This window comes from Zingiber officinale, chromosome 10A (genome assembly GCF_018446385.1).
Source record: "Zingiber officinale cultivar Zhangliang chromosome 10A, Zo_v1.1, whole genome shotgun sequence".
Classification (NCBI taxonomy): Eukaryota; Viridiplantae; Streptophyta; class Magnoliopsida; order Zingiberales; family Zingiberaceae; genus Zingiber; species Zingiber officinale.
In genome coordinates, this window is record NC_056004.1 from 46,507,984 (window position 1) to 46,580,072 (window position 72,089).

Here is a 72,089-nt window from a genome sequence, read left to right on the forward strand (position 1 = left end):
CTTAGGGTCGGCGCCCTTATTCCCTCCTCCTCTTTGGTGGCTGGCGCCCCCCTTTCTCCCTTTGTGGTCGGCGGCCCCTTCTCACTTGGTGGTCGGCGCCCTTCCCATCCACTTGTGGGCAGCGGCTTGAAGAAAGGGAAGAAGAGCAAGAAAAGTAAGAAGAGCAAGAAGAGGAAGAAGAGGAAGAATAGAAATAAGAGAAAGAAGAGGAAGAAGAAGAGAAGGAAGAAGATTAGAAGGTGCCCCATCCTAGCGACTCTTTTGTGGTCGACGATTTTGGAAGAGAAGAAAAGAGGGTGGTGTTTGTTAGGACCTTCGGATGCGGCTAGAGAGGGGGGGTGTGAATAGCCGACCCCAAATTCTCGTTTCTTCCTACAATTTGAGTTAGCGCAGCGGAAATAAAGAGTAGAAACGAAAATGGAGAAGATCAAACCTCAAACGCGACGATATAACGAGGTTCGGAGATGATACTCCTACTCCTCGGCGTGTCCGTACAGTGGACGAATCCTATCAATCCGTCGGTGGATGAGACCCCGGAGAATCGGCTAATAAAAACTCCTTCTGGGTGGAGAAACCTCGCCACAATCTCTCTTGCAACAGCAAGATCAGCGTACAAGAAATACAGCAAGAAGCCAAGAACAATATGAATGGAAACACACTAGTTTGCTTGCCTTCTTGTCGACTGTTGATGAAGCAGCAACTTCACGGGCCAACCACAGCAGCAACTATCAGTTGGAGACCCAGCCAAGGGAAGCTCACACGAAGCTTCAGTAATGGAGAGCTCAGCAAAGCTCAGATCGCAAAGAACAAGAACCTCTAGTCGGTTCGTAGCACTGTTGATGTAGAGGTCTTTATATCCTGAACCTGCGAAGAAGACAAAGAAGAAGCAGAAATCTAGCCGTTGTGACTCAACGGCTAGACCTGGACCGATCAGGGTAAGGACCGATCAGGCTCTACCCTGATCGGTCCAGGGAAGATCTGATCGGTTGAGGGACCGATCAGGCCCTACTCTGATCAGTCCCCAGACCGATCCCAACTCTCACAGAGAGTTGGTTGCGATCCCTGATCGGTCTGTGGAGCGATCCACCTATAGGCTGATCGGTCACCAGACCGATCAGATAACTCACAGAAAGTTTCTGTGTGGTTACTGATCGGTCCACAGACCGATCCAGACAGCCAAAGTATCATTGGATCGGTCAACAGACCGATCCAATGCCTCTGTTGGTTTTAGAGCTTCGCAGCCCTAAACCCTAACGTCTTCCTGATCTAGAGAATGAGCTACCTAGTCCTCTCTGACCTAGTCCGGAGAACGAGCTACCGAGCCCTCTCCGACTCCATCGTCCGGGTCAGAGAACGAGCTACCGAGCCCTCTCTGACCCAGTCCGGAGAACGAGCTACCGAGCCCTCTCCGACTTCGTCCGGTCCAGAGAACGAGCTACCGAGCCCTCTCCGACCTCCCATGCCAAGCTTCCATACTTGGACTTTTCCCCGTGCCAAGCTCCCTGCTTGGACTTTTCCCATGCCAAGCTCCCTACTTGGACTTTTCTGTGCCAAGTCTCCATACTTGGACTTTTCCCGAATCAGGTCAACTCAAGTCGGGTCAACCAGGTCAACCTTGACCAAAGGTTGCACCCACAATCCCCCAAGTTCCTATTCTTGTCAAACATCAAAATACAACTTCTCTATTCTTGTCAAACATCAAAATACAACTTCTCTATTCTTGTCAAACATCAAAATATACCTCGAGTCAGGTCAATTCGAGTCGGGTCACCCAGGTCAACCTTGACCTAAGGTTGCACCAACAATCTCCCCCTTTTTGATGTTTGACAAAAACCATAATCAAGTTAGGTTAACCCGTGCCTAGCATAGGTTTTCCAATAGTTCTCCAATGTTCTTCCTTGAACATTTTCTGAACATCCTCCCCAAACTCCAATGTTCTTCCTTGAACATTCTCTGGACATTCTCCCCCTTTTTTACACACATCAAAAAGAGTGAATCAAGGTCAAGAGTTTCTTCCTAATGAAAGTCCCATACCTTTCATTGAAACCCTTAATTTCCCCCTTGATACTAAAATCAACAATCAACTTAGTGATAATCCCATATCACTCATCCTCAGAAATCTTGACGAGTAAAAACTCCCCCTAAAAGTCAACTCCCCCTTGACCAATAGGTAAAACTCCCCCTAAAGGTCAACTCCTCTTTGACCATTGCACCAACAATGTCTTGGAGAGTTTCAACCCTTTAGAAATCTAAAACACCAACTTCCACAGCTGAAATTTCAGAGAACAGTCGAAAATCAACATTTTGGCACGCTCTGATCGGTCACCAGACCGATCAGGACTCCACTGGATCGGTCACCAGACTGATCCACACTGCCCTGGATCGGTCCAGTGACCGATCCAGACTTCCCTGGACCGATCAGACTCTTCTCTGATCGGTCCACAACTCTCTGATAAGAATTTCTGATTTATCTCCCGAAATTCAGAAACCCCTAAAAAATTACAGAAAATTCTAAAAAATTGTAAAATTTTGAGGATACATTCCTCATAACATATATTATCATGGAAAAATAGTTTTCTATGAAAATAACTCCCATTTTTTAATCTTGATACAAAGTTCGAAAGACTTTGAAATAGCTCAAGGTTAATCCATCTTTGTATCAACTTGCTCAATGATGAATGCTATCACTAGAAAAGCTTCATCAAGATTTTTCAAATCAATTTTGAAATGATTTTAAACCATTTAATTTAGGACCACAATCTTAGGACTAAATGTACATGACTTGTACACAAGTTTTTCCTATGATCCTCAATTTCGAATTAGGCTCATCTAGGTACAAGAACTATGCACCTTGATCCTAACTCATCATCCTAATATCTCACACACATCTAAGGTGTATCAAACACATCCAAGTCAATTTTGATGTGAGATATGGGTTTGGTCATCTTAAGCTAAGTTCTCATGCATTTTCTAAACAACAATTTGATCTCTATATCAAATTGTGTTTCTATCCTTAAATCAATTTAGTTGATCATGAATGCAAGAGATGATGACATGACATAAAATAATATCATAAGTGGAAACATGTGCCAATGTCATGATGTCATGTCATCAAGTATGAAACTTAAATAAGGCATGACATATAACTAAACTAAGCATTATCATGACATTTCAAATAAAATAAATATGATGTCATGACATGGCATATGACAAACAATGTATGACAAATAACATATAAAGGTATAGAAAATACCTAATTCTAGCCTTAGTTGCCATTTTTGATCATTTTGCCATAAATTCTATATTCCTAAGTGTAATAGACCTAAAGTCATATACTAAAGATTTTTAGATCACTATGTGCCAATTAGATTGACCCTAGAAAACTCCTCAAATGTGGTTGGCACATCCTAATCACCTTAGGAATAATTTTTAATTTCATTTTCAAGGCTTGATTACACCTTGAAAATTCCTAAAATGCCACCTTTTGCCATGAGTAGGTTAACTACCTATCCAATTAAGGTTGGCACACCCTAAACCATCTAGCGTGAAGGAATCATGCTCCTAGGAACCCAATACCTATTTGAGCTCATTGGGTTCACTAAATATTCACTAGGGATGACTTCCCTAGCAACCCTCCTAATGACCCTCCTAGGCTTTAAAGCCTTGGTCATTTGGGACTCATCAAGATCAACTCTAGGGGTGACTCCCCTTGTGACCTTGGTGATGGTCTTCTTAGCCCTAGGTCTTGTTCCATAATCGAATGGAACATTATGATACGTGGGATTGACCACTTGAGACTTAGGTTTGTGACCCAAACCTCTCATGTCCTTGGGCTTTGATTTTTGACCCTTAGACCCTAGAGTTGACTTCTCCAAATTCTTAAGAGCCTTTTCTAAAGTGTCAAGTCTTGACCTCAAGACTTGATTTTCCTTCTTTAATACCTCAAGCTTTAATTTGTCATTTTTCTTTGAGGTATTCCTAGGCATATGTCTAGTTGTTTTGGGATTCTTATCTAGGTTTTCCTTAACCTTAGATGAGTTAACTCTAGGGTTGGTATTTCTAGCATTGTCCTTATCTAGGCTAACATGTTTGGCACCTAAGCACATGTATCGGTTTCTATGGTTATCATGCTTATCATTATTGACAATTGCAATAAAACTACTAGCATGTGTCTTATTAGAATTGCAAGAATGTGCCTTAAAGGATACCTTAGGGTTTGCGTTAGCTCCCCCCATAGATGTGCTTGGTCTCTTGTCTTTGTGAGGTTGCCTCCCCCTTGGACATTGACTCCTATAATGTCCCCTTTGCTTGCATTGGAAGCACACCACGTGCTCCTTGCCCTTGCGGATCGGGACTCCGGCTTCCTTGACTTTTGGTGCCGGTGGAGTCTTCCTAATCCTCTTTGGACATTTACTTTTGTAATGCCCATATTCCCTACACTCAAAGCACATTATATGTAATTTACTTGAAATTAAGTTGCTTGAGTTACCTAGGGTTGAGGATGGATATAAGCTCTCTCCTTCATCCCTTCCGGAGGTAGAGGCTTCTTCTTCTTGCTCCAGTCTTGAAGAAGAACTTTCCTCCTCTTCTTCCTTAGATGTTGAGTAGCCCTCAACTTCTAATTCCATACCTCCATGATGTAAGCTACTTGGCTCACTTGACTCCTCTTCATGACTTGAATTGGAGTTCTCCTCATGGAACTTAGCCAAGTTGTTCCACAACTCCTTGGCATTGTTGTATCTACCTATCTTACACAAGATATCATTAGGTAATGAAAATTTAAAGATTTTCGTTACCTCGTCGTTGATTATGGATTGGTGGATTTCCTCCTTCGTCCACTTCTTCTTTTCGAGAGGTTCTCCTTCTTTATCCACCGGAGGAATAAAACCTACTTGTACACAATTCCAATTTACTTGGTTAGTCATAAGAAAATGCTTCATTCTTACCTTCCAAAACACGAAGTCGTCGTGATCGTAGAAGGGTGGAATCGTGACGTCTTCTCCAAGTTGATCCATTCTCTAGCTCGTGCTTCCCCGGGTGTTAATCCGACGAAGAGCGACCTCACTCTGATACCACTTGTTAGGACCTTTGGATGCGTCTAGAGAGGGGGGGTGTGAATAGCCGACCCCAAATTCTCATTTCTTCCTACAATTTGAGTTAGCGCAGCGGAAATAAAGAGTAGAAACGAAAATGGAGAAGATCAAACCTCAAACGCGACGATATAACGAGGTTCGGAGATGATACTCCTACTCCTCGGCATGTCCGTAAGGTGGACGAATCCTATCAATCCGTCGGTGGATGAGACCCCGAAGAACCGGCTAATAAAAACTCCTTCTGGGTGGAGAAACCTCACCACAATCTCTCTTGCAACAGCAAGATTAGCGTACAAGAAATACAGCAAGAAGCCAAGAACAATATGAATGCAAACACACTAGTTTGCTTGCCTTCTTGTCGACTGTTGATGAAGCAGCAACTTCACGGGCCAACCACAGCAGCAACTATCAGTTGGAGACCCAGCCAAGGGAAGCTCACACGAAGCTTCAGTAATGGAGAGCTCAGCAAAGCTCAGATCGCAAAGAACAAGAACCTCTAGTCGGTTCGCAGCACTGTTGATGTAGAGGCCTTTATATCCTGAACCTGCGAAGAAGACAAAGAAGAAGCAGAAATCTAGCCGTTGTGACTCAACGGCTAGACCTGGACCGATCAGGCTCTACCCTGATCGGTCCAGGGAAGATCTGATCGGTCGGGGGACCGATCAGGCCCTACTCTGATCGGTCCCCAGACCGATCCCAACTCTCACAGAGAGTTGGTTGCGATCCCTGATCGGTCTGTGGAGCGATCCACCTATAGGCTGATCGGTCACCAGACCGATCAGATAACTCACAGAAAGTTTCTGTGTGGTTACTGATCGGTCCACAGACCGATCCAGACAGCTAAAGTATCATTGGATCGGTCAACAGACCGATCCAATGCCTCTGTTGGTTTTAGAGCTTCCCAGCCCTAAACCCTAACGTCTTCCTGGTCTAGAGAACGAGCTACCTAGCCCTCTCTGACCTAGTCCGGAGAACGAGCTACCGAGCCCTCTCCGACTACATCGTCCGGGTTAGAGAACGAGCTACCGAGCCCTCTCTGACCCAGTCCGGAGAACGAGCTACCGAGCCCTCTCCGACTTCGTCCGGTCCAGAGAACGAGCTACCGAGCCCTCTCCGACCTCCCATGCCAAGCTTCCACACTTGGATTTTTCCCCGTGCCAAGCTCCCTACTTGGACTTTTCCTGTGCCAAGCTCCCTGCTTGGACTTTTCCGTGCCAAGTCTCCATACTTGGACTTTTCCCGAATCAGGTCAACTCAAGTCGGGTCAACCAGGTCAACCTTGACCAAAGGTTGCACCCACAATCCCCCAAGTTCCTATTCTTGTCAAACATCAAAATACAACTTCTCTATTCTTGTCAAACATCAAAATACAACTTCTTTATTCTTGTCAAACATCAAAATATACCTCGAGTCAGGTCAACTCGAGTCGGGTCACCCAGGTCAACCTTGACCTAAGGTTGCATCAACAGTGTTGTCTTGGTAGATTGTCGCCCACACGACGTCCAAGAAGAGGAGAGTAATACGGCAGAAGATCTTGAGGTCTTTAGCTACAAAGAAAAGGTATGACTAGTTTTTTAATTCCGCTGCGTATCTAGTTTCGTTTTTCTTTGTATCGATTTTGCGTATCGATTTTGAATACCAACACAAGTGGTCAACGATCTTGTGCTTTGATCAAGGTACATTTTGATCAATCAAGAACTTTCTTGATTGATCAAACACATGTCTGATCAAGCATGTGGGTTGCTAGGAAAGGTTCTATGCTCGTACAAATTTTTGTACAGGAGATTTACACAAAACGGAATTCCCAACGCCCTTCAAGTGGTATCAGAGCATGCTTTCTGGTTCTGTGTGATTGGTTTTCGGTTAAATTATGCATTACTCATACATATGTTTAGGTCGGATAATAGTAGGATGTGCTAGATAGATTAACTCTGTTGTTGCAGACATCCTAGATCCAACTATTATGGTTTTTTTGTGTGCTTGTGTGTGATTTAAACCCTCGGGCATGTTGAGATTGTTGTGTGTGCATGATTGTAATAATTAAATACGGTCGGTTGCCGTATTATTATTATTGTTGTTTTACATTCTGTTCGATCTAGATTACATGTAAATTCCTTTGTGAAATATAGGATCGATAAACGTAAAATTATTTTTGTTGCAGCTTGTATCCTTGCTATGCGTGGTGCTACTTTGAGGATCAGAGGCGTGGCGGAGAAGGAAGCGAGATAGACACGACGACTTGATCCATCGACGACACATTGGAGGACAGCGATCCATTGGCGGTATATTGGAGGACAGCGTTGGATGAAGCCATAATAGTTGGAAATTTTATTTTCATATTTATTGCCTTTATATGCTGTTTTATGTGCTGTGATGTGTGTGCTGTGATATGTGTGCATGATTAAAATTCCTCGATTTAAATAACTAAGTGGGAGAGGAATTATTTAAATAAATTTCACGGCCTCCATTATTGGTTTGTAAGTGATGCATTCAAACTTACGGGTTGACTTTGAGTGCCTTCCTCCATATCGAATGAGTTTGTTTACGGATCACTAGATCAAACTTTCTTTATGGATGATTATAGGAAATTATTTAGGTATGTGTGATCTTCTCCATCTGAAGGGGCACAATCCTAATTAATGGACTAAGTATCAAGTAATGGTATACACTTAGGCGCATTTAATAGTATCCTCTCCATCGGAGTCACTGCTATTATTTGTGTGACCGAAGATCAACCAACTATTAATTTTACTTGTCATAAATTTAGGTTGACAAAATAACACTACAACAAAAACCCTCATAGACATCGGTGGAACAACAATGTTTTTAAGCAAAAATCGATGTCTTTGAGTATTTTACACCGGTTTTTCCAAAAATCGATGTCTATGAGCGCAGATTTTCGTTCATAGACATCGGTATTTTAGCCTATGTCTATGAGCACCTTTTTTTTCGTTAATAGACACCGATTTTAACATCAGTTTTTAAAACCCGGTGTCTATGATAAATAAAATAATTTAATTTTCCCCCCAATACTTAGCCAAAATTTGTAACACTTCACTCTTCCCTCCAAACCTAAACCTATATCGCGCCGTCCTTCCCCTTCCTAGATCGACGCCCCTTCCTCTCCCGATCATGATCAACACACCACTCCCTTCTTCTCCTTCCAACCACACCGCATCTCCTCCAACTCCTCGCTTTGGGTGAGAAGAGGCTGCCTGTGTGGCTTGGAATCATCGCCGGGTCGCTAGAAGTCACCCTCCTCCACTCTTTCTCGATCCCATATCTGGTAACCTCGATTCTCATCTCCTTCTTTCGATCTGATCCCTCCTTGTCGATCCTCGTGTGGCCATGACTGATCGGAGCTCCTTGCTCGTTGATTTTGCTGCTCGGTCGACATGGTGAAGGGGAAGACGCAGATGAGGAGGATAGAGAACCTAGCCAGCCGGCAGGTGACCTTTTCCAAGCGCCGGAGAGGCCTTCTGAAGAAGGCCTTTGAGCTCTCCATGCTCTGCGATGCTGAGATCGGCCTCATTGTCTTTTCAGCCCATGGAAAGCTCTACGAATTCGCCAGCTCCAGGTCGACCCTCCTCCTCCTCTCTCCCTCTCTCTCTCCATCTCCTCTTCCTGTTGTCTAGATCGAGCAGAAGCTCTTTGCCTTCGATTGGGGGTGAGTCTAGATGGGGTGGCTGTTTCTGGTTAGCCTAGAGGGCAAGATTTACAGTTGCAAGCACTGCCAGACTCATCTCGCACTCTCCGACGACATCCTCTCCAAGGTGCGTTCTAGACCTCGTTTGACAACCCATCTAATATTAGGAATATCGCCCCTAGATTTCTCGATCGCTTTTTTTTTTCCCTTTTTCGTGTGGCTCAGGATTATATGCCTGCTCGATTGATAGGAATAGAAAATGTTCTTCGCTCCTTTAATCTGAGAAAGGAATTTCTCCCTACCCTATTTGTTTTTTCATTAATTGTTGCGGCGTTGCTAAAAAAACTGTATCTAGGGTTATTTCATTTTTTTTTGCCTATCTAGATAATTGGCATGGTGCTTGCGATTCTCTTTTAATTTATTATTAATGAATCATCAACCCTTTTCAGTGTTGAGTCTCTTCCCCTGCCACCAATTGACAGATAAGTAGACGATCCTTAAATAGGTTATAACTAGAATTACTGAAACTTGAAGTATATGTATGTTAGTAGAAATGTTGTTAGACTTTTGATATCTGTCCTTGAAAGTGGCATGGATTAATTGAGAATGTTAATCATATTGGAAGGGTGTTAATTCGTCCCTAAAACATACTGTTTGTTTGTGTTGCTCTCTACAAGATCATAATTGTTAATAAGTTGGCTGTATGTATCATAATTAAGATCTTGTTGGATATTTTGGCACAGAACTCTGTTAAAACATGAAAATATGAACATAAGTGATAAGTTGGATAGGATTTTTATGGTTGAAAAAGAAAAATATAAAGGAAAAAAACTCATGGCAAAGCAATTGCAAAATATTTTCCATCCATTATACATCTACGTCCTTGGAGTAAGGAAAGAGGAAGAAAAGCTTTTAAAAAAAAATACAGTCTGGTGCATGAAGTTCCCACCAATGTAAGTCCTGGAGAAGGGTCGAACCACATTGGGTCTATTATATGCAGCCTTACTTTGCATTGCAAGAGATTGATTCCATTACTTGAACATTTGACTGCAAGACAACAATGCGCCAAGACTCTCCTCCTTAAATTTTAAAACTTTATTTTTTAAAAAACTTAGAACAAAGAAAAAATCATTTCAATTTTTTAAAGTCCGGATTTGAATTGTAGTGCTTGCAAAAGTGAGATTCCTCCCCAAATTGAACAGATGTTAAACTGTTACTCATCTAAGTTGTCAAAGCCCTTTTTTTTGTAAAATAAAATAATTAATAAGGTATGGAAGTTACATGTGCATTTAAATGAATTGGTCACGTGATATTCATTCATCATGAGTCACAAATTGTTTATTTCTATTGTCTGACATCCATCTAACTGATTTCTGTATATTTATTTGTCCAATAATTAAAGAAGGCGTCTTTATAATCTATAATGACAATCAAGATATTTCATGTAATGTTGATTAAATTATAGTACATTGAAGTAATGTTTGATTCTGACCCTTTGCCTAAAGGATAACCACTGTCCATTTAAGGATGTTCATGTAAGTTCTCTTGTATCATCATCTTTAGCTTCAATTTATTTGCTTCTGGCATTATGTTCTGTGACTTTGAACTTTAAGACTGCTGACTAATGATGGAAACAATGCAGAATATATCCAAATTTGCAGCTTGAACTTTTCTCCATATTGCTGAGTTAAATAGTTAATTTGTAGTGTGTAGGTAACTAGCTTGCCATAAATAATTTCACTATAACTAATGTGCTTTCCTCTGCTATCATACACATTCATGTATTACATATATAACAAAGCTATTCATTTTCTTGGAATTATTTACCAAAGACTTGATGGATGTTTCTATCTTCTAATATGTAAATTTGCTGTTTTGTGATGCGACGTTAGCTAAGTATGGATTTTTTTTTCCTTTGATACCATATTAGTCCCCCCTACAATTATTGTACCAGTTCCTAATATATCATTCTTTCACATGGTCTACTTTTCATGTTTGCCATGTTTTGTGGTGGCTCTTATCTTTCAAGGAAATTTCATGCCGTTTGACAACATATAATTATAAGAGACTGTTATCATATCTAATTTAACTATCATTTCATTCTTGATGAGCCAAGGAAATCAAATCGGTTGCAAGGAATAACAGTACAAAATCTAAGATATATAAAATTTCAGACTGATTTGATTTCATTTTTCATTTTGTGTGAACTTTTCAGACTGGCAAACTGCTGAAGGAGGCAGATAAAGAAATTGGTCATCAGAAAACAATTACCTCCCTATCAAAATCTGCAGATGGCTCTCATTTTCTAACAGGTTCATCAGATAAGTTTTCCAAGGTGACAACCACTTTTATCTAGAGTTTTTTATCTCACACTTCAATTTTTTGTTTACTTCATAAATTTTATTTATCTCACACTATTACATCTATGCCGAATTTAGAAGAATTAGTGTTGTTTTTACATTTTGACTCCACTTTTACTTTTTTCATTCTATCGCAATCAATAAAATCTTAGAAATATGAAAGGAGTTTTATGTGCTGGTGTATGCATAAGGTTTACTTTATTTATCCATTACCTTTCTGAGCAATTCTGGTTCTTTTCTTCTCATACTCGCCCATCAGAGTAGTCTAAGGATTGAATTTTGTTACTTAATGAGGGCATTTCTAGGATGTAGTTCTGCAGCAGATAAATATCAAGAATTTCTTAAGATGACCTGGGACAAGTTCTTGTTCTTTGTTTGGTGAATTAGTGTATTTTTCTTTGATCATATTTTAAGTGTTGTAAATTTTTTGTTTCAGAAGTTCCAGGTGTTGAAGTTTTGGTATCTGTTTATATTTTGGGTTAAGTTTCTAATATGTATATATGTATTTTGCCAAAAAAAAATCTGAAAGACATCTAAAGATTCTTGTCAAAAGTTTAGTTTTTTTCTGTAGTTGTTAATTCCTGTCAAAGTTTTGACCATTGAACTGTGGTAGAGGATTGATACTTATCAACATATAAATAATATATAATGCATTAATTGTATGTCAAATTTGTAGTATTCACTCTTCTTTTGCTAGATGTCCGGAAAAGCAGAGGAAGGAATCCTTTTGGCTCCTAACAGTTAATCGCAAGCTTAGTGCCATGAATAAACTGTTAATGGAAGAAAATGATCGGCTGCAAAAGCAGGTGTCTGAACTTGTTTATCAGAATGGCCATATACGCCAGCAAGTGCAAAATGTATGTATGCTTAAACTAAGCTTATCATACTTTCTGAAGTGCCTATCAAAAAAAAAATGCAATGTTCTTGTTTGAATTATTTTCTTATTGTATTTGTTATCGTATCTACCAAATATTTTCATCTTTTCACTCCATCTAGTACAAGAACTAAATATGTTCTCTATCTGTTTCGACTTGGATAGGTAGTTCCTCATAGCTGCTGTTATTTTGGCAATCCATTATGAACAATAATGTAATTTTATCAAATATTTGTCATATTTCAATTTCAATTTCAATTCTGAAAACACACACTAAACTCTGTTGTATGAAGTTTTTAATCGATCTTACTATTTGTCACTAAACATTCAGGCATCTGTGACAACAAGAAACACCAGTTGTGAGTCTGTGATGACAAGCGGTCAGTTTCACGATCAGCAAAACTTAACGGCTCAGCCTCCTCAAAGAGATGCTAATAACCCAACCAGGTAACAAGTGTGGTAAAAGATTCTACTTGGATGAGGAATGATTTACAATGAACCACCAATCAGTTGTCACCTTCAGGACATTAAACAAGCAGAGGTGCCCATCTAGTAATAGATAAAGAGAATTGTCTATTAACAAATAAAACTACTGGGGAAGATTTAGTTAAATCTCTGCACAGAGCAAGAAGGATAACGTTGGCACTAGTAAGAAGAATATTTGTGTACTATCTATTACCTTTTGATGTTGTAAGAAGAATAGTTATGTGTAATTTGTGGATACTGACTTGATGTGCACAATATCTATTATCTTTTTATGTTGTAAGAAGAATATTTATGTGTTGGTTATATGGATATTGACTTGGTGTGTTTAGATACATCGGTGCATTTTTAATTGTGATTTTCTTAGTGAATTAATAATATTAACTTAATTTTATGATTTGCTTGGTGATAATATTGATTTTTCACTATTTTGGAAATTGAATTTGTGTCGTTAAACAATACTGATATTATATCGATTTTCCACCGCTGCAAAACTGGTGTCATTAACTAATATTACATTGGTCGTATACCGCTGCCAAAAACGGTGTTATTAACATATAATATTACATCGGTTTTACACCCGATGTCGTTAAGTGATACTACACCGGTTACAACCCGATGTCTAAAATGGCTGAACTTTTAAATCACCTTCATAGACATCGATCGAAAATGTAATAGACACCGGTGGAAAACTGATGTCTATGAGGGTTTTTGTTGTAGTGTAATAAAATTAATGGGTAAAACCTCCTCTTACAAATGTTTGAATTAGTATACGTCCACACTATCATGACATACGAAATTCATGATATTTTGAGGTGTTGGTGAATTTAAATTATATTGTTTGAGGAATCAATATTATTTTAAATTCTAAAGTTTTGACCAAATATTTTATTTTGTGATTCTCAAAATTTCAAAATGGCTTTCAATCCTCTTGCTGTTATTTTAAAAGAAAACAAACTTACTGGTCCTAATTATATTGATTGGAAACGAAACTTGGACATTGTCTTAACCGCTAAAGAGTACACACTACAAGAAATTTTAGATTTAACCACACCTAATAGACAACAGTTTTTCGAGAAACTGTTGTCTTTTTGCCATTTAACAACGGTTTTATTGAAAACCGTTGTTGTTCACCATAATTTTTTTTAAATGACAACAGTTTTTAAAAAACTGTTATCTAATGTATGTCAAAGACAACAATTTTAAAAAAACTGTTGTCTAATGTATGTCAAAGACAACGGTTTTAAAAAACTGTTGTCTTTTAGTGTTGCTTATGTGATAATATACAACAGTTTTATTAAACTATTGTCTATTGAATGTTGTTGAATCATAAAAACACAACAATTTTTTTAACTTCGTTAAAAAAACCTAAAACCCACTCCGACTCCTCCTTCGCGACTCCTCCGTGAATTTTTAAAACCAAGGTTTCTTATTTTTCCCTTACTTTCCCTTCTCCACTGAATTCCTTAATCCCGAGCCCTCACTCCCGCGACACCGCCGAACCCCTTTCTTCATCGCCGACTTCTTCCCCTAAGCCTCACCTCGCGACGCTGCCCTCTCCATCCTCCCTTCCCTCTCGCGAGTTCCTGGGCATTGCCGGCCTCTCCTCACGCCAACATCAGAGATGAGCCCCAGCCGCCGGTCTCCTCTCTTCCTTGTGTGCAAGCAGGCGATCTTCTTCTTTCCCTCACGCGGACAACACAGCAGCGATCCTTCTCCCTCGCTCGAGCACTGCGGACCACAACCGTCGATCCTCTTCTCTCCGAGCCGTGCCTTAACTGGTCAGGCAAGTATACTTCCATGTGATGGTATGAGATCTGTGAGGTGATGATTAGGTTGTTAGGAGGAGTCTAATTTCTTGTTGGTGATGCCCAATTTGTGGATTGAGTCACGATTGGATCTTCTGCCGTGATGCTCTAGTCTTCCTATGCGATGTTCTGGTTTTTTTTTTATCGGATTTGGGGGCTTTAGGGTATTGGTGGAGAATGCTTTTGTTCTTTTCCTTCTCGCTTTCGAATATGTGGAAGTAGATCGTTGGATTTTGATTTGGTGAGTTGATGACTGGGCTTTTGTCAAGATGGAAACCCATAAAGATTAGGTTTGATCTAAGCAACAATGATTCCTCTTCGATACTTTGACTTTTCATTTATTCCCTTTGTATTGATCTTGAATACATGCACTCGAGCATTGACACTCTGAATGGATGCTTGATATCCTTTGATCGTGAGTAAAATTTTTTTAGAAGTAGCCATGACAGGCACTTGGATCCACACTCGTGTCAGATAATCACACCCGGTCCGAATATCATTTCCTTCCTTAATAAATGCTGATTATACCACAAATTCCTTCAAAGGGATTTCACGATGTTGTGGTGATTATTGTTATCTTTCATCATGTGCAAATTCCATGGCATAGGTGCAACATATGAAAACTAATGATGCTTGGTGTAGCATGGAATGATAATTGCAATTGTACAGTTCTGTGCACTACATTGTCTGATGTTACAAGGCTGCAGCTAGATATTGTTCATGCTATGGCTAGGTAAACCCCTTTCAGTTGGCTATGTTATAGTTTGTTGTGAATATGTACCCATGATTACAGTTTGTTGCACACTGGATCGCTAAACAATCTACTGTTGTTGAACCTTGTATTCGATGATAGATTTCAACATGCAAGACTCACCTCACTATGGCTAAACTAGGCTTGAATTCTCATCAACGGCACATGAGAATCACATGTTGGTGCAACCTTAGGTCAAGGTTGACCTGGTTGACCAGACTCGAGTTGACTTGACTCGAGTTGTGTTTTGATGTTTGACGAGTTATGTTTGACAATGTTTGACGTGAACAGAAAAGTTGTATCTTGATGTTTTACAAGGATACAAGCTTGGGAGATTGTGGGTGCAACCCGTGGTCAAGGTTGACCTGGTTGACCTGAGGTGAGTTGACCTGACTCAGAAAAGTCCAAGCAGGGAGCTTGGCACGGGAAAAGTCCAAGCAGGGAGCTTGGCATGGGGAAAGTCCTGGTGAGTGAAGCCAGACAGTGGGAAAGTCCTGATGAGTGAAGCCAGGCAGTGGGAAAGTCCTGGTGAGTGAAGCCAGGCAGACGGATAAGTCCCGGTGAGTGAAGCCAGGCAGTGGGAAAGTCCTGGTGAGTGAAGCCAGGCAGTTGGGAAGTCCTGGTGAGTGAAGCCGGGCAGATTGGAAATCCTGGTGAGTAAAGCCAGGTGAAAACCCTAGTGAGTGAAGCTAGGTGAAAGTCCTGGTGAGTGAAGCCGGGCAAGGGAAAATCCAGATGGATCAAGGGTGATCGGACATCTGGTGTTGAGAAGGTCAAGTAGGTCAAGGGAGTGACCGGATACTTGACACGAAGAGAAAAGTCCAAGTGGGTCAAAGGGATTGACCGGACACTTGGTGGGGAGTCTTAGCAGGTCAAGGGAGTGACCGGATGCTAAGCATGATGTACCAACAGGTCAAGGTTGACCGGATGTTGGTTTGGAAGGTTTGGGACTTGGTTTGGGCAAAAACCAAGCTCTGGATCGATCAGTGGATCGATCCAGTGATACACTGGGTATCTGGATCGGTCTGGTGACCGATCAGTAACCAAACAGTAGCCTACTGAGTGTTATCTGATTGGTCTGCAGACCTATCAGGAAACAACGATCAGAAGGCAAGAAGTTCGGGAGAAAAGTAAGGACCGATCAGACTGGGGCCTGATCGGTCCCCAAGACCGATCAGAGGTGCCCTGGACCGATCAGGCTGAAGCCTGATCGGTCCAGAACTATCCGTTGGCTCACAACGGTCGTCTTCTGCTGTCTTCTGGCTTCTTCTTCGCAGGTGGATGCAAGTATAAAAAAGGGCTGAGGGCTTCTACAGTGGACTCTCTCTCATACTTTTTTTCTGGTCCGAAGTTTCTGCTTCTTCTTCTTCACTGCTGTGATTTGAGCTTTGCTGAGCTCGCTTCTACTTGAAGCTTCGTGTGAGCTTCATCGGCTGGTTCCTACTGTTGTAGGCGTCTTGTGAAGCTGCTGCTTCATCCAGTCGAAGAGAAGGCAAGTAAGCGAAGGTGTTTCATACATTTGTATTGTATTTTGCTTCTTGCTGCTTTCTACTCCTGTATTGCTTTTGCAAAACATTGTGGCGAGGTTTCTCCACTCAGAAGGAGTGTTACATTAGCCGGTTCTCTGGGGACTCATCCACCGACGGATTGATAGGCTTCGTCCACCTTACGGACACGCCGAGGAGTAGGAGTTTCATCTCCGAACCTCGTTACATCGACGAGTTTGAGGTTTGCTATTCTCCGTTGTCGTTTCTATTGTTTATTTTCGCTGCGCTAACCTTGATTTGTAGAAAGAAACGAACGATTTGGGGCGGCTATTCACACCCCCCCTCTCTAGCCGCGTCCATCGATCCTAACAAGTGGTATCAGAGCAAGGTCGCTCTTCGTTGGATCAACATCCGAGGGAGCACGAGCTAGAGAATGGAGTTATTTGGAGAAGACGTCACAATTCCACCTTTCTACGATCGTGACGACTTCGCGTTTTGGAAGGTAAGAATGAAGTACTTTCTTATGACTAACCTTGAAAATTGGAGTTGTGTTCAATTAGGTTTCAAGCCTCCGATGGACAAGAAAGGAGAAACCCTAGAGAAGAAGGAGTGGACCAAGGAACAAGTCCACCAATCCCTAGTCAACGATGAGGTATTGAAAATTTTTGAATTTTCTTTACCTAATGATGTTTTGTGTAGGATAGGTGGATATAACGATGCCAAGGAGTTGTGGAACAACTTGGCAAAGTTCCATGAGGAAAACTCCACTTCAAGTCATGAAGAGGAGTCAAGTGAGCCAAGTAGCTCACTTCATGGAGGAATGGATTTAGAAGTTGAGGGCCACTCAACATCTAAAGAAGAAGAGGAGGAGAGTTCTTCTTCAAGTTCGGAGCAAGAAGAAGAAGCTTCTACCTCCAAAAGGGATGAAGGAGAGAGCGTTCATCCATCCTCAACTCTAGGTAACTCAAGCCATTTAGTTTCTAGCAAATTACACATAATGTGCTTTGAGTGTAGGGAATTTGGACATTACAAGAGTAAATGTCCAAAGAGGGTTAGAAAGACTCTACCGGCGCCAAAGGTCAAGGAAGCCGGAGTCCCAACACGCAAGGGCAAGGAGCACGTGGTGTGCTTCCAATGCAAGCGAAGGGGACATTATCGGAGCCAATGTCCGAGGGGGAGGCAACCTCACAAGGACAAGAAGACGAGCACATCGATAGGGGGAGCTAAGGCAAACCCTAAGGTAATCTCTAAGGCACATTATTGCAATAATAATAAGACACATGCTAGTATCCTTATTGCTATTGTTAATAATGGTAAGCATGATAACATTAGAAATCGATACACATACTTAGGTGCCAAACATGTGAGCCTAGATAAGGATAACACTAGGAAAGCCAACCCTAGAATTAACTCATCTAAGGTTAAGGGAAACCTAGATAGGAATCCCAAAACTACTAGACATATGCCTAGGAGTACCTCAAAGAACAATGACAAATTAAAACTTGAGGTATTAGAAAAGGAGAATCAAGTCTTGAGGTCAAGACTTGACATTCTAGAAAAGACCCTTAAGAATTTGGAGAAATCAACTCTAGGGTCTAAGGGTCAAAAACCAAAGACAAAGGACAAGAGAGGTTTGGGTCACAAACCTAAGTCCCAAATGGTCAAGCCCACTTATCACAATGTTCCATTCGATTATGGAACAAAATCTAGGGCTAGGAAGACCATCACCAAGGTCACAAGGGGAGTCACCCCTAGAGTTGATCTTGTTGAGTCCCGAATGACCAAGGCTTTAAAGCCTAGGAGGGTCATTAGGAGGGTTGCTAGGGAAGTCATCCCTAGTGAATACTTAGTGAACCCAATGAGCTCAAATAGGTATTGGGTTCCTAGGAGCGTGATTCCATCACGCTAGATGAGTTTGGGCGTGTCAACCTTACTTGACTAGGCAGTTAACCTAATCATGGCAAAAGGTGGCACTTTAGGAATTTTCAAGGTGTAATCAAGCCTTGAAAATGAAATGGAAAATTATTCCTAAGGTGATTAGGATGTGCCAATCTCATTTGAGGAGTTTTCTAGAGTCAATCTAATTGGCACATAGTGATCTAAAAATCTTTTGTATTTGATTTTAGGTCTATTACACTTAGGAATATAGAATTTATGGCAAAATGATCAAAATTATCAAAAATGGAAACTAAGGCTAGAATTAGGTATTTTCTATACCTTTATGTGCTATTTGCCATATATTGTTTGCCATATGCCATGTCATGACATCATATTTATTTTATGATCATTTGAAATGTCATGATAATGCTTAGGTTATTTATATGTCATGCTTTATTTAAGTTTCATACTTTATGCCATGACATCATGACATTGGCACATGTTATTATGTATGATATCATTATATGCCATGTCATCATCTTGTGCATTAATGATCAATGAAATTGATTTAAGGACAAAAACATAATTTGATATGGAGATCAAATTGATGTTTAGAAAATGCATGAGACCTTAGCCTAAGATAACCTAAACCCATATCTCACATCAAAATTGACTTGGATGTGTTTAATACACCTTAGATGTGTGTGAGATATTAGGATCATGAGTTAGGATCAAGGTGCATAGTTCTTGTACCTAGATGAGCCTAATTCGAAATTGGGGATCATAGGGAAAGCTTATGTACAAGTCATGTACAATTAGCCCAAAGATTGTGGTCCTAAATTGAATTGGTTTAAAATCAATTCAAAATTAATTTGAAAACCTTGATGAAGCTTTTCTAGTGATAGCATTCATCATTGAACAAGTTGATACAAAGATAAGTTAACTTTGAGCTATTTCAAAGACTTTTGAACTTTGTATCAAGATTGAAAAATGGAAGTTATTTTCATAGAAAACTATTTTTCCATGATAGTATATGTTATGAGGAATGTATCCTCAAAATTTCACAATTTTTGGAATTTTTTGTAATTTTCTAGAGGTTTCTGAATTTCGTGGAGAGAAATCAGAACTTATCAGACCTTTATCAGGTTTGTGGACCGATCAGAAGGGTTTCTGATCGGTCCAGGGGAGCCTGGATCGGTCACTGTGACCGATCCAGAGGGAGCCTGATCGGTCAAGTGACCGATCAGCGCGTGCCAACTTGCTGATTTTCGACTGTTTTGTCTGAAATTTCAGCTGGGAGTTGGTGTTTTGGATTTCTAAAGGCTTGAAACTCTCCAAGACATTGTTGGTGCAATGGTCAAGGGGGAGTTGACCTTTAGGGGGAGTTTTACCTATTAGTCAAGGGGGAGTTGACTTTTAGGGGGAGTTTTTACTCCTAAAGACTTGAGTGATATGGGATTGTCACTAAGTTAATTGTTGACCTTAGTATCAAGGGGGAAATTAAGAGTTTCAATGAAAGGTATGAGACTTTCATTAGGAAGAAACTCTTGACCTTGATTCACTATTTTTGATGTGTGTCAAAAAGGGGGAGAGTGTAGGTTTGAGGAGAATAGAGAATGTTCAGGGAAGAACATTGGAAAACCTAAGTTAGGTTATCGGGTTAACCTAACTTGATTATGGGTTTGATTATGGGTTTTGTCAAACATCAAAAAGGGGGAGATTGTTGGTGCAACCTTAGGTCAAGGTTGACCTGGTTGACCAGACTCGAGTTGACTTGACTCGAGTTGTGTTTTGATATTTGACGAGTTATGTTTGACAATGTTTGACGTGAACAGAAAAGTTGTATCTTGATGTTTTACAAGGATACAAGCTTGGGAGATTGTGGGTGCAACCCGTGGTCAATGTTGACTTGGTTGACCCGAGGTGAGTTGACCTGACTCGGAAAAGTCCAAGTAGGGAGCTTGGCACGGGAAAAGTCCAAGCAGGGAGCTTGGCACGGGGAAAGTCCTGGTGAATGAAGCCAGGTAGTGGGAAAGTCCTGGTGAGTAAAGCCAGGTAGTGGGAAAGTTCTGGTGAGTGAAGCCAGGCAGACGGATAAGTCCTGGTGAGTGAAGTCAGGCAGTGGGAAAGTCCTGGTGAGTGAAGCTAGGCAGTTGGAAAGTCCTGGTGAGTGAAGCCGGGCAGATTGGAAATCCTGGTGAGTGAAGCCAGGTGAAAACCCTACTGAGTGAAGCTAGTTGAAAGTCCTGGTGAGTGAAGCCGGGCAAGGGAAAATCCAGATGGATCAAGGGTGATCGGACATCTGGTGTTGAGAAGGTCAAGTAGGTCAAGGGAGTGACCGGATACTTGACACGAAGAGAAAAGTCCAAGTGGGTCAAAGGGATTGACCGGACACTTGGTGGGGAGTCTTAGCAGGTCAAGGGAGTGACCGGATGCTAAGCATGATGTACCAACAGGTCAAGGTTGACCGGATGTTGGTTTGGAAGGTTTGGGACTTGGTTTGGGCAAAAACCAAGCTCTGGATCGATCAGTGGATCGATCCAGTGATACACTGGGTATCTCGATCGGTCTGGTGACCGATCAGTAACCAAACAGTAGCCTACTGAGTGTTATCTGATCGGTCTGCAGACCGATTAGGAAACAACGATCAGAAGGCAAGAAGTTCGGGAGAAAAGTAAGGGACATGCATGCTGATCGGTCCCTGGACCGATCAGAGGAAGCTCTGATCGGTCACCAGGACCGATCAGAGGTGCCCTGGACCGATCAGGCTTCAGCCTGATCGGTCCAGAACTATCCGTTGGCTCACAACGGTCTTCTATCTTCTGCTGTCTTCTGGCTTCTTCTTCGCAGGTGGATGCAGGTATAAAAAAGGGCTGAGGGCTTCTACAGTGGACTCTCTCTCATACTTTTTTTCTGGTCCGAAGTTTCTGCTTCTTCTTCTTCACTGCTGTGATTTGAGCTTTGCTGAGCTCGCTTCTGCTTGAAGCTTCGTGTGAGCTTCATCGGCTGGTTCCTGCTGTTGTAGGCGTCTTGTGAAGCTGCTGCTTCATCCAGTCGAAGAGAAGGCAAGTAAGCGAAGGTGTTTCATACATTTGTATTGTATTTTGCTTCTTGCTGCTTTCTACTCCTGTATTGCTTTTGTAAAACATTGTGGCAAGGTTTCTCCACCCAGAAGGAGTGTTACATTAGCCGGTTCTCCGGAGACTCATCCACCGACGGATTGATAGGCTTCGTCCACCTTACGGACATGCCGAGGAGTAGGAGTTTCATCTCCGAACCTCGTTACATCGACGAGTTTGAGGTTTTCTATTCTCCATTGTCGTTTCTATTGTTTATTTCCGCTGCTCTAACCTTGATTTGTAGAAAGAAACGAACGATTTGGGGTGGCTATTCACACCCCCCCTCTCTAGCCGCGTCCATCGATCCTAACAACCTCACTATGGCTAAACTAGGCTTGAATTCTCATCAACGGCACATGAGAATCACATGTATATGGAATATGGATTGTGCACAAATATGGACCATAAGACTCCACGTTCTTTTTGATATAACATTGCTTTTCCTATTAGCCATAATGCTATCTTTGTGTGATGGCTAACAAAACAAATTGCAATCTCACACCATGGTATTAAAAAGCTCATGCTTGGGCAACGTTGAGCCGCCTAGATGGTTTTTGAAGAGGACTAAATAGTGACATATGAGATATGTGATCTGTATGTGCAGTTAAAACCTTATTCAGTTCATCTAAACTAAATACTTGTTTTTTTGTTTGTCGATTTGTCAAAGTTGGTATGGTGTAGTCAATATTAACTTGAGCGTGGCATGGATTTCAACAAGCCTAGGATTTTTTTAGTGTGTATGATCCTTATGTGGCCATAAGGTTTATGCAATTGCATAAGCAGCTTAGGCAATGGCTTTCTAAATCTGTGGTTACCTGTTAACTTATATTAATTGGATTGAATATTAGTTTAGAAAATGAAAGAACCTTGTTTGAAGTTCTGGCGATTCATTTTTTAAATTCTAATTTTTTTTATACTAATATCTGAGCGTGTCATATGTCGGATTGGATGGTTATGCAGATAATTGGCATCCTATGGTATATTGTTGGAAAGCTGAAGCTAAAGCAAATTTTTCAGCCTCCCATTATTGCCTCAGTGAGTATTTGATTTGAAAATTATCTTTTTGAAGTTCTAATTTCCAATTCCTTGTCCTTGTCACTTGTTATTAAATACTTTATACTTAAAACACTCTCTGGGGCTTCTTGTCTCATGGACATTGGGATCTTAATTTATTTATGCTTTTAGAGTGAAGAGCAATGATGTTGGCATGCCTAGTATAATGAACATTTTTTGTGTTGAGATAAAAATGTGAACTTCATATTTGTTTGATTTTATGTAATGAATGTATTAGTTTAACCGGTCAAGATCAAGTGTCATCTCATTGACTCTTCCTAATTTCCTTCCTCTGTTATTTTTATGAATTCTTTGATTATGAAGAAGTACAAACTTGCCCATTTCTCATATTGAAATTTTAATTTTTTCCAGATTTTACTCTCTTGTGAAATGAATCAGAGTTTCATTTTGTCAATACCGGATGACTACTTTTTCATTGGCAACATCCCTCTAAACCAAAATTTTAGTTTAGCAAAGCAAACTCCCAACCTTTACAAACTCTACTAAGTTAAAACCCCTGCCTTCACTAGAGTTTTATAATGAAACTTTGAGTACATTTGGCAAAAGGGCAAACTTTTGGGGGGTAACATGAAATTCTCTGAATTTTTTGCGGTGGTTATTTGAATTATTGTATTGTTACCTTCTGTTAATGATTGTCTTTAACATGTTATGCAGAAGCAATATTTTACATGATTACTTTAATGATGTTTTATATGGAATTAGGTATTACTAATGTTTTATATGGAATTAGGCTTTGGCTATCATCATTGGCGCTATACCATTTTTGAAGAACTTCATCTTGACTGATGATGCCCCGCTATTCTTCTTCACTGACAACTGCCTTATTCTTGGGTATTGATCTGTTTCCTTCTTTGTCTTTGCCAATTTTCTCATGCTACTGAAATTTAGAACCTTTTCATTTAGTAACACGCAAATAGAGTCTTAAAACAGAAAATAGTTACCTTGTTAAGGTTGAAAAAGTATGAAGATTTCTATGAATGATGCTAAGTATGAACTGTTTAAGAAATGTCAAGTTGCAATCACATTCTTCTATGGTAAATTTAGATTAGAGAATTAAGATAACTTATTGGCCATCCATTTCTGTAACTATTCTAATTGCACTATAGTGAGCTAATAAGATGAGCCTGATATCTGATGTCTGGTTAGTGGTTAATGACAGTTATTGCATAATTTTTTTGACATTTAAGGACCTCTGCTTTGGAGTTTTGTCTGGTTAATGACTTGGTTATTTGAATAACCTTTTAACACTCAAGGACCTCTATTTTTTGTATTTACATTCAAAGAAAAAAATATTTTAAGACCTGAAGGATTGTCTATATTTTGATTTCCAGGGAAGCGATGATCCCATGTATTTTGCTTGCTCTGGGTGGAAATCTTGTGGATGGTATGCAATCTTCCATTTCTTATGTAACATTTCTTCAAACACATATTGATATCCTATGTCTGACAGCCTAAAGTTCTTTTGCTGGTAAAAGTTGAACAAGTACATTTAGTGATGCTTGATGAAATAGTTGACATAAAAACTATCCATTAGGTTTCCATCTTGAATCTAGAATATCCAGAATGTTACATGCTATATGGCACTTTGTTGTGTTCCAGGCTCTGGCCCAGGCAGTAAAAGACTTGGTTTACGAACAACTGCTGCTATCATATTTGGAAGATTGGTTTTGGTTCCTCCTACAGGACTTGGAATAATCACCATTGCTGACAAGCTTGGACTTTTTCCCAGGGGCGACAAAATGTTCAAATTTGTCCTGCTGCTGCAGCACACTATGCCAGAAAGATATGTACAACATCTTTGTCATCATCATCTTTATGCCATTTATTCTGGGGAAATGACTTAACTTGCAATCATATGCTATTTACCTCAGGGAAAAGATAATGACCATACCCAGAAAGGAGAAGAAAAGAGAAGCTAGGAGGGAGAAGAAAGCACAGGGTGTTTAGAAAGCATATATAAACTCTGCATAATACCTCAGGGAAAAGGCTACAGTTCTCGATATGGTGTTTAGAAGATGCACAGGTAGAGAAGATTTGATCCAACAAAACAAGATATTTTGGACTTCATATATATGTGTGATATATTGTTATGGGTACTATTTAGTTTTGTAAACTTTTGTGATGTTTGGATGTTGATGTTTGGTACTTTAATGATGTTTGGATGATGATGTTTGGTACTTTAATGAAATTTGCACTGGATGATGATATTTTGTAGATATATTATTTAAATAAAATAATGGTTATTAAATGATGGAAAAAATTCAGTTTTTTATTTATTGTCAAAATATTGTATATTGTACCCAAAGACATCAGTTTAAATATGTGAAACTATTGTCAATGGCATTAAAAGACAACAGTGAAAAATCATTGTCAAAATGATGTTAAATAACATTGTTGGCTAAAAAGACAACGGTTTTTAACCGTTGTCAAACTGTTGTCATTGGCTAAAAAGACAACGATTTTTAGTCGTTGTCGTAAAACTGTTGTCTGTTTTCAAAGACAACGGTTAAAAACTGTTGTCTTTGTCTTCAAAGACAAAGGATAAAAACTGTTGTCTTTGAGCACCCCCTTTAACAACACAGCCTTTAACAACAGTCCGAAAGGGGCTACAACAACGGTGAAAAACCATTGTTGTAAGTCTTTTTTCTTGTAGTGACAAGTTCGTACTTCTTGAGGTCTGTCCTAGCATGCCTGATAAGGATTATAGTGAAGAGGAGATAGAGAGACATGGGAAATGGGTCAAGGCAGATGAGATGGCGTGGTGTTATATTTTGGCTTCTATGTCAAATGTGCTGCAACATCAGCATCATGCCTTACCCACTGCCTATGACATGATGCTCAATCTCAAGGAACTCTTCGAACACCAGAATCGGGCTGCCAGGCAGGAGAACAATAAAGGTGTATCTTATTCGTTAGTTGTTGAAACATATTTAGTGGTGTTATCTACTAGCACTTAGTGTGTAGATACGGGAGCCACTAATCATGTCTGCAATTCATTAAAGGGTTCCAGGAAACCCGACGACTATATGAAGGGGAAATCACCGTCTACGTGGACAATTCTACGAGAGTGGCGGCTGTTGTAGTGGGAGATGTTTATTTATCTTTTGATAGGAATAAAACATTGAGATGGTGTGGTGTTATATTTTGGCTTCTATGTCAAATGTGCTGCAACATCAGCATCAGGCTCTACCCACTGCCTATGACATGATGCTCAATCTCAAGGAACTCTTCGGACACCAGAATCAGGCTGCCGGGCAGGAGAACAATAAAGGTGTATCTTATTCGTTAGTTGTTGAAACATGTTTAGTGGTGTTATCTACTGGTACTTGGTGTGTAGATACGGGAGCCACTAATTATGTCTACAATTCATTATAGGGGTTCCAGGAAACCCGACGACTACATGAAGGGGAAATCACCGTCTACATGGACAATTCTACGAGAGTGGCGGCTGTTGCAGTGGGAGATGTTTATTTATTTTTTGATAGGAATAAAACATTGATTTTGAGAAATTGTCTTTATGTACCATTTTTTAGAAAGAACTTGATTTCAGTTTCTAAATTATTTAAGGATAGATATTCTATTTCTTTTGATGATAAAGTGGGTGTCAAGAAAAATAGGATGGTTATCTGTTCTGGTGCGTTGGTTGACAATTTGTATACTTTTAATCCAATAACTCTCACGATGCAACAAATGAAAATTAATAACACATCTTCTGATTCTAATAAGAGAAAGTAACTTTCGGAAATGAACCAAACATATCTTTGGCATCTAAGGTTGGGTCATATTAACTTGAGTAGGATTCAAAGGTTAATAGTCGATGGACCTTTTGGTTCATTGGTGGTGGAAAACTTTTCAACCTGCGAATCTTGCTTGGAAGGAAAAATAACCAAAAGACCTTTTAAGGCACAGGGGTATAGAGCCAAAGAAGTGTTGGAATTGGTTTATTCTGATTTGTGTGGACCTTTGACTATCCAGGAGAGAGGTGGTTTCAAATATTTTATCTCTTTTATAGATGACTATTCGAGATATGGGTACATTTACTTGATGCGCCACAAGTCTGAGTGCTTTGATAAGTTCAAAGAGTGCAAGGCTGATGTGGAGAAATATCAAGGTAAAAGTATCAAGACACTACGGTCTAATCGTGGTGGAGAGTACCTCTTAGGAGAGTTTAGGAATTACTTATCAGACGTCGAGATTCAATCCCAATTATCTGCACCTGGTATACCCCAACAGAATTGTAAGCAGAATGAAGGAATAAGACTCTTATGGAAATGGTTAGATTAATGATGAGTTATTCAGAATTACCAAATTCATTTTGGGGATATGCTCTGGAAACGACGACGTACATTCTGAACTTGGTACTCCCATAAAATTGTGGAATGGACGTAAGCCTAGTCTTAGACACATTCGAATTTGGGGTAGTCCAGCACATGTACTAAAGGGAGATGCTGATAAGTTAGAATCATGTACAGAAGTTCGCTTGTTTGTGGGTTATCCTAAAGGAACGAAAGGTGGTTTGTTTCATAGTCCCAAAGATCAGAAGGTCATTGTTAGCGCCAATGCCCGATTTTAGAAGAGGATTATGTAATGAACCACAAGCCTATGAGTAAAATTATTCTTGAGGAAATAAGAGAAGACACGTTTAATTTAGTACCAATGGTACAAGATGAGATACCACAAGAAATTACAACAAGTGTCACCAATGATGCACAATTACAGGTAGTGTCTCGTCATAGTGGGAGGATTGTTCGACAACCTGATAGATTCATGTTTTTGGGAGAGTCTTCGGACTTGATCCCTGGTGAATATGAACCTGATCCTTGGACATATGATGAAGCACTCCAAGATAAAGATGCAACATCTTGGCAAAGTGCAATGAACTCTGAAATAGAATCTATGTATTTTAATCAAGTCTGTGAGTTTGTAGAACCACCAAATGGTGTAAAAGCCATTGGATGTAAATGCGTCTACAAAAGGAAAAGAAGGATAGACGGGAAGGTGGAAACCTTTAAAGCAAGGCTTGTTGCGAAGGGGTATACTCAGAAAGAGGGAATCGATTATGAGGAAACCTTTTCATCGGTAGCCATGCTTAAGTCTATCCGGATTCTTTTATCTATTGCTGCTTATATGTGTTGGATCGAAAGCGCTAGAGGGGGGGGGGGGTTGTAACGCCCGCCCCTCTACTACCCTAAGGGAGGGATGGGGTTGCTTACTTGAATCATACATACATATGAAAATCATGGCAGCGGAAGTACATACATACATAAGAAAAACTAACTACTGATCATGCTATCATAAAAGCATACTAATAAAACATGGCATGTGAGCTATAACCTCATGTAACATAGTAAACGTGTCAACATGCTAGTGCATATAACTTGATTCAATATTTTCTACTTGAAACATGATCATATTACTAAAGCATAAAACATGAAACATAAGTTCACCTCAAATATAAACCATCCAAAAGTATCTAGTAGGAAAATAGTTCATAAGCAAAACTTAGAGAATAAATAAGTCTTGAAATATAAAATAGATCTTCTTTCCACCATGTCACTTCCACACACATCTTTCTCCCTTCCTGCTGCTTCTCTTAGTGTAGCCATTCCTTACCCTTTTCTGTAGTACAAGGAAAACATAAAACTATAAGCACATAGGCTTAGTAAGACTCTTTCCTACTCACAAAACATAAGTCATGCATCTTAACATAAAGTGGTGACATGTTCATTTAATCAACATCTAGATATAAATTTGCTTGCTAGCATAAAGTAGAGTCATACTCATGTAAGTAAATCATAACATAGGATGTGAGAAACTCATACATAAGGAGTAGCATGATCATCTAAGCATCATAGACATATTTAAAAAAAGAAAACATCTTACTAAAACATAAAGAACCATTTAGCATGAATAAACATATGCATGATGTCCTTTGAAAACATGTATCATGAAATGAGTATATGCAAGATGTCCTTTGAAAACATATATATCATATAAATACTTAAACATAATCTCATCACGAGGACCCGACTTTGTACCACATACATACATGAATGCGCGCATCCTAAGTAGATCCAAGGTAGCAAATCTTGAACCTACTAGGAACTAGGCCCGTTTCATAGACCATCGACCTAGAGGCAACTTAGGAGCCCATCCCTTTTACTAGGCCCGTTTCATAGACCATCGACCTAGGGGCGCTTAGGAGCCCACCCTTGGTACAAGCCATACAAAAGTAAAATAGCATACATGTTTCTTGTCATATCATAGCATATCATATCTCTTGTCATAACATGAAGAGTGCTCTTAGTCCCAACTTATGGGAAGCATCTCTTAGGCTATCATGAAGAGTGATCTTAATCCCAACTTAAGGGAAGCATCTCTTAGGCTTTTCCTCATACATAAGCCTTGCATAAACATAACATGATGGCAATGAGTGCCCATAACATATAGCATATCATAGGAATCATATCATGGTGGCATAATGTGCACATAACATGTAGCATATCATAGAAATCATAACATGATGACATAAAGTGCATATAGCATATCATAGGAATCATACATGATGGCATAAAGTGCACATAACATAATAACATATCATAGGAATCGTAACATGATGGCATGAGTATACATATCAAATAACATGGTGACATAAATTCATACTCTATCATAGAAAGTCATTATCATGCATGGTTAGGGTTTTGATCTTCCTACAAAACCTAAATCACAACCTAGCCGAGACCTAGAGGTAGGATTCTAGGTTTTTAACCCAACATGAAGCATGAAAACTTAAACTAACCATATATCAAAAATCATACATCATAGGGAAACATAACAAGCATAGTTAGGTTTTAAAACTTTTCCCTAACCCTTTCATTCGATCTTGGCCGAACCTTAAGGGTAAGGTTCTCAAACTTCTAATACCACAAAAAGCATAAAAACTTAAACTCACAACATATAATGGTCTACATATCATGAGAACTAATAAACAGGCATAGTTGAGGTCTTAAATCCCCTCTAACCCCTTTATCATTCTTTGGCCGAAACCCTAAGAGGATGGCATGGAATTTCTAAGCAATTAGAAGCATGAAAAATTTACACTAACATCATATCATGGTCTACATATCATGAGGACAAATAAACAAGCATAGTTGATGTCTTAAATTATCTCTAATCCTCTTATCTTTCCTTGGCCGAAACCCTAAAGTATAGCATGAAATTTCTAAGCAACATGAAGCATAAAACTTTAACTAACAACACATAAGAGATCATATATTATGGAGGAGCATAAACAAGAATGTTTTCCTTTCAAAACTTTGCTCTAGACCTTGTATCTAAACTTGGCCGAAACTTCAAGGTAGGGTTCCTAAACTTTTGATACCACATGAAGCATAAAACTTTAACTAACAACATATAAGAGATCATATATCATGAAGAAGCATAAACAAGCATGTTTTCATTTCAAAACTTTGCCCTAGACCTTGTATCTAAACTTGGCCGAAACTTCAAGGTAGGGTTCCTAAACCTTTTAATACCACATGAAACATAAAACTTTAACTAACAACATATAAGGGATCATATATCATGAAGGAGCATAAACAAGCATGTTTTCATTTCAAAACATTGCCCTAGACCTTGTATTCTTGGCCGAAACTTCAAGGTAGGGTTCCTAAACTTTTGATACCACATGAAGCATAAAACTTTAACTAACAACATATAAGAGATCATATATCATGAAGGAGCATAAACAAGCATATTTCTAGACCTTGTATCAAAACTTGGCCGAAATGTCAAGGTAAATCTCTAGATTTTCAAACAACTTTTAAAACCTAAAACATACGAGAGCAACTTGTACTGCAGGTGAGGGAATACTTACATCCTTTTTGCTTGGTTTACTAATGAAAATACCCTTGTTTGTGAAGCTTTTTCCTAGGGAGAATTCCTTGGCTTGAGTTCGGCACAATGAAGAGGAGAGAGCTTAGGTTTCAGTGGAGGGAGAAAGGAGAAGGAAGGAAGAAGAAAAAAATGGATTTTTCCCTTTCTTTCTCTTATTTATGCTCAATGAAGGAAGAAAGCAAATTCATCTTTTTCATTAGGGAGGAAGAAGGCAACTCAAACTTTTCCTTCTAAGTCTCCTTCTAAGTGAAAGGGTCTTCACTTTAAATACAATCTCCCGTCTTTTCCTAACAGCACACCCCTACTGGGGCTACTGGTTATCACATACATGCATCTAACAAGAAGTCCAAGGTTCAAACCTTGGTCATGCCTCTTTTTAAATTCTATGTTCTCTTATTTTTGGAAAAATTCACATAAGGTCTATTCTAATCATGATAAAATTCATATGCAATTATTAGAGATCCTATGGGTGTTACAGGGGTGAATAGCGCTCGTGGCTATTTCGTTCGTTTCGGAATCGTAAAAACGTATTGTGTTGTGGCAGCAGAAACAGAAAAGAAGGGAACCAAACAATCGCACAGAGAAGACCAAGATTTACTTGGTTCGGAGCCTAGGGCGACTCCTAATCCAAGGCCCGTGATCTTTGATTGCTTTCTGTGGGCAATAACTATATCGCGCAAAGATTGTACAAAGATGTATTACAATGAGTGCAATAATTAAAAGCAATTATACCGACGACAGAATCAAAATCTCAGAGCTCTGGGTCGTCGGGGACTTGTAACAGCACTTCAGAGCGTCTTTTGGAGAAGCACGTTGTAGTAGTAGCACATAGAAATCTTTGATCTGACTGCTGCCTCGAGAGCCCCTTTTATGCACTGCTAGAGGTGCCTTAATCACCATCCAAGGCGCCTCCAAGCCTCCCGATTAACCCGTGTGGATCAGCACAGAACAGGTCACACCTCATCCACTCGAAGGTGTCTCCAAGCCACTCCAAGGTGCCTCCAAACTTTGTGATTTTGGTGTTTGCAAATATGTTAGTCCCAAAATACCCTGCACCACAGAGTTAGCACATAACAATAGTAAGAATATGAATGTGTGACATCCTCCCAACTGTCCAGTTCTGATTTCGAATTTCCAACCGGAAACCCTAAGTTGAACCGACGCCTACTGTTCCCTCTTCCGCGGAGCGCGTCCTCACCTACTCCCCTCAGGAGAGATTACCTGATGCCAGTACGGTCTTCCAGACCTGACTGGACTTTTCGCCTAGGGTTACCACCCCCTAGGACCTAGGGTTACCGCCACCTAGGGTTTTTCTCTACCTAGGGTTACCACCCCCTACGACCTAAGGCTTCCCCCCTTAGGATTTTCCTCCACCTAGGGTTACCACCCCCTAGGACCTAGGGTTACCACCCTCTAGGGCTTTCCTCTTACCTAACCGCAGCTAGGACTTTTGCCTAAGAATACTTAGGACTTCCTGTAAGCTCAATCAGACATGTTAGATCACAAATAAGCTTAACTTTGAATTCCTTTGCCATTATTAAAACAAAGGTTCGATCGTTGGATGCTTCCCGCACCAACAATCTTCCCCTTTTTTATTATGGCAACTAAAATTCAAAGTTAAGTAAAATGGATGTATATTTGATCTTCAACGTTTAAGTAAGAAACATAAGCAAGCTTAAGTAAATAAATTCAAAAACAAGCCTAACTTAAGCTGACATATACTTAAACTTAAGGCTCCCCCTTAACAAGAGCTCTCTTTATTTTAAATTTTGAATTTTCTTCCTACTCTCCCCCTTTGCCATATATCAAAATAAATAAAGGAATAAGAAAAATGGCCTTAGAAATTTAACCAAACTGAAAAATATTTCGTTAAATTTGAAAAAGCCTTTTTGAATAATACAAGGTTAAATTTGAAAAATCCTTTTCAAAATAAATATTTAGCTTAATAATCTTTAGAAAATATTCAGTTAAATTTTGAAGGAAGGTTAAGAAGGAGAAACTTAGTTAAAAAAGTTGAATCCTTAAAAGTCTATGAAAACACTTAGCTTTTTGAATTGTAATCTTTTTGCAAAACTCTTGGTTAAGTGAATGTTTTTAGGAATTATTTTGAAAAGTAACTTTAGCTAAGGGAAATTGTTTTGAGTTTTAAGGTAACTTAGCTAAATTTAAAGAAATGCGTAGATAATTTTTGAAAAGTTAAATTCTTAAAGATATTTTCTTAATTTCAACAAGGCTTTGTGAACAATATTAAACTTCGAAAAATACTTAGCTTAGAAAGAAAAACACTTAACTTTTGAAAACCCTTTAAGAAAATGCTTAGCAATTTTAACAAGCTTTTGAAAGATATGTAACTAAGATTTAAGGAAAATTTAGGCTAATTTGAAAAAGTATTTGGAAAAGTAATTTTGAAAATCTTAATTTAAAGATATTTTTAAAAAATACTGAATTTTAAAAAGTGTTTAAGAAAAGATAAACTTAAAAGGTTGTAATTAAGGCCATTTTCACATCAATTTAAGAAATCCTAAAGTCCAAGCATGGGTATCTTTAGCTAATCTTCTTGACAATATTAACATTCTTGGCCACATGTCTAACCATTAGCTAATAGCTGTTTGCCTAGAGGACAACAACTTTCACTTGGTTAGTCAAGTTAAGTCAATTGATCCAGTTAGATTTGACTAAGGCAAGATCACTTAACTTAATTACTGTATTTTTGGTATTTAACGCTCGGACTTCCTGTGATGCATAAAAATAAGCATTCTGAAGTCTAGGCTGTACCCTATGCATCTCACGCTGTTCTAAGTTTTTTAAACACAAAGAAGTTAAGCCTAGTGTGCTTGTGAGATGTTCTGGCTAAAATCTAGGGGATAATGATTTCTAGGGTAATTGCCTAGGCTAAGTCCATAATTTTGAAAGTCTAATAAAATTGGGATGTTGAAGACACTTTTCCTAGAAGTTTTATAAAAGAAACTAAGCAAGAGTCTAATATGTGTAGACCTAAGCAACTTAAATATAACAAAAACTAGTAAGCAGAAAGTTAGGTTGAGTAACTGAACTCTGATTGGCAAAAGTTTAACTAGGTAATAATGGAAAAGCAGATGAAAGTGTCTGTGTCTAAAGTCCAAAGTACAATGTATGAAAAGATAGTATCAATAAGTAGGATCATCAGCTGGAGGGTCGTCAGCTGGAGGTGGTGCACGAGGCTGCTCGGGAGCAGGCTGTCCCTGACGAAGAGAGGCAAAGCCAGAAGCTATCTCTATGCGAAGCATGTGAAACTCATCCAGCATAAGCCGTCATGTCTGAGTGGAGTGAAGCTCAAGACGTGTGAGTCGATCCTCGACCGATAAGGATGGCCGTGTCAAGGTCGAGGACTGAGATGGATCGAGGGGCTCTCTGAATAACTGATCATGAGTAAACTCAAATAGCTCCTCTCGTCCCTCATGTGGCAAAAAGAACTCATCTGGGGCTAGACCACCTCCTTCGGCAGAAGCAACTGGCTCATCCTCGGCTGGGTCAGCTGGTGGAGGCCTGCCCACCCATGTTAGGACCCCCTGAGTAGTGACATCTATATGTGCTAACCTAAGAGAACCCAGTCCAAACTCATCATAAAGGGTAAGAGGAATGACTGCCCCTGAGTTACATCTATGTCCTCTATCGTCGAAAAGATGGACGTCAGCACATGGCAGTAGGGCATGTGAACTACTTGGAATGTGACAAGGCTAGCCGCATGAACTATGTTAGAGAACATATGTAATGCAATGTCTATATCTAGATGATTACACAATGCATACAAAAAGAAGGAATGGGATGGACGCAACTTCGGGACATCCTGAGATGTGATGGGTAGAATGCATGCAGTGAGGACTCTATACATGATGTAATCCTGCACCCTGAGATACATCGACTTGAAGTCAGAGACTCCAAGTGGTCTCTCCCCACCAAAAAAATACTCATAGAGTGTATCTGGAGTAATGTGGGAGTAGGGGTCGCCAAATGGCAGCTCCCTACTAGGGTAGCACAAGAAAGGGTAGGGTGACAGTCTAAGCTCTAAGCTGGTGCGCAATAAGGCAGGTGTAAACTAGATGTCCTTTCCACAACCCAGGTGGAATAGACCAAATCATCAACCTTCTCAAGGTTGTTAAAAAACTGGGCACATAGATCTCTATTTACTGCATGACTGCAGTAAAACAGTTTATCCAACTGGTAGTGGGCAATCATCTGTATGATAGATGGACAATAAGTCGTAAAACAGAGTCTATTTAGATATCTACTTTTAATGACAGAGTATGAATGCTGAGAAAAACTAAGCCTAAGCTACTCAGTGGGGAATCTAGCGTCAGTGGACAGGGTGGTACCCGAGGTGGACGCAACATTGCGTCGTTTCCTAATTTTAACGATATACATAAAAATCTGCAAAACAAGTGCTAGAACTATGTAAAAGAAGATTTAGGATAGTTTAGAGTATACCTAGGAGGCATTGTAGGGTTTTTGAAAGAGTTGAAGGGTGGAAATGTGAGGTTAAGGCGCCTTGGATCGCTGGTTTCGGCGAGAAGGAATTTTGCAGTGAACTCTCTGTTCGCTGCCTATTTCTGTGTTGAAGGTGCCTCCAATGATGTGTTAGGGCGCCTCAGACTCAATCCGAGGCGACTAAGTCCGAGGCGCCTTAGTCGATTTCGGCGGGAATTTTCTCGATGATGCTCGAGGACGCCTCTGCCACGTAGAGGCGCCTTTATTTGGCGCCGCTATTATAATTTTTTTTAAAGAATTTAAAATTGATTTAAAAAGAATTTTTAAATAAGTTTTTTAAAAGAATTTTTAAAATTGATTTTAAAAGAATTTTTAAATAAGTTTTTAAAAGATTTTTAAATAAGTTTTAAAAAGATTTTTAAATAAGTTTTTAAAAGATTTTTTAAATAAGTTTCTTAAAAGATTTTTAAATAAGTTTTTAAAAGATTTTTAAAGAAGTTTCTAAAAGATTTTTAAAAACATTTTTAAATAAGTTTTTAAAATATTTTTTAATTAAGTTTTTTAAATATTTTTAAATAAGTTTTAAAAAGAATTTTTAAATAAGTTTTTAAAATATTTTTAAATAAGTTTTTAAAACATTTTTAAAATAAGTTTTTAGAATATTTTTAAATAAGTTTTTAAAATATTTTTAAATAAGTTTTTAAAATATTTTTTAAAAGTTTTTTTAAATAAGTTTTTAAAAGAGTTTTAAATAAGTTTTTAAAAGATTTTTTAAATATGTTTTTAAAAGATTTTTTAAATAAGTTTTAAAAGATTTTTAAATAAGTTTTTAAAACATTTTTAAATATGTTTTTAAAAGATTTTCAAATAAGTTTTTAAAACATTTTTTAAATAAGTTTTAAAAGATTTTTAAATAAGTTTTTAAAAGATTTTTAAATAAGTTTTAAAACATTTTTAAATAAGTTTAAAAAGATTTTTAAATAAGTTTTTAAAATATTTTTAAATACTGTTTTAAATAATTTTTTAAAATATTTTTAAATAAGTTTTTAAAATAATTTTAAATAAGTTTTAAAAGATTTTTAAATAAGTTTTTAAAACATTTTAAAATAAGTTTTAAAATGTTTTTAAAACATTTTTAAATAAGTTTTTAAAATATTTTTAAATATGTTTTTAAAAGATTTTTAAATAAGTTTTTAAAACATTTTTAAATAAGTTTTAAAATATATTTAAATAAGTTTTTAAAGGAATTTTAAATAGGTTTTTTAAAAGAATTTTTGAATAAGTTTTTAAAAGAATTTTTAAATAATTTTACTTGATTTTAATTATGTTTAATTTTATTTTAATTTAATTTTAATATAATTTAATTTAATTTTAATTTGAATTTTAATATAATTTAATTTATTTTAAAGTTTAATTTAATTTTAATATAATTTAATTTAATTTTAATTTTAATTTTGTCCTTAGTCATCTCACCTAATCTAAAATTTTCAATCAGAGGATCCTATAATTTTGTGTGATGAATTGAGTTCAGTTATAGGGTTTGGTTTAACTTTGTGTTAGAATCAAGTTTAGCTTTGGGCTCAACAAATAGGCATTGTTCGGATAAACTTCTGGGCTATGGTGAGTCACTTGGACATAATTAAAGTAACCATGCCTTCGATGTTTTCCAAATAGTCCTATCCACTAAAGTTAATACAAAACCTTGGTCTAACTGGTTAAGATCCATAAAGGATAGCTTCGGTTAGTTCCACTTAGCCAAATGCACCAGGTCGAAGCCATATCTTGCTAGACATGCATAGACTAAGCTTCCCTAGCATACTATCATCCAAAATTTCACCAGTACCATAGGTCAAGTTAAACTTGTTCCCTTTCTAATTAGTTCTAATTACCCTTGCCGGGTAACTTGGTTTGGGTTACCATGCCGGGTAGGTTAGTTTTGGAGGTGCCAGCTATTCTGGAGCCTCCACCTAAATTATTGTTAATTTTATATATTTTTATAGATTAGATTTAAGTTTGTACTTTTAATTTAATTATATTTTAATTATGTTCTTTTAATTATTTATCTGTTTGTTAATATAGTTTTTCTTTTGGCTCCCCCTAGATCATAGCCTCGATATGGTTTATCAAGGTAATGTACTTGATCCTTGGGAACCCAATATTTACCAAGTCCAACTTGATTAACTAAGTTGGACTTGGGTACCCATGCTTGGACTGTTTTACTATTTGGTCTGTTGACTAATGTTAGATAGGATCGATATTTATTTTTGGTCTTAAAACCTAATCCAGATCTGTTGTAAACGACTCTTTGTGTCCCAAGAATTATGTCAAGGTTCTTGGAGCCCAAAGAAAATCGTTCCAATGTCTTCTTCAAATCCTTGACCTGAGTTTTCAGACTAGAATTTTCTTCCTCAAACTTTTGGACTTGAGTTGAATTTCTAGTCTGAACTGGGCCAGGCAAGGGTTTGGAGTTAGCCACTTCTTTAAGGGCTGCTACCTCCTTTAGAAGTGACTTGACCCTAATATTAGATTTTGCTAATTTTCGAATTAAATAATTTACTAGATTATGTAAACACGGGATACTTACAGCGGAGTCAGGCCCTTTGGAAACGGATACGGATCTGTGGCTTCTTTCAGACTCGGCTTCCGATTCGTCCTCACTTCCGGATTCATTGGTGTGGTCCTGGGCCGTCAACGTGAGAAAACTTGTCTGTTCGAGCTCTTCGTTGTCAGACTCCTCTACTCCTCTGAAGAAGACTCGTCCCATGTCACCTTTAGGGCCTTCTTTCTCCTTGGTTTCTTCGGATCTTTCTGGTTTGGGCAGTTCACCTTGATGTGCCCCTTCTAATTGCACCCATAGCACGTTACCTCGAACTTCACCTTTGGTTGAACTTCCTTGGTTTGAATTGCCTTTTTTAGGTCCTTCTTGTTGAAACCTTTCTTTTTCTTGTACAGTTTCTTTACCAAGTTGACGAGCTCGATTGTGATTTCGTCGTCTTCGTCGTCCGAAACTGGTTCTTCTTCTTCTGACTCTGGTTCGGTTCTATGCTTTGATTTAGTCTCGCACGCTCTACCTGTACCTGCAACCAAAGCCAAACCTTTCTCAGCCGGACGTGAGTTAACCTGTTCATGTAATTCAAACTCGGTAAATAACTCATCTAATTTTATGGAAGAAAGGTCCTTAGAAACCTTATAAGCATCTACCATGGATGCCCACAAGGTGTTCCTTAGAAAGGCGTTTAAGGCATACCTAAAAATATCCTAGTTCTCTACCTTCTGTCCGATTGCGTGTAGACCGTTGAGTAGGTCTTGTATTTGGGCGTGGAGTTGGGTAGCCGTCTCGCCTTCCTGCAACTTAATATTTTACAATTTATTAAATAATAAATCTCATTTACTGGCCTTGGTATCGGAGGTTCCTTCGTGAAGCTCGATCAACTTCTCCCACAATTCCTTGACGCTCGAAAAAGGGCTGACGCGGTTCAGCTCCTCCTTCATTAGTCCATATTGGAGGGTGCAGGTTGCCTTTGCGTTGTCTTCTACCTTTTTGATGAGTGTCGGTTCCCAGTCCTCGTATGGTAATAGCTTGCCGGTGGCATCAGTCGATAGTTGGAGCCCGGTTTCGACGATCATCTAGACTTCAAAATGAGTCTGGAGATACGCCTCCATCCGACCCTTCCAATATCCGAAATCGTCTCCGGAGAAGAGCGGGGGGCGAATAATGCTAAAACCTTTTTGGAAAGCCATTTAGATCAAGCACGGTAAAAAGACGAGAGAAACAATGTCCCAGGACTTGATCCTGGATTAACAGTGCGGTATGAAAATAATAAAAATGAACTCGAGTGGTGTTACACCGACTTCGAGCAAAAATGATTTGAATAGATAAAGAATTGGAATGTAGTAACTATACTAATTCCAATTGACTCCGAAAAATTGAAAACACCACGAAAAAATTGCTTGATTGGTGGTTGCGCGAAATCAAAGCTACCCCGCTCTGATACCAATTGTTGGGTCGAAAGCGCTAGAGGGAGGGGCGAATAGCGCTCGTGGATATTTCACTTGTTTCGGAATCGTAAAAAACGTATCGAGTTAGGCAGCGGAAAAAGAAAAGAAGGGAACAAAACAATCACACAGAGAAGACCAAGATTTACTTGGTTCAGAGCCTAGGGTGACTCCTACTCCAAGGCCCACGATCTTTGATCGCTTTCTGTATGCAACAACTATATCATGCAAAGATTGTACAAAGATGTATTAAAATCAGTGTAATAATTAAAAGCAATTATACCGATGACAGAATCGAAATCTCAGAGCTCTGGGTCGTCGGGGACTTGTAACAGCACTTCAGGGCGTCTTTTGGAGCAGCACGTTGTAGTAGTAGCACATAGAAATCGTTGATCTGACTACTGCCTCGAGAGCCCCTTTTATATACTGCTGGAGGCGCCTTAATCACCATCCAAGGCGCCTCCAAGCCTCCCGAGTTGCCTGCGTTGATCAGTACAGAACAGGTCGCACCTCATCCACTCGAAGGTGCCTCCAAGCCACTCCAAGGTGCCTCCAAGTTCTAGTCCAAGGCGCCTTGGTGTTGGCCTTTTTGTATGTCACGAGGCGCTCCAAATTAATAAAGATTGGAAACTCACTGTAATTAAACTAATCACGTGTAGTAAGGAGTCCCAAGTCAAATTTTTCCAAGGTTAACTAGTGAATGTGTGCACACTCAAGATCCGATCCAAATTCTACTCTTACATCATCAAGGTGAATTCAATAAACTCAATAAAGCATTCAACCTTCAAGAAACTAATAGCCAAACATATTCAATTCACAAAACAACAGTATCAAGCAACAAGTGAACTCTAAATCTCAAACATCTTGTAAAAATCAAAGTATCATCCAATTCTCAATTACACTTAATTCAATCATTCAACTCAAATGCTCAATCACAGTACCCTTCAACAGAGGAACACCATCAAAAACCTTCAGTTTAGCATTCATAATTAAACTCCATCGTAGCATAATCGATTCCATGTAAAGAACAAAATTTAGCTAACTAAATAACCTAAACTAAACAACTAATGTGAATCAGAACTCTAATTCAAAACACAAACTAGTTAGCTAACTAATTAGTAGTTAAACAAGATTAGTAGTTAACTAATTAGTGATTCAAACAAATCAGAATTGCAAAATCATAACATCAGATACAGATTTGCAAAGTAAATTCAAACCAAAACTTAAACAAGGAGAAATTGTAAAGACAATGAATCAGATCTGACGATCTAAGCAAGTTTGAAACAATTCAAAGACAAAGTTAAAGAAAACAAAAGCCTAAAGACATTCCACAAACCAAAACCGAAACTAAACCTCTCTTCTCTCTGTTGAAACCACAGATTTGCCTCTAGGAACGCCCTTCCGGCAATCACCGGCTACCTCTGAATCACCAGCACATTCAGGAGAATTCAAAAGCCATAGAGAACACCCTAATTAGCTCGGATTCACCTGAAATCACCAGTTGCCAAAGAAACAGATCACTCTTGCTAAATCCGGAGACGCGAGGTGGAAATGAAGATGGATCGATCTCTGGAGAACCGAAGAACGCCCCTAAATCCCCCAGAGAGAATGGCAGAAGCTTAGATTGGAGAACACCCCTAAATCTGGCTTGGATGAAACTCATGGACAGTAATATCACAACTAGAGGACGCCCCTAAATCGCTGCTCTGCGCTTCGTCTGCTGGTCGCCGAATCACTAGAGGTTCGCCGAAGATGAAGAGAAGTGAAGATCATATCTGGAAGTGGAATGGGAGCATCGGCCGCGAAGGAAGAAGAAGCTGCTACAGTGTGAAATCGTGAACGCCCGAGCCCAAGAAGCACTGTAGCTTCTCGCGGGTTTTAAATCCTCCTCAGATCTGATCCAACGGCTTGGAATCATCAAAGCTTGATCAACGGTGGAAAATAACCTAAAATCCGATCCAACAGTGCTGATCCTCATCTACGGTCCAGATCTGCTCCTCATTAGGTCGGATGTATCAGATGTTTGACGGATGGCCCAGATCTCTCCAATCTTCAATGGACGGTCCAAATCACTCCAAGGCTTGATCGACTTGATTAGCCCTTGATTTGAGCCCAAGTGTGGCCTGATCTGATTGGGTCCACAACCCTTTTGATGCCTACAAAATAATAAAAAAATATTAGCATCAAATAAAGCCACAATAACATAATTTGCAATTAAGTCCAAAATTGATACAATGTATAAAAATATAGTGTAAATATGGGTTCTATATATGAAAACTACATCAAACCATGATTGTATGAATGAAAATATTATAGTAAAATCATGGTTATCAAATTCCCCCACACTTACTCTTGAACGTCCCGTGAAAGTCGAGAAAAACTAAAAATCCTACTTCAATGGCACCCCCTAAACAAATTCCTAAACATGATTAGAAAATAAAGAAAGTAAACCATCTTAGATTATCACATTCCAAAATCTCAAGCATTCATGGACTTAGAACTTTACTCTTGGTTAACAACATAATAATTTCCATCAATCATGAATAAATTGAAATTGATTCACACTAAAATCTCACAAGATAGAGTTTTTGTGGCCCTCATCCTATCTCACATGTAATAAAAAAAATAGAGGGTGCTCATGCTACTTGTGCTTCTTACCCTACTATAAGCTTGCTTATCTTCTACTCTCCACCATGATCATAGATATCAATCACATTCATAAAGATTAATCATGAAGAAATAGGAAATATGAATTAAGTGCACATCAAAGCATTAGTTGCAAGAAAAGATAAGAAAGAAAGAATTAGCAACAAGGAAAAGATAAGAAAGAAAGATTAAGCTTTAGTGGAAGATATGGATACAAAGAATGCTATCTAATGAAGTTCAGCTATACTTCCTTATTTCTCTTTTCTTTCTTTCTGAACTACAATTGCATCAATTCTGTTTGAGTTCAATGTAAGCTGACTTTTTCTTTCATTCTGAAAATCTGAGTTCTTGTTTCCTTAAGTATGAACCTAAGAAACCATGTCATTAATTCTTTGTTAAAGTATACCATCTTCACTTCAATTCAATTCTCAGCTTTTCAAATTCTTGGCACAACACTGCACTTACAGATTCAAAACCAATTCTGTGTATCAGTTGTTTAGTTTCAAAATTCACTGTCAAAGCCTTCCCAATTATCTCTTTCAACTTACAACTCATGAAACATCTTCTATTCAAAGATTTTAACTTCCCTTCCTTGAATTTTTACCCTTTTGTTCGAAATTACAGCACTAAAACTTGTTCCCAGCATCAATTTCAGATTCTACTACTGTTAAGCCTGAAATTTTGTATATCAGGCCTAATGTGCCAAACACTCTTCATTTCAATTTCCTGAATTTGCACAACTCCTCAATTAATTACTTTACTCATCTACATTCAGTTTCATACTCTGAAATCAGCTTTACAATTAAATTTCAGCGCTTACAGTTGCATTTCAGTAGCTTCTGAAATCAAAACTAAATCCAAAACTTCCCCCACACTTAAACTTTGGTCGTCTCGGACAATTCAACAATTCATGCTCTTCCAATTACTTGATACTTTCCTTACCACATTCTTTGTCTTCCCTCATTCTGCAGATATTCTTTCCTTCTGCTCTGTCTCATGCATAATAGCTTTATTGATCACCTACAGCAACCTATCATCAGCAACATCTGAATTCTGCCTTAAAATAGGAATCGACGCACAATAGACCAATTTGATACTTAAAATTCAAAATTGATCTTTTTCACAATTGAACTGTAATTTATCTCCACTGATTTCAGAGAACAACTCCTATCAAATCTCCAATAATAATAATAAGGTTTCAGAAATTTCTGCATTTGGGCAATTTAGAATTAAATTTCAAAAATTCCAGAACTAATACCCACAACAGCCCTCAAAACAAATTCAAATCAGCCACTTCTTCTCTTCCTTCTCTTGTTTTGTTTAATAACTTTATAAGAGAAGTAACTGCCTACACATTTAAAACTGCAATGAAACTTTGTACGAGTCAAATGTCAGTTTCTCCATCACATGCAACTTGAGTTGATCAGTTTCAAAGTTGTACATTTCAACAATTAAGGCTGATCAGAAACAACATCATCAAATTTTTGACACCAAACATTTAATTACTAATACATCAGTTTCATCTCTGCAGAATCAGATCTTGCAGAAATTCAGTTTTGATTCTAGATTCCGGAAATCATCTTATGCGGTAAGTGTTAGTTTGTTGCTTATCCTATCCAACTTCTGATCTGCCTTAATAACCTTATTTTAAAAACAATCTGATTTTCTAAATTCTAAGTGTTTAATTCATCAGGATGTTTTCCAGCAGATTTCAGCATCTTGTTTCTGAAACGTTATGTATTGCTGGTTAACTTCTTTCATAAGTATTCCAGCCTTTCACTCACTGTTATCCCAATTCATTAGCTTATGAATCTTTATTAGCTTCCCCATTGATTTCCAATTCATTCCTGATTTCTGTAAGGCAATTCCCAGCTCCTTGCTGCTATAAAAAAATTCCATTGCTATAAACTTCAACAGCTTCCATAATTCAGTACTTGGTCAGCTTCTAGAGATTCAATTTTCATCTCAGAACTTCTTCAACAGCAGCAACTGCAAGAATAAAAATAGAATTCCATAGCATAGTTTGATGTGAAGGCTGTCCACAGATTTTGTTGCCAACTTGACAAACTACAGACTTGTTTACAGTTTCAGTTCCTACTCAGAATAAGACTTTACTTGAGATCACCACTCTGGTTTGCTCTTAGATACAGTTGAGTAGACACACAAAATCATTTCAGCTGTCAAGCAACTCCAGGTAATAATCAAATTCAGAAACAAAATCTGAATTCGGGAAAAAAAAACAGAATGCCAATGCTGAAGAAAACACCTTCACAGAACAAATTCAGAAAGTTTAGCTAAATTCTGGAATCTTATCTGATATCAGATAGCATCGAAGGATATGTTCATGTTATATAGGTGGAGAACCAAACAAATTCCGTGCAATAGACAGTAGCAACCTTCTGGATCCATATAGAGAGTTTCGACTTTGTATCAACTTGCTTTGTTCAACCACCACAAATCTCAATATTTCTTAATCTAGCTTCTTAAGATCCCTATCAATGCATACCGAATGAATTCTAAGTTTCATCAACTCCAGCTCTTAACAGTTCATTTCCAAATTGGCACAAAAATTGCTACATTTCTTATTCTGCAGAATTCTGCAGTTTGTTCATTTCTGTGGGGGATTTGAGTTTCACAAAGTGTTGCATTTAGCATAGAATCCATACAAAGTTGAGTTTCAATTGCTGTTCTTCAAATCGATACTCCAACATGCTGTCCAATACAATTTTTAAATACATGGTAAGTAATGAAATACCATTTGTCACTGTGGATGCAGGATCTACTCTGTCTTTACTCATTATATTGACAACGGTGATAAAAGATTTAAACAACTTGATACAACTCTAAAACTGAATCCTGCTTTTATTCCTTGCTGCCACTACTGCATTCTACAAATTTCATCAGATTTCCAACCTTCAGCTTTCTGTTTCTACTTTTCAGCAATAAATTTTTAGAAATCAGTCCATTCAGTTTGTATAAAACATAGAAAGACAAGTATTCCAATTCCCCATTTGTTACTGAAAGTACAAGAGCTCCACTAGAATTTTTCAATGACTTAGTGCTACTCCAAAATCTTGGTACTCATTTGATACACAAAGCAATGATCAAGTTGCATATTTCTCCATAGCAAGCAACTCTGATTTTTCTTCTTCCTTACAGAAAATTCTTATCTTCAGATAGTTAACAAATTCCTTCTCACATTGGCATACTTGAACCAAATTCCCATTTCAAACATCTAGGATTCAAGGTCTGTTGCATGAAAATGCAAAGAAGATGCTCATAGTTTCAATTATTGAAATTTCCAGCCATAAGTTTACAGCTCACTTTTCCAGCATTTTTTCATTTTCTATATCCACAACTTCCTTTTACATTTAATCCTCAGCAAGACCTAACCCAATTCATCTCGAATTGGGTCTTCAAAGACTACAAATTCAAAATTTTAACACAACTGCAGAATGGATAGATTCTGATTTCCAGCTTCAACTTCCAGCATTTTAATATCCTCCATTTCTGTAACCATATTTAGCTCCAATTATACCATCAATAATTGCAAATTCAGAAATCTAAACTAACTGCATAATGGTAGATTTAACTTCCTATTTTCAGCTTCAAGATTTCAGCTTGTGAACACAACTTCAGCAACCAATTTCTTGTACCTTTCAGTACTTCAAAAGGTAAAGAAAAGTGTTATCACAATTATATCTAACAGTACATGATCTTCAAATGCCCTCTTACTTAATTTAAAAACTAGCTATGCAAAGTTGATACACACTTGGTACAATTCAAAAACTGAAATCTGTTTTTTTTTCCTCACTGTTTTAAACATGCTTCTGTAGAATTGAGCAATTTGTAGGTCTTGCAATGGTTGTACTGTCCATAGCATTTGTAACCACCTAGCATTCAACATTTTTTAAGTGATTCCTGAATTTGAAACTTCTAAAATTTCTGCATAGCAGTAATGTTCAGATTCAGCACAGAACGTGCCCTTGTGAAGCTTTCAAAATTCTGTACACAACATTTTGTGAAAAAAAAATGGAAAGCTAAAACTTTCTATAGATCTGAATCTTACATCACAAATCCATAGTTGTACCAGCAAAATCTGATTTCAGAAGCTCCCAGTAGCTTGGTTAGATTTCAGAATATAAAGTTTCAGAGTTGCAGAAATCAGATTTAATGAAGCTTGGATTTAAAACCTTGCTGTTTAAGAACAGAATTATCATTTGACACAAGAAATCTTTCACAAACCATTTTCCAACCCTTTGAACTTTCTTTCACAGATGGTAACTCTACAGCCTTAACATTTAACTCTAGAACACCCTTCCCAAATCTCTATCATTGTCTTGAATTTAAATCTCAGCTATTAACAAATGCATCCAAACATTCAAAACCACTTCACATTTCCCCCACACTTGAGCTTAATCCACCTTGGCCAAAGTATCCATCATATAACAAACAATGTATCCATATCCAAAAGATTTACAATTTAGAAGACATAAATTGATATGATGATTATCAAGAAGAATATCAAGAATTTGTGTGGAAGAAATAAAAAATAGATTTACCTTCATAAACATGATTTAATCCATTAGATTGTGGTTTTGAAAGAATCAAAGCAAGTTCTAGAGTGCAATAATACAAGAGCATCACTCAATTAAGGCTTATCCTCACTAGGCATGAAAATGTATCAATCCAATTCACAAATCAAGTGTCCATCATTGTAACACCCATAGGATATCTAGCAAGTTTGCATATTTTTACCATGGTTTAAAATAGGCCTTAGGTGGAAATTAGCAAAAAAATAATAAAATAGAACCAAAAAGAGATGACCAAGGTTTGAACCTTGGACCTCTTACTAGATACATGTATGTGATAACCAATGAATAAAGAGAATGTATTGTTAGGAAAAGAAGGGACAATATAGTTAAGAGTAAGAGAAGGTTTCTTTCATTTAGGAAGAGAAGTTGGAATTGCCTTCTCCCTCTCAAAGGAAAAGATGATTCTTACTCTCTCTTTTCATTAAGGGTTGAGTAAAAGAAAAGAGAAGGAAAAATTCATTTTCCCTTCTTCTTTTCATGAGGAATAAAAGGAGAAAAGAAAGAGAAAACATTCATTTTGCTTCTCTTCCTCCTCTCCACCGAAACCTCTCCTCTCCCTCACCATTTCCGAACCAAGCCAAGAAGCAAGCTCCTCTATAGGAAGTGTAACAACCCGCCTCCTACTGACTAGGCTGCGAGGCCGATCGTTACGTAATGCTGTGCTAAATTATTATTATGGAAATCTGGATTTATTAAATTTTGACTAAACTGACTACTGTAAAATCTGAACTTAATATTCTAGGTGTACCTAGGAGTTGTACACATGCTAGGGAATGTAATCTATGCCTCTTGGATGACCTGCTAGCTGTAATCAGGCATTTCAATCGACCCATGGATCGATTGGGTTGTCGAATCAATCCAGTGATCGATCCAGCTTGACACTGGCACGGAAGAAGACTCTGGATCGGTCGGCTGACCGATCAGCAAGCCATCTCGCTGCTGTATGCAGCTGGATCGGTCCACCGACCGATCCAGGAGTGCACTGATCGGTCGGCTGACCGATCAGTGAGTTGCTGCACCCTCTGTTCGCATTTGGATCGATCGGCTGACCGATCCTTAAACTCTCTATTCGCGACTGGATCAGTCAGCTGACCGATCCATTGGCACAACTCAACTCTGATCAATCCGTGGATCGATCGGAGTTTCTATTTTCGCACTGAAACTCTGATTTCAGCACTTGTTCGTGCCAAAATCTCACATTTCACTTATACAATCCATAAAATATATTCTAATGACATAAAGCTATCATTCTAAACTGGATATAATGCATGGTTTACTAGTTCGTAGCATTTAACAATTAAAAATGCGTGAAAATAGAAATACTAAAGGTTCAATTGTTTAAGTTTGCTAGATCCCCTAAGGATCTTTTATTCCATGTTCCTGCCACACACACCATCTCTGCATTGACCTCCAGCTTCCTCTGCTAGTCCATCTTCCCTTTACCTTTATCTGCAGTATAAGGGAAAATAGTATCTGTAAGCTTTAAGCTTAGTAAGAAACCATCTACCTCACTAAAACATGCATACGATGCAATATGCTTTTAAAACATGCTATTTGAAAATACATACTGAATATGCTAAGCATGGCATGACAATAAAGCTAATGATAAACTATCATTTGTATCAACAGAAAACTAAACTGATCTGAACATAAACTGAGCTAGACTGAAGCTGAATTCAAACTCAACTAACATAACTAATCTTTGTGAGTTTTGAAAAACTAATAATGTAATAGATCAAAGTACATAATCATACTGCTAGTGGGCCCGGCAACTGTACATGCTATGCGCGCATCCTTAACTAGACCCGGGGTTGCAAATCCTGAATTTAGTAAGGTTTACTAGGTTATTTAAACCTAGGGACCGACTATGGGAGCCCAGCCCAGTGGATATCTAATCCTGTACAGTGCCACTGAAAATAAAATACTGAACATAACTACAAATTGCTTATTTTGCTGTTTCTAGGTTGTCTGAACCTAGAGCTAGGTTATCTAAACCTAGAGGCGACTATGGGAGCCCACCCATTGGACCGTAGTCCCATGTAAGCTGTAGTAAGGCTAACTAAGCTATTTTAAATGCTTCTATTGCATTTACTGAGCTATTAAAAAATACTAAGTTGCATTTTACTGAGCTAATCATTTAATCGGACATCTAGTGTGCTTAAACTCTCCCCTCTATTAGGGAGACTACCTCTAGGCACCCGACAACATCTAAAACCTCCAACTGAAGGGGGAAAGACGTGTCCGGCCCATCCAAAGGTACTCACTAAATCCCTAAACCTGCGAGGAGGGTTAAATACACCCTATGTGTCCAAAAAATCTGTATATAACTAACTAATGCATGGAAAACCAAACGGAAGCTACTTATACTGTAGGTGAGGGGTTTCTTACCTCGTACGCTAATTTCCTTACAATTCTATTCGCTAGAATTCCTGTGGAGACAACTTCTCGGCGATCTTCTCGCGTCTAAGCGTTCCCCTCGCGAAGGAGAGCGTCCTCGTGCCGGAGTTATTGCCGAAAGATGTCCTTGGGGCCCTAGGGAGAGAACCCTAGGTCTTCCTTGTGGTTGGCGCCGAGAGAAGGAGAAGAGGAAGGGAGCGGCGTGAGGTTAGGTCTCGGTGGAGAAGTTGCCGAACCAAAATAACCCTTCACCTAATTAATTCCCTATTTATATTAAGTGGGTATTTCGGTCCAACTTAAACTCAAATATAAATGTTTCCCTTTCCTTTCAGCACGGCCTTGCTGGGTTCACCGGTTACTAAGACTAACTAAAAGTTATCGGATCCGAGAGGTTCCGGGTTCGATTCCCGCCTAAGCTATTTTGCGGTTCTAATTATTTTTTCTACTTCCGCTATTCTAAAAATTCCGGAAAAATATCTAAAAATTCCAGAAAAATCATAGAATATTTCTAAAATAGTTTGAGAATTTTTGGGCGTTACAGGAAGGCTCCACAAGCAAGGTTTCTTTCCTAAGTAAATCAAGCAAGGATGTGAGTATCCCCTCACTGCAGTACAAGTAGTTGTCGGTTTGTTTCGTATGAAAATGTTTTTTTTTAAAACCATAGAGATTTCCTTGTAAGCTATGGCCAAGATAGATTGGTGGTCACTTAGGATTAACAAGTTTACAAGTTATGCTTTATGTTGTACAAAAAAAAAAAAAGAATCTAGAACCTCACCTTGAAGTTTCGGCCAAGACAAAAAGAGAAGGTCTAGAGCAAGGTTTCTTTTGGTAACATGCTTTCCTATGCTCTTATATGATGTAGGATCCTTCATATGTTGTTAGTTTAAGTTTTAAGGCTTTATATGTTATTAAAAGATTAGGAACCCTAACCTAATGTTTCGGTCAAGATGAATCATAGGATTTAGGGCAAAGTTTTGAAAAGAAAACATATTTGTTATGCTCCTTCATGATGTATGTTTTTATAGGTTTATAGCTTAGTTTTTTTCATGCTCCATGTTGGATGAAATTTGGAGAAATCTATCTTCAAGTCTCAGCCAAGAATAGAAATGAAGTTTAGAATAAGGTTCTTTTATGATAACATGCTTTGATGAATGAACTCTTATGTGATGATAGTTTAGGTTTATGCTTCATGTTGTAAAAAAAAAATATATGAAAACCCTAGTAGTAGTTTCGGCCAGGACAAGATATGAAGCTTAGGGACAAGATTTTAAACCTAATCATGCTTGTTTATGCTTATTCATGAGGTATGATATCTTGTATGTGGTTAGGTGAAGTCTTTATATTACATGTTTCACTAGAAGAAATGGAACCCCACTTGTAAGTCTTGGCCAAGAATAGAAATGAAGTTAGAACAAGGTTTCTTTTATGATAACATGCTTTGATGAATGAACTCTTATGTGATGATAGTTTGGGTTTATGTTTCATGTTGTATAAAAAAAAAATGAAAACCCTAGTGAAGTTTCGGCCATGGTAAGATATGAGGCTTAGGGTTAGAATTTAAAACCTAAACATGCTTGTTTATGTTCATTCATGAAGTATGATACCTTGTATGAAATTAGGTTAAGACTTTATGCACTAGAAGACTTGAAACCCTACTTGTAGGTTTCGGCCAAGGTAGAGTGTAAGCTTAGAGTTAAGTTTTTCTAACCTAATTATGCTTAGTTATGTTTCTACATGTTTTATGATCTTGTGTATGAGATTAGATAAGTCTCCATGCTACATGTTGTACAAATGAATCTTAGAACCTCATCTTAGGGTTCGGCCAAGCAAGTATATGAGTTAGAGCAAGGTCTTGAAATTTAACTATGCTTGTTTATGCTTCTTTATGATGTATGATTATTTATCTATAGTTGGTGGAAGTTTCATGCTCTTTATGGTGGCCAAAGGTTAGAATTCATGCTAGTAAGGTTTCGTCCAAGATTGAAAGAATAGGTTTAGGGAAAAAAATTCTTGAATCTAACTATACATGCTTATGTTTCTTCATAATGTATGATTCTTGATATATGGTTAGTTTAAGTTTCCATGCTTTATGATATGTTACATGCTATGATTCCATGATATGATATGCTATGTTTCATGGAATGATATAGGCTACACTTCATGATATGATATATGCTATGCTTCATGATATGATATGCTATGCTTCACGATATGATATATGCTAAGTCTCATGAGATGATATGCTATGCTTCATGATGTGATATATGCTATGTTTCATGTAACATGCTACGCTCTATGTTATGATAAGAACATGTTATGGTTTATGAGATATGATATGAAAGGCTTATGTAAGAAGAAAAGCCTAAGAGATGCTTCCCTTGAGTTGGGATTAAGAGCTCTCTTCATGATATGACACGTATGATAAGACAAGAATATGATATGTATGATGACATGATAAGAAATATGATACATGATATGTATGACATGCTATTTTATTTTTTTGTATGGCTTGTACCAAGGGTGGGCTCCATAAGCGCCCCGAGGTCGATGGTCTATGAAACGGGCCTCGTAAAAAGGGATGAGCTCCTTAGTACGCTCCTAGGTCGACGGACTATGAACGGACCTAGATCCCTAGTAGGTTTGGGGCTAGCTACCCTGTCCTAGGGATTGCGCGCATTTATGTATGTATGTGGTACAAGTCGGGCCCTTATGTTGATATTATGTTCAAGTATGTATATGATATAAAAAAAAAACACATGTTGCATATGTTCATTTCATTATGCATGTTTTCAAAGGAACATCTTGCATCTACATGTACATGTTATATGATTTCCTTCACACTTATTTACTTTTGGAATCATGTTTAGGATGTTGGATGATCATGTTATTAGTTCATGTTATGTATTCACATGTTATGATATGTTTCATGTTATGACCTCACATGCTATGATATGTTTCATGATATGTTCTCACATGCTATGATATATTTTATGTTATGTTCTCACATGCTATGATATGGTTATGTTATGTTTTCACATGCTATGATATGTTTTATGTGTACGTACACTACAACAAAATCGCTCATAGACATCGGTTTTCCACCGGTGTCTATTTGATTTTCGACCGATGTCTATGAAGCCGATGTTAAAAGTCTGCCATTTTAGACATCGGGTTAAAACCGGTGTAGTATCACTTAACGACACCGGTCTTTGAATCGGTTATTAACCGGTGTAGTATCACTTAACGACACCGTTTCATCAACGGTGTAAAACCGATGTAATATTACTTTATAACACCGGTGGAAAACCGATGTAATATGTATATATTTTAACAGCACAGATTTGATTTTAAAACCGACAATAACAAAAAAAAAAAACACAAATATTCACAAATTGTACAAATATTCTTCATTCAATAATATCCATAAAATACACAAATTTTCACAAATTATATAAATAATCTTCTTACAACAATATCCATAAAATACCCAAACATTCTTTTTACATCAAAAGCGATACATGTGACAACACAAGGGAGACCATTGACGCAATACCTGAAGAACAAGTGATACACTGCATGCAAAATAGCCGAATAGCATAAGAGCAGAGCCTTTAAGCCAGGCATCGCCTTTCTCAGGACTTTCGAAATGAAGTTGGATCATAGGTGAAGTAACAAAGGCCCCCAACAAAATGACCTTTCCAAAATGTGAAGATCAGGGAACCAGTGATGCAGAAGATGGCCCCTGCAAGCTTGGCCCTCCCTCTTACAGTCTTCAAGTTGAGCTTTTCCATCCTGAGCAAAAAAAGACCAAATATAGAATGATATTTGAATGAACTAAATTCACTGTAAAATTACTTGGAATTAATATCTGAATCAACCTCAGTACAATTGCCAATAAGAAAGTAAAAGTAGGAATGACATTGCCCAAGGCACTGGCAACAGTTGGAGAAATGAGATGGAGTCCAACGTAGTATACATTTTGCTGAATTGTTATACCCAACATAGCAAGAATGAATATTTTTAGCATGACACCAAATGAGAAGCTGGGTCTTCGATTCCTACAACCATGAGATGAGTTTAAAAACATTCAATTTGTAGTCATATATCTTATTCTCAACAATTCTAATGAGACATGCTCCTTGAACCTTTTGAGCACATAAGCAAGAGGAGCCAAGATGAGCATGGCAATAAGGTGCCTGTACACTATGAAGACAAGTGCACTTAGTCCTTGTCCTAATGCAAGCTTGCCGAGGATGCTGGATCCAGCATACGTGAACTGGGACACAATCATATAGAAGTATGGAGCACATGCTTTCACAGAGGCCATGATCTCCTCACCAAATTGTTTGTGACAATTTTTATTGTCCTTGGTTCTTTATAAAGGAAGAAAATCATATTGATTCTGTCAAACAAACAAGTCTAAGATAGACAAATGCTTTGAAAGCTAGGAATAGAAAAAAGATGAGAGAAAAGCAGGCAAACAAGTGCCAACAAGCTACATCAGACTCCTCTAACTGTTGTATCATTTTCTCCAGCAAACAGACAAATAAATCATCTTGTCGACAAGATGAAGACGACTAGGGAGAAAAGCAGGCAAACAAGTGCACTTTATTCTCGTCGACTAGGGTTTCTGGAATTGAACAAGAAGAAGAAACCAGGCATACCTTTGCTATCAATCTCGTCGACATGGCTCTCCTGACCTTTGATTTTGATGCTGGACCATTTTTTGATGAAGGCCTTAGACCATGATGAGATTATACTATGTATAGCCAGCCGTGGTTATATTTCTTCAAATTTATTAACATATAAAGCAGTGATATCTTCTATCCAGCCCTGCTAGACACGCAAGTGATATATAAAAATTCAAAGAAGATAAATATTGTTCACACACGCAAGTCATATCTCCTCATGAAGCTCTAATCTGGAAAGGTCTGGCTCCCTGGATTCAACTACCATTTTCCAGATTTTTCCACTTCGTGAAACCAGAGGGAACTTGGACAACAATATGCAAAAATTGAAAAGGAAGTTATGAAAAACAATATCAAGATATGTCTGCAGAGCCAGTTTAAGAATGTATACCTTGTGCAATAGGAACGATTGGCCATCCACATAAATAGTTACATCCCCAGCAACGCCCGAGAATATCCTACACAAAACAAAACGACATTTCTTTATAGAGGAAACGCAGCGATGTCACAATTCTAAAGATGCTAAGAACGATACCAAGTCATCAGACTGGCTATTCTCTTTGTCATTGAAATTAAAGAAAGAAAGGCAAAACTACAGGATAATCTCAAGAAACCATCAAGAACCATAAAGATTTGAAGCGAGAAGAAGAGACAAGTTTCAGGAAAAAAAAAAAGAAGAGGTTTTCACGAAAAGAGCATTGCAATAGATGTCCTTCAAAACCAATTAATCGATCCATATATAGTAGGAGATAGAGCTAGCGTAAAATGATCCATATAGTCGACCACACCTAGGGATAAGGTTTGGTTGTTGTTGTAAGGTGTAAAAGTGCACCATACTAGCTTTAGTCTTGCATGTCATGCACGCTAAACTTTCCAAACCTACTTGTCGCGCCAACTCAAGACTAGATTAACCTAACCCAGCCCATTCATTTCTAAGCCGATGTGATATTAGGCATGGAATGCGGGCTGGCCACATCTCGCTCAGCCCATGCCCATTGCCACTTCTAGGGATTGGCACTTAAAACAATAATGACATTGAAGGTAATTTCTACCAATTAAAAGATTTATGCTAGTGGATTAATAAAAAAGTATGACAACAATCTCTACCCATTATTTCAACAGAAATTTGTCATAATATTGGATGGATAAATGACTGCCTTCTACTACAAGTTGGCAAGCTAATGTTATGTTCACGTACAGAAGACATAGCATGTGGAAGAGTTTTTTTCAAAGTTGCCTCAACTACAGCTTGTTGAATGTTCTGTCTACCAATGTAGTTTAGAAGAATATTTTCTGGAACTTTCTTTCCCTGCCGAAAGCCAGGAACCTGTATGAATAAGGTTTTTTATCAGGAATTGCATGGCATCACAACATACTACTTCAATAATGAGTATTCAAGAAGAAAAGGTAGATAAAGGAATTAGAATCTAGTACTAGAGACAGAAGGTAGAAAAAGAGAAGAAGCTTCCAGTGACATTTAAAAGGCCATTTTTACTTAGCATGGTCTTCCCTCAACTTTAGTTCAGCATAGAAATGACTAAACCCCAGTACAAGCAATTCCAATCATGCTTTAAGTGGAAATAAGTAAATAACAGGTACTGGAAAACATAACTGTCAACAAACTTGGATCGGATGAAAAGATAAAAGGGGAGAACAATATTGAATTCCTTGACATTCCAAAGAAAGAAAGAAGAAATATAGATTAGTATATGTCAGAGCCCAGAGGGCTTAGTAAAAGTTAGGTAGCATATTCAAATTTTTCTGATTACTATAGAGTGATAATGATCAAAACAGAAAATGGAAAATAATTTAAGTACAAAATTATCCTACAGATGAATTCCTATTCATCCTGTAACAGTAATAGACCCCTTAAATGACTGCATACTGAAAATAATACCTTTGCCTTCTTAGAAAATTCATCTAAGACTTCTCCGTAACATTCTTGGCTTATTGCTGGAGGAACTTCTACGCTTAACCTAATCTGCAAATAAGATGAGCTATCAGGGAATTGACATAACCATACTTCCTGGACAAATTGATTCTCGTGAACTTGTAGGACTAACAATCGATTGAATGCACTCAGGCAAGGGGAAGAGAGATAGCAAGAAAGCTATAGCCTTGAAGCAAGATTGCCTCTTCATTTCAATTGCCAGATGAACAAACAAACATATTTCCAAGTTATACAAGAAGATAGGTAGAAAGTAAGAAAATTATAGCCTTGAAGCAAGACTACCCCTTCCACTTGACTATCAGATCAATTAGAAGTAAAAACGATTTAGAAGGTAGAAAAAGGAAAGGTACAGACAGTGGAGTGAGGCCCTTTGGTCTCCGTCACAATGAGGTTGGCTGGAAACCTATCTTTCGTCTTCTGAGCAGCGGAGACACTAACTTGGGCACGGAAAGGCCCCGGGTTTCGCGAGGGAGGTGAGTGAAGGCGCGGGAGGGAAGAGGTGGCGAAAGACAAAGGTTTGGGGAGGGAGATGGGGATAGCAAAGGACAGATTGCAGGAGCGCGAGGAAGAGAGGATGGGCGGGGCGAAGATGCCAACTATCTCCATCTCCAGATGCTCCAGATCCTTCCACCGCCGCACAAGCTCTGGGATTCGAAGGTCGTCCTCCAGCATCAGGTTGTCCGGCAAAGCCAGCGCCTTCAATCTCAGGAATCTGCGCTAATAATCGATGAGCAAATTCGTCGAACAGGTAGTGAGCGATGAGGGCGACGAAACCAGAAGGAGGCATAGACTCACTTGACAGAGGCATAGGCGAGGTCGTGGATGGAGACGGCAGAGGAAAGGGGGAAGGCGAGTTGGTCGACGACGCCGCGGGAGCAGTGGAGGGTGAAACGGAGGAAGGCAGAGAAGGAGAGGGGGGAGTGGAGGCAGTAGCGGAGCGCAAAGGCGTGGGAGAAAGGGCTCCAGGGCGTGAAATCGAGGGAGCGGAAGTTGAGGCGGCGCCAGCAGCTAGGGTCGAGGGAGGCGCGGTACCAGGACTTGCAGACGAAGGGGACGGCGACGGCGAGATCTCCGAGGGCGAGGCGGCGGAAGGGGAAGAGGGAGATGAGGCTGAGGTTTAGGTTTAGGCTGAGAGAAGGGGCACGATATTGGTTTAGGTTTGGAGGGAATTTTGTGAAGTGTTGTAAATTTTGGCCGGTGAAAAAATTAAATTATTATTTTTTGTTCATTAACACCGGGTTTTAAAAACCGCTATTAAAACCGGTGTCTATTAACAATAAAAAAGGCGCTCATAGACACCAGCTAAAAAACCGATGTCTATGAGCGAAAATCTGCGCTCAAAGACACCAGTTTTTAGAAAAATCGGTGTAAAATACTCAAAGACATCGGTTTTTGCTTAAAACAGTTGTTGTTCCACCGATGTCTATGAGGGTTTTTCTTGTAGTGGTATGATTTATGGTTTTATGAGTAGGAAAGGAACTTACTAAGTCTTAGGGCTTATAGTTTTTATGTTTCCTTGTACTGCAGAGAAAGGCAAGGAATGGATGAACTAAGGGGAGCAGCAGGAAAGGCAGGAAGTGTGTGTGGAAGTGGCATGGTGGATAGATCTAATTTAGTTTAAAACTTTATTTGGTTGAATTGTGCATGTGAACTAAGTTTGGACCTTATGTTTATGTTGATAACTTGAACTAGTATGTTATGCATTTATGATGTTTTATTTCATGTCAGTAGATTATAAGATCATGATTCATGTTCAAGTAGTAAATATAGATTAAGTTATGCATGAGTATTAGTATGATTTACGGTTCACATGCCATGTTAAAAGAAAAGATGCATATGATTAAATAGAATGAAAATTTGATAAGTATCTTCCGCTGCCATGAGATCATATGCACATGTATGTTAAGTAGGTGTAAGTAACCCTGTCCCTTAGGGTAGCCTTAGCGCCCCCGGAAGGGGCGGGCGTTACAATCATTAAGTAGAAACCTTGAGAAAATTAAAAGTCCATTATAGACATTAAGATCCAAAATAGACTCTCAAATCTAGCTTACATTCTCTACTTCTAACATGTTATAAAAAAATTGCTAGGGGTGCCATTTTTTATTCACACTCAAAATGAAATGCAAAAAGAAAATTACCAACTGTAAACATAACTAAATGTCATAAGAAAATCAACATTTCTATTCAAAGAATTTATTAAAGAAAAGACTAAACATTAAGCATGAATTAAAATGCAAAAGAAAATTAAGTTGGAACAAACTTCCCTTTTCCCCGGTGGTTGAAGAAGATTTAAAAGAAGAATCCACGCCGGAAGTGGAGTAATCATGGTTCCATTCAAATTCTTTTTATTTATCATTTTTTCATTGCAAATTCTTTCTGGAGGACGGAGGTGGTTCAGTTCAAGCATCCACTCCGGAAGCTTGTGTTCTCCTACAACATCCATCAAAGAAAACACCTCCCACATGCATGTGGGATAAAAAGAAAATAGGAGAATATTAGTGTGGGTAAAATATGTATCAAGAAATGAATCACATCTAATAAAATCAATAAATGGTACCTCTATAAAATTTTCTGATGAGTCACAAACAATACTTACCTTATCGTGTTGAAAGGTACCTGGAGTGGAGACTATTACCTCTTTCTCATCAAGAAATGGCTCAAGCTCTTGTTCTGGTGAACGTACAACTTCATGTAGTGATTCTTGGGTGCTTGGCTCCATAGCACAAGTCCCTACACTTTCATCATCTACCCTTGGTGATTCTTGAGGTAATGCTTCCAGTAAACATTCCCCTACACTTAAATAATCTTCAAAAACATGTTCAGAACCTGAATCACTAACAACATCTTCATCAACAATATCAGTAGGATCAGAAATTTGCATAATTACATAATCATCACAAAAGATATTAAAAAAATCATGTGAAGTAATAGGAGTAGGGTCAGGCCTGACAGAATCACTACTTCCTATCTCTCCACTAGAGTTTTGTGCTTGCAGCTGATTGATGGATGATGCAATTTAATCTAATTGTAATTGTATATTCTGTATCCTTGAAAATTATTGTTCTTGATGCTCATTCATTTGTTGCATAATCTCCCTGAGTTTCCATGTTGTCTCATCCATTCGAGGTTCGTTTTGTTGAAAAGGTTGTGGGGTAAAAAATGTTGAAACTTCTTGGAACCCATATGAACTCTGGTAGGCTGGATATGGCTCAACAAATTGTCCTTGTGCATTTTCACACCTGAAACATGAATGATCCACCCAATTAGCATTAAAACCATTTGAAAATGACTCATACCTATTTTGTTGATCCAAATTTGGGTAAATTTGATACTCAGGCTGAAAACACTGATAACTCTCCATTCCAACTCCAAAATTCTGTAAATATGGATCCATGCTAAAGAAATCTCCTGTTCTTCACTACAACACTCAAAAATCAAGATTAGAAGATTCAAGAGCATAAAGTCTCAAACACATGAAAATATGAATAGTAAAGCACTTAAAAATTTAAGAATAAACCAACATGAAAATACAAAAAGAATAGGCAATCAAATCAATCAACATGTTAACAAACAAAATCAATCAATGCACAATCTAAAATTAAACACACACTACTAGTTAGTTGCTCCCCGGCAACGGCGCCAAAATTTGGTGTCGGCCTTTTTGTATGTCACGAGGCGCTCCAAATTAATAAAGATTGGAAATTCACTGTAATTAAAGTAATCACGTGTAGTAAGGAGTCCCAAGTCGAATTTTTTCAAGGTTAACCAGTGAATGCGTGCACACTCTAGATTCGATCCAAATTTTACTCTTACATCATCAAGGTGAATTCAATAAACTCAATAAAGCATTCAACCTTCAAGAAACTAATAGCCAAAACATATTCAATTCACAGAACAAAAGTATCAAGCAACAAGTGAACTCTAAATCTCAAACATCTTGTAAAAATCAAAGTATCATCCAATTCTCAATTACACTTAATTCAATCATTCAACTCAAATGCTCAATCACAGTACCCTTCAACAGAGGAACACCATCAAAAACCTTCAGTTTAACATTCACAATTAAACTCCATCGTAGCACAATCGATTCCATGTAAAGAACAAAATTTAGCTAACTAAATAACCTAAACTAAACAACTAATGTGAATCAGAACTTCTAATTCAAAACACAAACTAGTTAGCTAACTAATTAGTAGTTAAACAAGATTAGTAGTTAACTAATTAGTGATTCAAACAAATCAGAATTACAAAATCATAACATCAGATACAGATTTGCAATGTAAATTCAAACCAAAACTGAAACAAGGAGAAATTGTAAAGACAATGAATCAGATCTGACGATCTGAGCAAGTTTGAAACAATTCAAAGATAAAGTTAAAGAAAACAAAAGCCTAAAGACATTCCACAAACCAAAACCGAAACTAAACCTCTCTTCTCTCTGTTGAAACCACAGATTTGCCTCTAGGAACGCCCTTCCGGCAATCACCGACTACCTCTGAATCACCAGCACATTCATGAGAATTCAAAAGCCATAGAGAACGCCCTAATTAGCTCGGATTCACCTGAAATCACCAGCTGCCAAAGAAACAGATCACTCTTGCTAAATCCGGAGACGCGAGGTGGAAATGAAGATGGATCAATCTCTGGAGAATCGGAGAACGCCCCTAAATTCCCCAGAGAGAATGGCAGAAGCTCAGATTGGAGAACACCCCTAAATCTGGCTTGGATGAAACTCACGGACAGCAAGATCACAACCGGAGGACGCCCCTAAATCGCTGCTCTGCGCTTCGTCTGCTGGTCGCCGAATCACTAGAGGTTCGCCGGAGATGAAGAGAAGTGAAGATCATATCTGGAAGTGGAATGGGAGCATCGGCCGCGAAGGAAGAAGAAGCTGCTACAGTGTGAAATCATGAACGCCCGAGCCCAAGAAGCACTGTAGCTTCTCGCGGGTTTTAAATCCTCCTCAGATCTGATCCAACGACTTGGAATCATCAAAGCTTGATCAACGGTGGAAAATAGCCTAAAATCCGATCCAACAGTGCTGATCCTCATCTACGGTCCAGATCTGCTGCTCATTAGGTCGGATATATCAGATGCTTGATGGATGGCCCAGATCTCTCCAATCTTCAATGGACGGTCCAAATCACTCCAAGGCTTGATCGACTTGATTAGCCCTTGATTTGAGCCCAAGTCTTGCCTGATCTGATTGGGTCCCCAACCCTTTTGATGCCTACAAAATAATAATAAAATATTAGCATCAAATAAAGCCACAATAACATAATTTGTAATTAATTCTAAAATTGATACAATGCATAAAAATGTAGTGTAAATATGAGTTCTATATATGAAAACTACATCAAACCATGATTGTATGAATGAAAATATTATAGTAAAATCATGGTTATCACGCCTCCAGCTTCATCCGAGTCAAACTTTGTGATTTTGGTGCCTGCAAATATGTTAGTCCCAAAATACCCTGCACCACAGAGTTAGCACATAACAATAGTAAGAATATGAATGTGTGACAATCTCTTGACTGTCCGGTTCTGACTTCAGATTTCCAACCAGAAACCCTAGGTCAAACCGACGCCTACTGTTCCCTCTTCCGGGAAACACGTCCTCACCTACTCCCCTCATGAGAGATTACCTGATGCCAGTACGATCTTCCAGACCTGACTGGACTTTCCACCTAGGGTTACCATCCCCCCAGGACCTAGGGTTACCACCCCCTAGGACCTAGGGTTACCGCCCCCTAGGATTTTTCTCCACCTAGGGTTACCACCCCCTAGGACCTAAGGTTTCCCCCCCTAGGATTTTCCTCCACCTAGGGTTACTACCCCCTATGACCTAGGGTTACCACTCCCTAGGGTTTTCCTCTTGTCTAACCACAGCTAGGACTTTTGCCTAAGAATACTTAGGACTTTCCTACAAGCTCAATCAGACATGTTAGATCACAAATAAGCTTAACTTTGAATTTCTTTGCCATTATTAAAACAAAGGTTCGATCGTTAGATGCTTCCCGCACCAACAATATGGATTATGAGGTTTGGAAAATGGATGTCAAGACAAATTTCCTTAATAGAAGTCTTGAAGAAAACATTCATATGAAGCAACCAGAGGGATTCATTGTGAAGGGCAAAGAGCATCTTGTATGTAAGCTCAATCGGTCCATTTATGGACTGAAGCAAGCTTCGAGATCTTGGAACATTTGGTTTGATGAAGTAATCCAGTCGTATGGATTCATTCATTGTACAGATGAGTCTTGTGTATACAAGAAAAGTGACAGAAACATGGTGATATTTCTTGTACTATACGTAGATGACATTTTGCTCATTGGCAACAATGTCAAAGTGTTGTCAGATGTAAGGGTATGATTGTCCAAACAGTTTGATATGAAGGACTTTGGAGAATGTGGACATATTCTTGGGATCAAAGTAATAAGGGATCGCAAGAAAAGGATGTTGTGTTTATCCCAAGCTTCATACATCGATACTATCCTAGCTCGTTTTAGCATGCAAAACTCCAAGAAAAGTTTTCTACCTTTTTGGCATGGAGTACTTTTATCTAAAGAGATGTGTCCTAAAACATCAAACGAGATAGAGAAGATAAAGGCAGTTCCTTATGCTTCGGTTGTAGGAAGCCTAATGTATGTGATGCTATATACGAGACTGGATATCTGTTTTACCGTGGGCATTGTTAGAAGATATCAAAGTAACCCAGGATAGGGACATTGGACTGCCATAAAGCATATATTAAAGTACTTGAGGAGGACTAGAAATTATATGCTGGTTTACTAGGCAGATGATTTTCTCCCTGTGGGTTACATGGATTCAGACTTCCAATCAGATAGGGACAGCAGTAAATCAACCTCAGGGTATGTGTTTACTTTAGGAGGTGGAGCCATAGTATGGAGAAGTGTTAAGCAGAAATGTGTTTCAAACTCCACTATGGAAGCTGAGTATGTGGCAGCCTCTAAGGAAGCCAAAGAAGCTGTATGGCTCAGAAACTTTTTAATGAACTTAGATGTGATTCCTAGTTTGCCCAAAGTTATCACAATTTATTGTGACAACAGTGGTGCAGTAGCAAACTCGAAGGAACCACGAACCCATAAGGCAAGTAAACACATTGAGAGCAAGTACCACCTGATACGAGACATTGTAAAACGAGGAGAGGTTGTTGTCGCCAAGATTACATCAGCAGATAACCTGGCAGATCATTTCACTAAGGCCCTTCCGACGAGAGCTTTTGATGGCCATGTTGAGAGGATGAGAATCAGATATATGGCAGCATATATGGCAGCGTAGTGTTTTAGTATAAGTGGGAGATTGTTGGGTTGTATACTATAAGCCTAGCTTTTGTATGAACATCTATTTTTGAGATATTTTAAAGTGAGAATCACTTTGGTCAAATGTATACATTTTATATTTATATATATGTCGATGCAGTTGTCCATTTAATTTATATTGTAGATAACATGGTGAGTTGTGCCACACAGAAGATCATGTTTTCGGTTCCTTATAAATTATAAATAGTAGCTCACAACCAAGATGGATAGGGACAAATCATTGGAACGGTTGTAGTGTAATTTGGTATTAGTTTATCTTGACTATATAATTACACTAGTACACTATGTGTGTGTTGAGCAGGACCATTTGAGGTTGTTCGATTTATACTGACTATATAAAAGAATAAAACCTCTATTATTATGGATGTGTGTACTCTTAATCCCGATATAATAACAAACACATATACTTAGTATTTATTTCTTTAACTTATCAATGGGCGAGATTTATTCGTTAAATCAATAAGCCCGATAAGTTGGGAGATAATACCATTTATATGGTGTGTTGTTGATTATAAAGGGAAACTATGTCCTATTTATTTAGGTTGATGATGTCCCCTTGAGGAGCTCATAAGGATTGTCATGTAAACCCTACAGGTGGACTTAGTCCGACATGATAATAAAGTTGAGTGGTACTACTCTTGGAGTCAGATGTTAATTAAGTGAGTTGTCAGTAACTCATTTAATTAACGGACATACGATATCTTAAACACAGGGAGATTAACGCACTCATGATAAGTAGGAACCCATATTGTAGTATGGGATTGATGTGGTAGTTCAATAATGACCCTTTAGTGGTATGAGTTATTATTGATGAACTTGAGTTGGGTGTTCGGGTCGAACACAGGAAGCTCAAGTCCATCAGGAGGCCAAAACCAATTCCTCCTCTAGGTCCCTGTTGTAGCCTCTATATATAAAGCCTTGCATCCACTCATCCATAACCGGGTTTGGTTTAACTTAGTTCGGTTTAATGGCAAGTCTATAAAAAGGAGTAGGATGTGACACCTAAAACCTAACTTTCTTATTCTCCATAATCCCTTCTCTCCCTGTGGTTACCGCCCCCTCTCCTCCTCCTAGGGCCGGTGGCACAAACCTATTCTCCTCCCCCCCCATTCCCTCTCCTTATCCTTGCTTAGGGTCGGCGCCATTATTCCCTCCTCCTCTTTGGTGGTCAGCGCCCCCCTTTCTCCCTTAGTGGTGTAACAATCCAAATTTCCTCATTACAAGTCTTAATAGTGCTTAAAAATATTTAGAAATGTTTTAGAAATATTATAGAGATTTTTAGGAATTTTTAGAGTATTTTTATGCAATTTTCGGAGTTTGTTTGATATTTTTACCAAAAGATAGAAGTTTTAAAAAATAAAGAGGTTCGGTCAAGGTTCGAACTCGCGACCTCCGACCCGATACGAGACTTAAGCAAAGCGTGATGACCAAGAACCCAGTAGGGCCGTGCTGATTAAAGAAGGAGCGGAAATAATTTAAATATTAGTTGATAACAGAATACTAAAGTTATAAAGGGAGAACTTAGGGATTATTTTCCAAAACCTAAACTTCTCCTCTCCTCTTCTCTCTCACGTGCGACGACTGTTTGGGTGAAAAACGAAGAGGGAGTTAGGGCATCATCTCCGCCGGTCGGCGAAGGACAAATTCTGTGAGCTCTTCACGGAATAGAGATCCTCTCGTCGAGGAAAATCCGTAGGAACGAAGAAGAGGCTGGAATTTGCAAATCTCCAGAACCCTAGAAGCCTTGTTTCTTCTCTCGATTTTGAATCCAAGAATCGAGGTAAGCGTTTCTCACCTGCAGTAAGAGTAGTTCTTGAATCGTAATTTCATTCTTTGTTTGCTGTAAAGTGTGTGGCTTTGAGGTTTTTGCCATGAGTTTCAAAAGGGAACAAGGAAAGGAAAAATTGTTATAGGTTAAGCATGAAGGTTATTTTTCTTCAGGCTTTGTAATTAGTATTGCAGAAATTGAGTTATCCTTTTCTGTTTGTGACCTTAATGGGTATTTCGGGTTGTACTGTGAAGATGGCATGAGCAGCTTCCCTTGGGGTTTGCTGTGCAGGTTGGTTTGTGCCGTTTGGACCCTTGCTGTTTTCCATTTAGCATCTTAGTTTAGACTTTTATTGCTGCAAAGGGCACGAATAGCCTCACTGCCTTGTTTCGGTTTATCTTGAAGCTTGCTGCCATAAAACTAAATTTAGTTTATTTAGATTTGGAAATGAGTAAATTGTTTAGTTTTAAATGGCCATGGGTGGTATTTTAGTTCCTTTTACTTCCTTGCCGTGGCACTGCAGATAGCTTCAACAAGTTCTAGTTTTGAATGGTTATGTGTAGCCTTTGGTCCCTTGTGTTTCCACAGGCAAGAACAGCCCTGTTGTCATTAATCCTTTAACCAACATAATTTTGTTAGCTTAGTATGCAGAATTTTGTTAGCAAAGAATGCAGAATTTTGATTAGGATAGTATGCAGAATTTTGTTAGCAAAGAATGCAGAATTTTGATTAGCATAGTGTGTAGTTTTCTTCTGTTAAGCTTTGTATGCAGATTTTTGTTAAAGCTTCGAATGTAGATTTCTGTTTAAGCATTTCAATGTTAGAATTTTTTTAAACATTTCAGTTTTAAAAGAAGCATTCTTCTGTTAGAAGTATTAACAAGAACAAGTATTTTACTTAAAGAGGCTAGTACCCGACTTCCAAGGTTGTCGTTAAACAAATCCAGGTGACCGTTTCCGAGGTCTCGGCCCTGGTAAGACCGAGGTCTTTACCCTCGTAGGACTGGTGGTTCGCTACCTCAGTTTCTATTAGGGAGCATGCAATGGTACTAAGCCTGGGCCCAAAAGCGTATTATTTTGAAGTATAAAAGTATAAGATTTTAAACAAGTGAAATAAGCTTCACATAAGTTTAAAATTCAGCAATTTTAGTTTTCTTTTATGCTAGCATGTTGTTAGATGAGCATGAGCAGGTTTACATGTTTAGCATTTCAGTATGTTTATTTCCTTTGCTATTAGATGAGCATGTGTAGTATTTCTCTTAAAGTATTCAATTTTTAGATTTCTTCCTATTCACATGCATATTCGAGTTTTGTGAGTTAGATAGCGCTTACTAAGCAATTTTGCTTATAGTTGCATTTCCTCTTACTGCAGATAAAGGAAAGGAAAAGATATAGCGAAGGAAGGCGACAAGGAGGTGTGAATGGATGTGTGATGTTTGGACTATGGAAGCCTTGAGATTTAGTTTAATAATTCATTAAGACTTTGTATTCAGAATATTGGAACCATTCTTTCATGTTGTTAGATTTGCATTGGATATTTTATGTTTAGAACTCTTTATTTTAATTGCTATGCACATTGGTTTATTATCTGAGTTGTATCATTGTTGCATGCTTGTGTAGATTTATATATATAGTTTCTAGCATGTTCAGATTGATGTATAGTTTTAGTTGTGAACGTATGCTTGAGTAGTATGTTTTCCGCTGTTACATATTGTATGCTTTGAGTTTTGAGAGTTTTAAGCATAGATAATTTCATGTGAGCAACATTAGTTAAGTATAGTTAGTAGTCCAGTAGCGCTCTACTCTCACAGACTAGTAGTGAGGAGGGTGGGGTGTTACAAGTTGGTATCAGAGCAGTCCTCATTCTCCAGCATCACACACACATCAGTATCAACCTTGTCGTCTTCAAGTATGAATGTATTTATACTTTCTTTTATGCTTTTCCTTTATTATTTATGTGCAGTATAGAGAAATGTTTAGAAGTACTACTCACCTGTAGTAAGAGGTGTTTTCTGTTGATTTCTCGTCGTAGAAATATTGTATGTGCAGATTTCTTTTGTGTTCTATGCATGATTGTGTGTTACCTAGTTAGTTTCACTTATAGATGCATATGGAAAAATACCCTATCAGTATTTTGAGTTTAAGAAAAGTATAAGAAAGATAAAGAAAAGAAAGAAAAAGGCCAAGACCTTAAGTAGATCCCAAAGTCAAGACTTTAGGGATTTTGGCACACAAGGTATTTGTTAAAATGCCAAGGCATTTAAAGAAAAAGTAATTAAGATATTTTACTTTGAAAGGCCAGAAATAGCACTTAATGTGAGTAGTGGAACTCACCGACCACAGACTGGTGAAGAGCTGGTCAGCAGGGCATTAGTCGCTGAACATTATCTGAATAGCATCAAGGCACAACAAATGCAATTCAAGCCAGTCAAGATAGAGGACAAGACAGCAGGGAGTCAGAAGCCCCAGACAAGTAAGCAAACTGGAAGGGCAAAGATAGCAAAAGGAAACGATGGAATACAGGAGGCAGCCAAAAGGGAGGTCCTGTAGACAAGCAGGCTAAGTTCCCTCCCTGCCCTAAATGTGGGAGACTACATCCAGGAGCCTGTCTTGTGGGTATGACTGGATGTTATTCGTGTGGTCAAGAAGGACACCTAGCTAAGGCGTGTCCTAACAAGCTCAAAGAACCTCAGCAACAGGCAGCGTAATACGGGAACAAGCCTCAGTTACATTACATGCCTGCAACTCTGGATGGACCTCAGCTTTAGTCAAGGAAGGTTAGAAGCCCCTCCAGTTCCAGCCAGTGCCAGAGTATTCTCCCTCACTAAAGAAGAAACTACTAGTGCCTCCACGGTCGTAACAGAGAGCATGAACTCTAAGTTATGACCCTACCTTCTGGGGAAGTCATGGTCAACCAGTAGCTTCGGGCTGTACCAGTCAGAATTTCAGACCGAGAGCTATATGTTAATTTAGTAGTCCTTGCGATGCAAGATTTTGATGTCATTCTGGGTATGGATTTCCTCAGCAAGTACAGTGCTTCGGTGGACTACCGCAGAAGGAAAGTGATTTTCATCCCAGAAGGTGAACCATCCTTTGAGTTCACGGGAGTGCCAAAGAGGAAGACCCAGAAATTCCTCTCTTCCCTCACAGCTCACCAAATGTTAGCTAAAGGGTGTACTGGTTTTTCTTGCGTACATTGTGAATGCAGAAGAACAAGAAGGACCCAAGTAGGAAGATGTTCGGATAGTCTGTGAGTATCCAGAGATATTTCCAGAAGAACTACCTAGACTACCTTCCAACAGAGAAGTGGAGTTTGAAATTGAGTTGGTTCCTGGTACTGGTCCAATTTCAAAAGCTCCGTACAGGATGTCTCCAGCAGAATTGAAAGAGCTACAAGAACAACTCCAGGAGCTACTTGACAAAGGTTTCATCCGACCTAGTCACTCACCATGGGGAGCTCCAGTGTTGTTCGTTAATAAGAAAGACAGATCTATGCGAATGTGCATAGATTATAGGGCACTGAACAAAGTGACAATTAAGGACAAGTACCCTCCTCCCTGAATAGATGATCTATTTAATCAGCTAAAGAGGGGCAACAGTGTTCTCTAAAATAGACCTGCGCTCTGGGTACCATCAGTTGAAAGTGAAAGAAACTGATATACCCATAACCGCTTTCAGGACCAGATATGGACACTACGAGTTTGTAGTCATACCTTTTGGAGTGACTAATGCACCTGCGGTCTTCATGGACTTAATGAACATAGTGTTCAGAGAATACCTTGACAAGTTTGTCATCGTGTTCATCGATGACATTCTGATCTATTCAAGAACTCCAGAGGAGCATGACATGCACTTGAGAATAGTACTGCAGACCCTTCAGCAAAAGCAGCTTTATGCTAAATTCTTAAAGTGCGAGTTCTGGTTAGAGAAATTGGCGTTTCTAGGTCACATCATTTCTAAAGAAGGTATCCAGGTGGATCCTACCAAAATAGAAGCAGTCAACAACTGGTGTAGACCCAAGAACGCCAGGGAGATCAGAAGCTTCCTTGGTTTAGCTGGATATTATAGAAAGTTCATGGAGGACTTTTCCAGGATAGCCTCTCCATTAACAGCCCTAACTAGGAAGAACAAGAAGTTTTAATGGTCAGACAAATCTGAGCAAAGTTTCCAAGCACTGAAGAAAAGACTGACTAGTGCTCCCGTTCTGACTGTTCCAGAGAGTGACAAGAGTTTTGTAATCTACAGTGATGCTTCCAAAATGGGCCTTGGAGCTGTTCTCATGCAAGAAGGGAAGGTTATAGCTTATGCTTCTAGACAACTCAAAGACTATGAGAAGAACTACCCCACTCATGATCTTGAGCTGGCAACTGTGGTCTTTGCACTAAAACTCTGGCGACATTATTTGTATGGAGTCCAGTGCAGAATCTTCACCGACCATCAGAGCTTGAAGTATTTCTTTACTCAGAAAGATTTAAACATGAGACAACGGAGGTGGCTAGAGTTGGTTAAGGATTATGACTGTAAAATCCTCTACCACCCAAGTAAAGCTAACAAAGTGGCGGATGCAATAAGTCGAAAGTCCAGTGCAACTTTGATGCACTTGTCATCATTAGCACTGCCACTGCAGAAGGAACTGTTAGATTTTGGAGTCGAAATTGTTTATGGGCAACTCTCCGCATTGACCTTAGAGTCAACCTTGCTTGAGGATATACAGAGAAAGCAAAGTAAAGATCCAGATATCCAAAAGATCAAGCAAGGCATACAAAAAGAAGAAAATTCAGAGTTTCGAGTATCAGACAGTGGAATCCTTTATCAGGGGAGTCATCTTTGTGTCCCCAATGATGAGGAATTAAGAAGGAAGATTCTGGAAGAAGCTCATAGCACACCATACTCCATGCATCCTGGTTCCACCAAGATGTATCAAGATTTGAAGCAGAGATTCTGGTGGTCTAGACTCAAAAGAGATGTTGCAAAATATGTCAGTACCTGTTTGACATGCCAGAGGGTCAAATCAGAACACCAGAGACCAGGAGGAGTCCTACAACCTCTCCCAATACCAGAGTGAAAGTGGGAAGAAATATCCATGGACTTCATAACAGGTCTTCCAAGAACTACTAATGGATATGATGCGATATGGGTGATAGTGGATAGATTGACCAAGTCTGCCCATTTTCTAGCCATCAAGGTGTCCCACTCAATAGAGCAGTTGGCACAGCTATATGTTAAGGAAGTGATCAGACTTCATGGAGTTCCAAAGTCGATTATTTCTGACCGAGATGGGCGCTTCACCTCTCACTTTTGGGAGTGTGTTCAAAATGCATTAGGCACCATACTCAAGTTCAGCACAACCTTCCATCCTTAGACTGATGGATAGACAGAACGAGTAAATCAGATTTTAGAAGACATGCTCAGGGCTTATGCATTAGACTTTAAAGGTAATTGGTGCAAGTATCTATGTTTAGCTGAATTCGCCTACAACAATAGCTACCAGGCCACTATCAAGATGGCACTGTATGAAGCACTGTATGGCAGAAAGTGTAGATCACCTATATGCTGGCTGGAGACTGGAGAAAGAAAAGAAATGGAATCAGAATTGGGCAGGCAGACTGAGATGATAGAAGAAACCACACAGGCTATCCAAAAGATCAGACAGAGGATTGAGACTGCCCAGAGCAGACAGAAAAGTTATGCTGACACTCGCCGTAGGCCACTTGAATTCCAAGTAGGGGATTCAGTCTTTCTCAAAGTTGCTCCTATAAAGGGAGTGATGAGATTTGGCAAAAAGGGCAAGTTAAGTCCCCGCTACGTAGGGCCATACCTGATCACAGAAAGGATTGGGAAAGTAGCTTACAAGCTGGACTTACCTCAAGACATGTCAGCAATACATAATGTATTTCATGTCTCCATGCTAGAGAAGTGTCTCTACGACCCTAGCCAAGTGATTCAGCCTCAATCAGTGCAGATCTAGGAGGATCTTAGTTATGAGAGCAGACCTACACAGATAGTGGACAGAAAAGTTAAGAAACTAAGGAACAAAGAAGTACCACTAGTGAAGGTCATCTGGCAGAACCAGAAGCACAAGGAAGTTACTTGGGAGCGTGAGGACAGTATGAGACAGAAATATCCAGAATTATTCTAAGTTCGAGGACGAACTTTTTATAAGGTATGGAGAATTGTAACAACCCAAATTTCCTAATTACAAGTCTTAATAGTGCTTAAAAATATTTAAAAATGATTTAGAAATATTCTAGAGATTTTAAGAATATTTTTATGCAATTTTCGGAGTTCGTTTGGTATTTTTACTAAAAGAAAGAAGTTTTAAAAAATAAAGAGGTTCGGCCGAGGTTCGAACCCGCGACCTCCGACCCGATCTGAGACTTAAGCGAAGCGTGATGACCAAGAACCCAGCAGGGCCGTGCTGATTAAAGAAGGAGCGTAAATAATTTAAGTAGTAGTTGATAACAGAATACTCGAGTTATAAAGGGAGAACTTAGGGATTATTTTCCAAAACCTAAACTTCTCCTCTCCTCTCTCGCGTGCAACGGTTGTTTGGGCGAAAAACGAAGAGGGAGTTAGGGAATCGTCTCCGGCGGTCGGCGATGGACAAATTCCGTGAGCTCTTCATGGAATAGAGATCCTCTCATCGAGGAGAATCCGTAGGCACGAAGAAGAGGCTGGAATTTGAAAATCTCCAGAACCCTAGAAGCCTTGTTTCTTCTCTCGGTTTTGAATCCAAGAATCGAGGTAAGCGTTTCTCACCTGCAGTAAGAGTAGTTCTTGAATCATAATTTCATTATTTGTTTGTTGTAAAGTGTGTGGCTTTGAGGTTTTTGCCGTGAGTTTCAAAAGGGAACAAGGAAAGGAAAAATTGTTATAGGTTAAGCATGAAGGTTATTTTTCTTCAGGCTTTGTAATTAGTATTGCAGAAATTGAGTTATCCTTTTCTGTTTGTGACCTTAATGGGTATTTCAGGTTGTGCTGTGAAGAGGGCATGAGCAACTTCCCTTGGGGTTTGCTGTGCAGGTTGGTTTGTGCCGTTTGGACCCTTGCTGTTCTCCAATTAGCATCTTAGTTTAGACTTTTATTGCTGCAAAGGGCACGAATAGCCTCACTGCCTAGTTTCAGTTTATCTTGAAGCTTTCTGCCATAAAACTAAATTTAGTTTATTTAGATCTGGAAATGAGTAAATTGTTTAGTTTTGAATGGCTATGGGTGGTATTTTAGTTCCTTTTACTTCCTTGCCGCGGCACTGCAGATAGCTTCAATAAGTTCTAGTTTTGAATGGTTATGTGTAGCCTTTAGTCCCTTGTGTTTCCACGGGCAAGAACAACCCTGTTGTCATTAATCCTTTAACCAGCAGAATTTTGTTAGCTTAGTATGCAGAATTTTGATTAGCATAGTATGCAGAATTTTGTTAGAAAAGAATGCAGAATTTTGATTAGTATAGTATGCAGAATTTTGTTAGCAAAGAATGCAGAATTTTGATTAGCATAGTATGTAGTTTTCTTCTGTTAAGCTTTGTATGCAGATTTTTGTTAAAGCTTCGAATGCAGATTTTTGTTTAAGCATTTCAATGTTAGAATTTGTTTAAACATTTCAGTTTTAAAAGAAGCATTCTTCTATTAGAAGTATTAACAAGAACAAGTATTTTACTTAAAGAGGCTAGTACCCGACTTCTGAGGTTGTCGTTAAACAAATCCAGGTGACCGTTTTCGAGGTCTCGGCCCTGGTAAGACCGAGTTCTTTACCCTCGTAGGACTGGTGGTTCGCT

At 38.6% G+C, this 72,089-nt stretch overlaps 1 protein-coding gene and 1 long non-coding RNA gene across 2 annotated transcripts; one reads left to right on the forward strand and one right to left on the reverse strand.

Moving 5' to 3' along the window:
• The first annotated feature begins 14,823 nt into the window (after nt 1–14,823).
• Nucleotides 14,824–24,566, forward strand: LOC122027858. Its single transcript, XR_006124553.1, has 6 exons — nt 14,824–14,997; nt 22,460–22,534; nt 23,304–23,404; nt 23,905–23,957; nt 24,173–24,360; nt 24,445–24,566. It is a non-coding gene; the product is annotated as an uncharacterized LOC122027858 (long non-coding RNA).
• Nucleotides 24,567–54,384: 29,818 nt separating this feature from the next.
• Nucleotides 54,385–55,401, reverse strand: LOC122026635 (trigger factor-like protein TIG, Chloroplastic). Its single transcript, XM_042585367.1, has 3 exons — nt 55,319–55,401; nt 55,153–55,236; nt 54,385–54,582 (listed from the first exon to the last, which is right to left on the reverse strand). Exons 1-3 carry the CDS (start codon nt 55,394–55,396, stop codon nt 54,385–54,387), a joined length of 360 nt encoding a protein of 119 aa, XP_042441301.1. The 5' UTR covers nt 55,397–55,401.
• Between the last annotated feature and the right edge of the window lie 16,688 nt (nt 55,402–72,089).

What these genes read in the sequence shown, in the direction of transcription:
- LOC122026635 (XM_042585367.1), bottom strand. Translation starts at nt 55,396, where the DNA reads ATGAAGAGGCAATCTTGCTTCAAGGCTATAGCTTTCTTGCTATCTCTC. An exon ending in CTGAGTGCATTCAATCGATT is followed by an intron (nt 55,237 to 55,318) that starts GTTAGTCCTACA and finishes TCTTATTTGCAG; the next exon opens with ATTAGGTTAAGCGTAGAAGT. An exon ending in AATTTTCTAAGAAGGCAAAG is followed by an intron (nt 54,583 to 55,152) that starts GTATTATTTTCA and finishes TTATTCATACAG; the next exon opens with GTTCCTGGCTTTCGGCAGGG.